At 35.7% G+C, this 72,089-nt stretch overlaps 2 protein-coding genes and 1 pseudogene across 4 annotated transcripts in view; all 3 read left to right on the forward strand.

The window, feature by feature from the left end:
* The first annotated feature begins 13,613 nt into the window (after nucleotides 1-13,613).
* Nucleotides 13,614-15,833, forward strand: LOC118028791 (uncharacterized; annotated as a pseudogene).
* A 6,229-nt stretch (nucleotides 15,834-22,062) lies between these two features.
* Nucleotides 22,063-24,226, forward strand: LOC118028790 (uncharacterized). Its single transcript, XM_035032489.2, has one exon. The coding sequence runs from the start codon at nucleotides 22,079-22,081 to the stop codon at nucleotides 23,960-23,962; it is 1,884 nt and encodes a 627-aa protein (XP_034888380.2). The 5' UTR covers nucleotides 22,063-22,078; the 3' UTR covers nucleotides 23,963-24,226.
* A 46,389-nt stretch (nucleotides 24,227-70,615) lies between these two features.
* LOC118028792 (basic leucine zipper 23-like) overlaps nucleotides 70,616-72,089 on the forward strand; it is a 4,086-nt gene continuing 2,612 nt past the window's right edge. Inside the window, exons 1-2 of one of the 3 annotated variants that reach the window (XR_012170410.1) lie at nucleotides 70,616-70,999; nucleotides 71,845-72,050. The gene's annotated coding sequence lies outside the window, so the exon portion shown is untranslated. Of the gene's footprint in view, nucleotides 71,000-71,776; nucleotides 72,051-72,089 lie in introns of those variants that run through there. The other 2 variants (XM_073410643.1, XR_012170409.1) reach the window with 2 other exon arrangements.

The following is a 72,089-nucleotide window of genomic DNA, read 5'->3' on the forward strand; positions in this document are numbered from 1 at the left end:
TCATACTAAACAGAGAGAGATGTGAAGGTGCATTTATCTTATCACTGTACACTTGACATTATTATGGCAATTTTCTGACACTACATCGATCTAATCTCTTTCTCCATGGTCATCCTTAGAAGTACAACCCAGATCGTTGTATTTGTCTAGCCATCAGTCTATGCCCCTGCATGAGTTGCCACAAATTCCTTCATGAATTTCTTGCAATACTACCTTAGCTGCGATTTCATCTAAACATCTTTAGTACGGTGCCATTGAATGATCTTTTACATAGATTTCTCCATCCAGGTAAAATTACATGGCTAGCCTTCTCAAGTTCTTCAGATCTGCTTTAGATGCCCCCAAGGGACATTCTCCCTATTCTTATCGCTTGTTCTATTCTCTCAGCGATAGTTACAGCATCATAGAAATGCTGAGCTGAAAAAACTACCCACAAGGTGTTCAAAGTATGGAGATTTAAAAGTGTTAGAAAATAGAGTGACCATTTTCTTTTTCTAACAAAGAGGGTTGCAACATGAGATGCTTTTTCACGCCATCTCAAATCGTATTCTCTTGACAGTTTCTTTTGTTGCCCTTCTCTCATGACTAACAAGCTTGACCTGTCCGGGGCTACCTCCATGTTGAATTATATACTGCTCCACAAAGGCTTTTGACAAATCTTTCCACTTTCTGATCTTAGTATTATTCAGCCTTGTTTTATACCAGCTTAATGTCGATCCAGAAAGAGCTGTCTTGAAAGAAATGGATGAGAAGTTTCTCATCATTCACTACTTTCTTGCCATCCTTATTGCATGTAAGATTTAAGATACCTCCTGAGTGACTGGGCAACTCAGTTCCAGTATACTTGATGAATTCTGGTACCCTAAATTCTTTGGGTACAACTACATTTGGAACTAAACACATTCTGCAGCATAAACAAGATCATAGTAAGTCTGCCCCTTCGACTGCCTTCAATCTTGCTTCCAGAGCGGTCAATTTATCATAATCGACATTTTCGGAGAATTTCATCCTTTGTGGGTCATCGGTTGCCCAGGTTTACAGTAACTGGCACTTGTGCTGGTGGAACATTGGCAGTGAACTGTTGTTCAAATGAAAGAGGGATTTGCCCCTAAATTTTTGAAGGCGGGAATACAAAGGGAGCTGCTGGCATAGATATAGATGGAGTTGCAACTGCCGGCTGAGTTGAGGTACCTTCACCAAGACTTGGATACTAGGGGCCTGCTCGAGTAGACTTGTAAGTCGTAAGCTATATCGTTTTTCATGCTCTCTAACTCTCTTTGATAATGAGCCTCTAGATGGGCCCTTTCTTCGTTCTCCATGATCTTCCTTCGTAGTGAGGTAATGAATTTTACAGCCTTTTTTGGGGACTATATTTCACCCTGAATGAATGCAAGTAAAACTAAATGAAATGCACAAATGATGCAAAAAGTCATATGGTGTATGCATGATTGTTATTGGTTTCAAAATTTTTTTTAAATTATGACGAGGAACAGACCAGATCAAATTTCTCTTAAAAAAAAAGTTCTCACTGAGGACTCCAAACCTACAGGGACTGACTTGAACGATTTAGGGGAGAAATTTTGATGTCATGTTCTGATGGCAAACAATCCCCTTCATCATGTTGGTTCAAATCTGATCTCGTCAAAAATTCCTCAATAGTAATGGTTTTTAATCTCCACACTTCCTATGAGGATCGGTGGAGATTTAATGAGAATATTAAATGTATATGAACATGTATGTTAATGCATTGATATTTGTTTGTGTCCTAAAGGTATATCCTAATTGATAGGATCTAGCTCATTAGGGTTTTGGCTCAGTTTGATTCTAATCTTAAAGATCATCTTTGGTTCTTAGATTGCCCGAATTACCCATTGGGTAATCGGCCTCTTAACCTTATACAACATGAGTAGGGAAGAAAAAATTCCACAATACCCGTTGCATAGGGTGAGTTACAATCCAAGCGAAAGTCCAAATGAGCATCACTGGACATAAGTCACACTTGCCACCTGAATCTTTTTTTCTAATCTTAAAAAGGACGAGCTCGGGTCCAGAGCTTTTATGGGTTCACTGTGAAGTGTGTGAATACACAAATAAATAAAACATGCATGCATGTGTAATTAAAAAAATGAAATGATTGACAATTGATAATTGCATAAATAAATAGTGCAAATAAAAATGAATACTCAAAAAAAATAAATAGCCCCCAATAAAAAAAATAAAAAGCACACACAAGCAGTTGGTTCAACCCTATTCCCCCCGCCGCGAGTCGCCATTCTGTCGAAATACACGACGTCGGGCGACGGCTCCGCTCATTTTTGTTATTTAAACAAAAAAAGATTTTTTAATTGGGGAAATGAAAATTATATTGGAGTCGCCATCTAGTAATTTGAGGAACTAGAAATCCCAAATTAGACCACTGGTTCCAAGAGATTCAGGTACTGAAGTTAGTTATGATTAAGAGGAAGGTAACACCAACCCTTAAAACATCCTTTCAAAAGAAAGGTTACCCTTACTTGTGTGTTTTTTTTTATTTATTTAAAGTGCTATTATATTTTGAGCTTATTTGCAATTTTGTTTTTAAAAAAATATTAACGTCAGTCCCCTAAAAGATTTGGAGACACGTTAAAAACATTGACATCAGTCCCTAAAAATAGAACTCGTCTAAAATATTGACGTTTAACCCTAAAAAGGAGAAAGTACTCTGAATTACCCAAAAAAAACTATGGAATAATCCATATTTGTATTTAAAACTTTTGACATCGGTCCTTTATGAAAAAAGACGTATGTCACTAAAATATTCGTTTATAATAATAAAACTATTTTGATATTGTGAAAGTATGGGTATAACTATATTGAAAATGGGGCTTTGGACCCGGAATGATACATAATAGATTGGTGTTGACCCGCGTGTTATTTTTTATATTATTTTTTGTTTTACCAACATGGCAGAAAATTATATACAAAAATAAAAAAAAATATTAGCAACTAAATAAAATTACATGATGACACAGTATAGTAAAAAAACTAAAATACACTCGGATCTTAAAAAATTACGAAAATGCCATCTGCCGGAGCGCGTGTCTCACCGCTTCACTGTGACAGGCGAAATTTGCCGGCGAGATTTTGGCCAACGATGGTCGGTTATCTGAGATCTGAGTCGAGGATTTCTTTTGGTGTCTCGACCGGTTGTTGATGCTGACCGAGCGTAGAATCGTCCGACTTGAAGCTTCGTCCGGCAGAATCGCGGCCCTTTTCCGGCCCAGATGAGCCGGCAAAACGGTTTAAAAACCGCCGGTTTTTGCTGTTAAAACCAGGGTAATACCTTTCTTGGTGGGTTCGGAACTTATTATGCCGGAAACTGGAGATCGAGAGGAGAGAGGAGAGAACTTCGCCGGCAGAGGAGAGAAATGCTCCGAGATTTGCTACCGGCAGGGACCGCGGATGGTGTTACCCGGTGCCGCTGAAAGGATGTTAAACCGTTGATCTTGGATTAAACGACGGATGGCTATGATTGCCTAGATCAGTAGTTTGATCGGACCTGGTCCAGAATTGTCGTATTTGAATTTGTTTGTGGCGCGTGCACCGAAACTCGGCACGATGACGGTTGCGCCAACGAGATTAAATCCTGATTTCTTCAATGGCTGAGATGAGTCGGGATATGTTTGGTTATTGTTAAATTGTTTTTTTTTTTAGACCAATTCCTACTCCCTGAAGAAAAACTAAAAAATTCGATTAGCAATCGATCCTTTCTTTTTTCTTTCTCTCCTCTTTTATTTTTTCTTTCTTGCCCCCTTTTTTCTTTTTTTCTGCCCCCCTTCCCGTGGCTATTAATAGCCACGGACAACAACATAAAAAATTATTTTATTATATATAATAAAGAAATAAACTCCACACCAACACCATAATTTGTTTATTATAATAATAAAATATTGCACACAACTACCATATTTGTTTATTATATATAATAAAAATTATTTACATGGGTATAAACTAAGAATTCAAATCAGTATTAAGACAAAAAGATCCCGTTTTACCGCCAAAAGGAATTACCAAAAAAAAAAAACATTTGATGGTATCGACCCGTAATGAACGAGTTTGGTCAAAATGACGGTTTTGACCCAAGACAGCCCAAACTCATTTTTACCCTTCGACATGGTATGACCCTGTATTGACCCCGGGAACTCGGGTTTTGGTCGAAAATTGATGTTTTTTGACCCGAAAACAGCTGAACTCATTTTTACCCTGGTCGACATGGTATGACCCGTATGACCCGGTGAACCGATTTTGGTCCAAAATATTTTGTGACCCGAAAACAGCCCGAAACTTCATTTTTACCCTAGCACATGTTTGAATGAGAGATGCCGGTGACTGAGAGAGGAAAAAAATAATTTTTGAATTTTCAAATTTTTCTAAATGTTTTTGGATTTTTTAAAAAATAATATAAAAAACATGGGCTCCAAAAATTGCTGGAGCAAAACACAACATTTTTAAAACTTTCCAATATTTTTTATTATATATAAAAAGAACATTCAAAAGTGCTAGTGTATTGCTGTAGCATGAAAACAAAAAACATTTTTTTTTATATATAAACTCTTTTTTTTTTTACGAAAACAGTGTTTTTTAATACTGAAATTATATCCTCATTTGTAAAAAAAAATGCAATCATATATACAAGAACAACAATATATTTTTTTTTACTTTCAGAAATTTTTTATATTTTTTATTTATATAATTTTAAAAAATATATATATACATCACAGGCATAATAAATAATATAAAACAAATAATATAATATTAATACAATTAAATGCTGGGCCCGCCCAACTAACTGGCCGGACCTCCAGCCCCAAAAATTGTTGCCGGATTCGGCCCCAAACAGCAAAAAACTACTTTGTCTGGCCGGACCCGGCCCAGACCCATATCATTGGGCCAGACACTGTCTGACCCAACAAAAAGGAAATGAGCGGGGGGAATTATTTTCCCCCCAGCCTCTGCATGCAGAAAAACATTCTGCATGCAGAGGCCACTACGACCGCCTAAGAAAAAAATGCAAGGTGGTCAGGTGATGCGTACCTACTTTGCGCGGCGAATATCAGACGAATGGACTGCTGACAAGCTGTTCTATTATATGATATGCTCCAGGTTGCCTGCGTGCTGCTTCACGGACGCGTCTAACCTTAGGCGGCGCGCGGCTGTTTTCCAAGACGGTTCCGTCGTCGTTCAACCGTTCGCTTCCTTCTGTTTCGAGCTTCTTGATCCCCCTCAGTGTCAAAACTATCCCAAGCTTCTCAACTTTTGGTTTTCGGTCATTCTTGAGTTCTGGTTTCTCTCTCTTCGGCTCTCTCTCTCGTCTCACTGTCATCTCGGTCTTCTCCTTTCTTTTTACCGTCCTTCCTTTTCCTCCCCCTTCTCACTCTGCTTCTCTCTATATAAGCAATCGGGCATTCAATGCAATCGGGAACTATAGACCAACCGTCTGCTGTCGTTATATGATCAGGTCGTGCAGGCGCCTGCCAAGGCTTCTTAACCGGGGTTCGGCGACGACGCGGTGTATAATCGCCACGCTTCGGTTCGTCCCAATGAACTTGCTGGCTTGGCCATGGCACTTCGGTGAGAGAGAGCGGGAACAAAAACCCCAGGTTCCTCCCCTCTAACTTTCTCGACTGCGAGGAATAGAAGTAGAAGGAAAGAAGAACAAGACAGCCCGAAACTCAATTTATTTACCCTCCACGGAAACATATGAGTGTGGTTTAATGCGGTATGACCCTTATAGTGACCCGGTGAACTCTTATTGGATCGAAAAATTCTGGATTTTTTTTGTTTACTTTTGACCTCGAAACCAGCTCTGATAACTTTCATTTTTTACCCTGGTCGTATATCTCTATTGGTATGACCCTATTTGACCCGTGAACCCGATTTTTGGTATTTCCAAAATATTGTTTTTGACCCACAGCCCCGAAACATTACAATTTTTTTTTACCTAGTAATCTACATGTTTGAATGAAAGATGCCGTTTGACTCGAGAGATAGGAAAAAGATATTTATTGATACTGCTTTTTTCTCAAATTTTAATGTTATTTTTTTTGTTTTTTTTTGATGATTTTTTTTAAAAAAATATATAAAAAAACATGGGTAAAAATGTCGTAGCCTTGTAAGCTAACAGTATCTCCCCTTCTTTATACAATGCTTACCGAAAGAAAAAATATCCTCGATGCTTGCATACCATATTAAGCTTTGTTTTTTAAAAAAAAAACTTGTCTTTCTGTCCTCTTTTTCGTTAACCTAAGACCCATCTGGCACTCTCCTTTACCAAAAATCCAAAAAATTGTGTTAGTCTCAGACTCAACTGATAATCCCATATGAGGATCCTTAAACCCAAAATAGCTACATGTATATGCCCATCAGGCAACCTCATTCAATCCCAAAAACAAAGAATGTGTAAAACGTTCTCATTGTAACGTACTCAACCCAGGATGGAAAGATCGATGAAAAAATATCTCATTATATGGGTGACTCCTACCCAAATAGATAAAATAGAAATATGCGGTCTCATTGAATGTGACCGACCCAAAAATGGAAAAAAAAATATGAGTGTGGTCTCATGTAATGGAGGGGTGAACAGACCAAGCCCAGATGAAAAAATATATGAAAAATGTAAAACATCTGTGTCTCTTCCAAACGGCACCGTTGGTCTTTTTTTTTTTTTTTTTTTTTTTAAACGCATGAAACGACGTCGTTTTGAAAAAACGCGCCGTGTTCATTTTAAATTGTGCCGCCCAGAAATGCACCAGCGTTCACATCAGTTCCCCCAATTATTTTTGTTTCCTTTTCAATTGCCGTCCCTGTCAATCAAATCGGTCTTGTCCGCCAAGTTGGCCGCCTTTTCCACTTTGGTTCTTTGCCTCTAAATTATGCAATTTAGCCCCAACTTTGATCAATAAACTATCCAATTTCTCTCAATTAGCCCCCTCAATCAACTCCAAACAGCCCCCCTATCTTTGCGCCTTTTTCCAAATGTCCCTGGTTTCGGATTTTCACCAAAATTAAACCCCCTTAATTGGCCATTAAAGTTCAATATTTATGCAATTAAGCCCCTGATTTGACTTAATAAAATTCCTTAAAAATCATAATTGCGCCGAAAAATCTTTTAATTTCTTCAATTTAAAGCCCCAAATTGACTTAAAAAAAATCAATTTTCTTGCAATCAAATCCCCCTATAAATCCAATAAAATATCAATTAAAACCCATAAACATCCAAATTTGGGGCTTCCTCTCTCAAAATTCAAAATTTCCCTTCTCAATAGGGTTCTCATCCTTCAAGAATATATTGTTCAAAAATCCAATCTTTGTATAATCTTTATACTCCTTGACCAATTTTCTGACCATTTTCCAAGCGCTTCTTGCCTCTTTGTTCATTTTCTAACCTTCTTCTGGCTATTTATTTATTTTTTGCGGGACCCAAAAATGGTTTACAACAATTTACAAAATCATCAAATCCGTGGTTTTAAGGTTTTTGACTTGAAAAAGCCATTTACAATATAGTTTTGATAAAAAACAACCTTAAAAATACTCTAAACACCTTTGATGAAAACTCATTGTGGATTTTAAACAACCCATTACTCTATTTAAAAACCCAAAAATCAACCTGTGGAACAAAACAAATTCTTGAGCTAGATCATACCTCTCTGGCAAAGTTAAGGGCAAATAACTCTCCTCATCAAATGGAAATCCATGACACTTATAATTGACCGTTTCATGGTCAAATTCGTAACCTTTTGACTTTCTTACCACTAGAATTTGATCATTTTATGTATTCTCTTCTTTTAAAACAATGATCAAAAACTAAGGAAAAATAAAGTTTGGAAAAAAATTAATTTTCAAAAAATCAAGGAACAAAAGTTTATAATCTAAACAGTATGAGGAAAACCAAAGCAAACCTTTTTCACAAATGTTTAAAATTCCACCTATTTCCTTTGTTTGTTTTTCACTCTAGCCCCCTTCTTTCAATCTTGCGCATTGTCAACAAATTTGAAGCAATCATGCTTAAATTTGGCTAAAAAAAGAATGGAATTGGAAAATAAAAGTTATGAGGACCAAAATAAAAACTTCCCACAGTAAGTATGATGAAATGTGAGATTTTGAAGCAACCATGCTTTAATTTGCGCTCAAAAAAGGATGAATTGTAGTTTAAAAAAAGTTTGAGGACCAAAAAATAAAACTTCTACAATAAGTCTAATGATGAATGTGAGAGATGTGAATAGATTGTTTTTAACTACAAATATTTCTCTGACAAGATTAAATTTTTTTACTATAATTAATAGATAATAACTAAAACATCTCTTGCTCAATATTTAGCCTACACCTCTTTTGGTACTTCATGTACAAAAGACATAAGCATGCTAATTTAACTATAATTTAGCTATTTATTAGTGTGGGTAGCTTGCGTTATGTCACTGGTTAAACCAAACTTTTCCAACATAAAAAAAAAAATATTTAAGTGATGGTAGCATTTTTAAAAAAGGCAAGAGAAATCCATGGAGTTGCGTCATTGGCTTTGATTAGATCCAATTAAGTTTGATTAAATTAATAATATGATTAAAAAAACCAAACAAGAGTAGATAAATCAAACAACAATAAAAAATTAGCCTGAGTCAACTTGAGTTAACCGTCAAATTGTGACCCGACACTATGAGAGCAAATAATCCTTTGAAGGAAAAAAGAAAATAATAAACAAAGCCAATCTCCAACAAACCTAATATTGAAAGATATGTAATTGAAAAAAAAAATCAATTGTAAAAAAAATAGGCCTATGAAAATACTTAAGTTAGCTTCAAGTTAATCTTTTAAAATATGTGGACCCTGTCCCTAAGATCAGAATAGCATAGAAAGGAAAACCTTGAAAAATCATGAAGCCAAATCTTTGACCAACAAAAATCCTCATCCATAAAATAAAAAGGACATTTTCAATAAATAGGCTCCAAAACAAAAATAAACAATAATCAAAAGAGTAAGGGTCAAAATTACATAAAAAAATAAAATCAAAATGAAGGGATGAAATTGAAAAATAAACTCAAATTAAGAAAATGATTAAAAACAAAAACAATAGTAATCAAAACACAAGACCAAATTTAATAGGTAAAAAAAATCAAATAAGATGAAATTAAAAAAAAAATATAAATTTTATTATTATAAACACATAAATATTCAATATTAAAAAAGAATACTAGGACCAAATCTAAAAGAAAACAAAAATTGAAGGTTGTTTTGAAAAATTAAAGGATCAGCGCAAAAATGAGGAAAGAGGGGAAAAAAAAGGCCAATTGACACCAAACTAGAGAATATATGTTGGCCAATGGAATGGAGGTCTTCCATGATGATTCCAACATTGTTAAACTTGTGAAAATCGGCGTATGCCGTCGAGCAACACTACACATGTCGTTGTCCCATTGGCTATCCCACACTCTTTGTGTGCAATGCGACACATTATACTCTTTCATTTTTAAAGATATTTACATTTATTAAAAAATGCCAAATGCTCCTCAACCAACTTAATTATAACAAAAAAATCATAATGAAAATACTAAAAAACCCCTAGGACGCCAATTAAAAAAAACACTTATTTAAAAGGTAATTTATTTATTTACTGAGTTTTTTATAAATAAAAAGCCTAAACAACCTCCAAAATTCACTTAATTTAATATTTCTATTTTAAAGTTAAGTAATCACACGGGTTACCTATAAAAAACATGAAAGTGGTCCTATTACCCCAATAGGAAGCCAATTATTTTTTGCTGAGAAAGGCAAAATTATAATTTTGCCTTTTCAAACCATAATATTAATGAGTATAATTTACAAATAAATATTGCTATAGTTAATTTCCAACCCTTTTAGTTCTTTAATAATTTATGTAAAAAATAGAACACTTCATATCAATGCACGCATATTACTTGAAGTTTCTAGCTTGAAACACTCAGCATGACACAAAATAACAAGGCTACAATCCAAATAAATCTATACTGAAATAGATCTTGACATGCATCATGTTAGACTTAATTAGCTGACAGAGCTCTTCACATAATTTGATATTCGTCATGATAGAAAGTGGAATTGATTTTTCTTGCCTCATTAATCTACTAATATATTTTTTAAGCTTTAATCTCCCAACTAATTCTTGTAATAAATATAATATTATATGCACACTTTTTTGTTTTTATTGCGCAAAAGAAAGTGGAGCAGATATGAAAAATATTAAATAGCTCTTTTTTTTCCACGTTGACTGATACCTTTTGTCTTTGGTTGATAGTTTTTTCCCATTTTTTACCACCACACACAAAAAAAAGAAAAGTACAAGAGTACATATATAAAGAAAACTTAGAATATTTACCCGGATAATGATGAGACAAGATTTGTTGTAACCTAATTTTTGACTTTTTTTGTTTTTTTTTTTTAATAATTTTCAACATATATAAAATAAAAAAAATAATTCTTAATGGTATTTGTATTATTTCAGTTTCTCAAAAGGGATTCGAATTTAAATAAATTTCTTTTCAACGCATCAACTTTCACATTGTCATTTTTAAATTAATCGTTTTATTTTTTCTCATTGAATCTGACATGATTTGTTTTAAACAAATCCAAAATACAAAAAAATATGGAAAAATAAAAAAAATATTTGGAAAAAAGATACCAAAAATGAAAAAGGACGACAACAAGGACTAAAATGAATTTGTATTTCTGTTGACCATGCAATTGAAAAAAGAAAAGGAAATTTTCCACCTATAAAAAGGTGTATTAGTCTCACACAATAAAGAAGGAGGGGGAGATGTCACTCTCTCCGCCACTCAAAAAACTCTAACCCATTTCTTTTTACCTAGCCACCAGCTCGCCACCTCATAATTTATAGGTATGGGATGTAAAATAAATTAAAAAAAAAGGAAAAAAATTGTATATGTAAAAGTGTATGGTGTGTTGGAAATTTTTATTTATTATGGATTTTTTTATATATAAAATCGCAAAGAAGAATAAAGAATTTAATATTTTTGATTTGAACTCACGATAAAGAACTATGAATTTACACGTAAGTCGTATTCTTGGAATATCTGTGATGAAAAGATAAAATTTTTAAAACTTCTTTAACATCATTAAAGTCACGGAGTAGCTACCTCAGATAGGGTGCGTTTAGGTGGTGTTAATACTTTCCCTATCCACAATATAATCCTTTACCCATGAATCTCTTGACAAGACCAGATACACCCGGGTTTCCTAGTAGCCCTCAATTAAATACTATTTGTGTGACTCCTAACGAACCAATCAAGCAAACATAACAAGAAAAAATACACCAACCGATGCCGCGTGATTGGATGCGATATAGTATATATATATATATATATATAATAATATATATGTGTTGTGTGTGTGTGTGTGTGGTGTGGTGCTGTGTGATAGCATTTTTTATATGTACAAAAAAAGAAAATTCAAAAAAGATATCTTTGCATGAGATTTTTTGGAGTTAATAACCCAATTTATTTGAATCCATGAGAACTTGACTAATATTTCAAAAACCTACTAAAAAAGAGAGTTTAACTGCAGGATAATAATTGGTTAACATTTCTAGTATAAATGTTGAATCTAACAAGTAAGTTGACATTTAAATATCAGAAGTTGATTTGAAAATGCCCAAAATTATTCGGTGGTATTCATTTCAAATTTTTTAATTGGAGTTTTTTACCATAACATACAAGTTGTGAAAAACTCTTTGCCTTCTAGGATAAGCAAACCCTGTCAATACCAGCATATATTGATTCTTTCCCACAAGAATTTATTTGGGCACATTGAGCCGTATAATGAATTTTCAGAAAGGGACCATATTTATTCATGAGAATAAATCTCTTATTTAAGTTATTATAGACAAACCATCTATTATAAAAACCCACCTCATCCCAATTACTTATTCGCAGTATCTAGTGGAGACTACACAATGATTGTTTACCTCTAGTAATATGTTTTAAATGGTGTTAATACATTTAACTTAGTCGTTCCATTAAAGGTGTGGTCCGAGTTTTTCCTCAATACATCACTAACCATATGTAACCTTATTTAGAATTCATATAATACTAGTAAATTCGAGTTTCTAGTAACCCTAAACCAGACAACATAAGTTGTCGGTTTTGTCTATAATGAAATCTGCATTCTTAACACCACAATATTGTGTGCACACTTTGTGAGAATGATAATATTTATTTTTGTCTTTTGCATAGCCAAAAGTTGATATATAAAAGAGAAAATCACTCTAATTTTTCTAGAAATTAATTTACTTCCCAATTAATTTTGTTTTCTAAAATTCTAAAATTACATTTTATTTATAAATATAAAAATCATGATGATTTTCCTCTCCATACTTTATTTCAATGCAATTCTTCTCAATCATTGTACAGTCGTCAAACCAAATTGCAATAAATTATATTAGGGGAACTACTACTGTTTATTATTGAAATTTCCATCTTGTTAAATTTCCTTCTCTAAAATAAATTTTCCATCTTATTAAATAATAATATAAAATTATTGTTAAGTTCATTCAATAACTTAAGTTTTTGATGGAATAATTTAAAACAATTAATTGAAATTTAATGTAAAATTATTACTGTGTTGTGTAATGCTAAACAATGATTTAAACATTTCATCCAGAAATCAAAATAGACAATTTTTTTGTTGTCTTGAGATGAACCTTTTCTAATTTCCATAACATGCACCGAATATACAACCTTCCAAAAAATAATAATATTTTGTTGCAGTGATAAATAATATCATATTCTTGTCGAAATGAATCTTCTCACTTTTCCATGATATATGCAGATTGCACTGAGATACAATACTCTCGATCTTTATCTGATATATATATAATATATATATATTATATATATATATATTATATATATATATATATATCCAATCAAACAAGAAAATAATAACTTATTTCCACTCCTACACCATTACTCTTGCTATGGTTTCTCTTATCTCCTTGCACCTGAATTAAACCTCAATTTTTCGCCTCACTAGGTGGGAATAATTATGGAATTAATTGTCAAGACTTACAATGACAAATTAACAAGAAATCAATTGATTGTTTTCATAAGATCATGGACTGACACAAACCTCATGAAACTCCATAACAGTTAGTTGGCATTTTTTAAGATAGAAGTCTTTGACTTGATTTTGCAAGGATTTAGCAGGTCCAAATGAGAAACTGCACCAAATTTATTGTAAGATAGAAGTCTTTGACTTAATTTTTCCTGGTAATCACCTTTGTTATCTTTTGTAATGGGCTAAAACAATACCAATTGGCTACGAACGCGTTTCACAGTTCAAACGAAAGAATTTTATGGCACCTCACCAACTCTCAAGCTGACAATTTCAAGGTTTACTACATGCGTGGGAAGCCACCAAGAAGTAGTCAAAAGACAACAATATAGAAGTTGTACCTCAGTCAGATTTGAAAACAAATTTTATGCTTTAATCCAGGCTGTATACATCATTAAAAAAAACACATCTTTTTCAGCAATGATTGAATAGATCACTATATAAAAGGCTGGCATCCATGCTAAACATGCAAACACAAAAAGCAAGAGTTCTAAAGATGGAAAGCAGGGGGAAGACGGGGCATTTGTCCCCAATGATACATGCCATAGCAATATGCCTTGTAGCCACCAGTGTGGTGGCATATGAGCCCTATTATTATAAATCTCCACCACCTCCATCTCAATCACCACCTCCACCATATCATTACTCATCACCTCCTCCACCAAAAAAGTCTCCCCCTCCACCTTATCACTACACATCCCCACCTCCTCCAAAGAAGTCTCCACCACCTCCATACCACTACTCATCTCCTCCTCCACCAAAGAAGTCTCCCCCTCCACCTTATCACTACACATCCCCACCTCCTCCAAAGAAGTCTCCCCCACCACCATACCACTACTCATCACCTCCTCCTCCAAAGAAGGAAAGAAAGAAGTCTCCTCCTCCACCATACCACTACACATCACCTCCTCCTCCAAAGAAGTCTCCCCCTCCACCATACCACTACTCATCCCCTCCTCCACCTAAGAAGTCTCCCCCTCCACCATACCACTACACATCCCCACCCCCTCCAAAGAAGTCTCCACCACCTCCATACCACTACTCATCACCACCCCCTCCAAAGAAGTCTCCCCCTCCACCATACCACTACACATCCCCTCCTCCTCCAAAGAAATCTCCACCACCTCCATACCACTACACATCCCCACCTCCTCCAAAGAAGTCTCCCCCTCCACCATACCACTACACATCCCCTCCTCCACCAAAGAAGTCTCCCCCACCTCCATACCACTACTCATCCCCTCCTCCACCTAAGAAGTCTCCCCCTCCACCATACCACTACTCATCCCCACCTCCTCCTAAGAAGTCTCCACCACCTCCATACCACTACACATCACCACCTCCACCAAAGAAGTCTCCCCCACCTCCATACCACTACACATCCCCACCTCCCCCAAAGAAGTCTCCACCACCTCCATATCACTACTCATCCCCTCCTCCTCCAAAGAAATCTCCCCCTCCACCATACCACTACACATCCCCTCCTCCACCAAAGAAGTCTCCCCCACCTCCATACCACTACTCATCCCCCTCCTCCACCTAAGAAGTCTCCCCCTCCACCATACCACTACTCATCCCCACCTCCTCCTAAGAAGTCTCCACCACCTCCATACCACTACACATCACCACCTCCACCAAAGAAGTCTCCCCCACCTCCATACCACTACACATCCCCACCTCCCCAAAGAAGTCTCCCACTCATCCCCTCCTCCTCCAAAGAAGTCTCCCCCTCCACCATACCACTACTCATCCCCTCCCCCTCCAAAGAAATCTCCACCACCTCCATACCACTACACATCCCCACCGCCTCCAAAGAAGTCTCCCCCTCCACCATACCACTACACATCCCCTCCTCCACCAAAGAAGTCTCCCCCACCTCCATACCACTACTCATCCCCTCCTCCACCTAAGAAGTCTCCCCCTCCTCCATACCACTACTCATCCCCACCTCCTCCTAAGAAGTCTCCACCACCTCCATACCACTACACATCACCACCTCCACCAAAGAAGTCTCCCCCACCTCCATACCACTACACATCCCCACCTCCCCCAAAGAAGTCTCCACCACCTCCATATCATTACTCATCCCCTCCTCCTCCAAAGAAGTCTCCCCCTCCACCATACCACTACACATCCCCATCTCCTCCAAAGAAATCCCCCCCTCCACCATACCACTACTCATCTCTTCCTCCACCAAAGAAGTCTCCCCCACCTCGATACCACTACACATCTCCACCCCCTCCATCTCCATCACCACCACCTCCATACTACTATAAGTCACCACCACCACCATCGCCATCACCTCCACCACCCTACTATTATAAGTCTCCACCACCCCCAACTCACTCTCCACCTCCTCCATACATTTATGCATCACCCCCACCACCAAAACACTACTAAGATGTTGTAGGGTCAATTTGAAGTGTAACAACATGCAATAAGTTGCTATTTATTTCCATTTCTTTTGTTGTTTACGAAAAAAAATTCCTAATTTGTTTAAATTATCAGTCTTGTGTAATAAGGATCGAGATTGTATATCCATGGTGAATTTTTTTGTACGGAGAAGTGATCATTGTAACATTTCTTTGTACCATTTTGCAATGTAATAGTTGTAATTGCATTTGAAAGGATAAATATAGCATTACATTTCTCTTTCTGTTGAAATTATATAATTTTGCTTCTTCCGAGTTTGAAAATCAATGTCTTGTTATTAAATGTCTATTGGCCCTAAGCGATTTCATGTTTGCCGTGTCTTTTTCCAGTACAAACTGCGAAGAAACCTTTTGTCTTAGCTAGGCTAGTCAAAACCCTAGGCTAAGACATGGTTATCTTGATATTGTAAAGAAATATAGGATAGGTCACGTACTTTGACAAATAAGTAAAGATATAATATAGGCCGAATGGTGGATTGAAACGTTCGAGAGAGTTCAATTTATGCTCTAATCACTTTCAATACAAACCGAATGTTAACAAGTAAACTTTATTTTATGTATAATTAAACAAGTAAATTATGTCCAACAAAATTGGGTATAAGAATTTCTACCCCTTGTTTTTTTATTTATAATAATCAAGGAATTTATTGATAGATGCTAGTGTTAAAAAGCCAATGGCAAATTACCATGAAAAAAGAAAATTACAATTCTTCATTTACAAAGGAAAAACAAAGAAAGAAGAAACAAGTATGAAATATTTTACAAAAATCATGTTTGTAATCATTAACTAATAAAAACTTTACTTATTCGACTAATTTATAATACATTCTGAATCTCTGAATAAGTTCAATCTCGTGTATATAAAGTTTCTATTAATTTTCTGCAACTATAAAACTAGACGGGGAAGAATTAGCTCAAACATTGTATCCCAATTCTTGGAAAACCAATTTGTTACTAGCCAACTAGATACGCACTGAAATCTTCCTTTTGGCATAGACCATTGCAAGTCCAACATACCACAAAACAGTTCCATAATTTCCACTATTTATTGGTTCAGATTGCTTACTTAATTAAAAATAACTTTTTAAAGCACGTAATGCAGGTTATGGTTCATGGATATGAAATAAAAGAATTTTACAAGCTCAAAAGGTGTTTGAGAGTTTCAAGAACCTAGGATCAACATCAATTATTTATCAATCTTTTTTTCTCTCGTTGTTTTTTTATATAACCTTGTTAATCTCAAAGATCAGAATTCTCTTAACATATGTCATAATACTAATCCAACTTTTTCTTTGATGAATAACCAATCTAATTTTTTTTTTTTTAAGATACTAGAGGCTTTATCATGTACACACTAAAAGACATGAAGCTTGATTTTTTTTTGTGTTGACTTTTAGCATTTGTTGTGTCTTTCTTCAATTGAAACCTCTTTTTCCCCTCTTAGAATTGACGAGCATTCTCCTTCCCTTTCTTTTCTTTTTCTTTTTTTTAGCTTTTATATAGCATTTCTCAAAGTTTTCTTGGATGCCCTTTAGTCTTTGGTTTCTTTTTTTTCTTTTCTTTTCTTTTTTCATTGTTGGGCTTCCAATCTTAACCTTCTTTTTATCAATTAATTCTATCACTGTCTTCAAAATGTCTCTCATTTGCCCCCAGTGTGGAGTGTGATTCTAGTCAGGGTTTCTTTGTTGAAATGAAATATTCTATCAGGCTCAAATGGGGATCACAAGGGATATAATCTTTAGAAAGTGAAGGGATAACAACAATGGTCTTTTCTCATTTCAAGTAAGGTCATTTATAATCGATAAATTTTGACTTCGTCCAGTGTAATGATTTGGACTTGTAAGAATCATGATTCACGAGTCCATAACTATTGAATCCACTATGTGTCATTATGCATACTGCTAAAACTTAGCTACATGATGTGTGGTTCAGTTTTATGTGTGAGTTCAAAATTTTCTTAGTCACCTCATGTCATTTCAACAAGCATCGAGTCATTTCTGTGATCAAAATACTTTTAATCTTCAGAATTGATCAATTTTAATTGCATGTTGGAGCTTGATCAAAATATTTTATGAAAACAACCTTTGAAAGAAACATCTCATGCTTTCATGCAAAACAACAAAAAAACAAAGAAAATATTTGTTTCGTTAAAGGATGAGATGTGATCCCAAAATAAAATACAAAATGACAAAAATTCATAACAAAGATGATTGACAGTTTAACCTCTTCTTGGATCAGCTTCTCTGACAATATCTATTTTTTGCCAAGTAATTTTGATCACTTGTCATTCCAAGTTAAGTTCCAACACCAAAAGTCATTACTCAAGTGAATTTCAACCCCTTGTGTGCTGCCAGGTATAGGACTTTTAAAATAATAATAAAGATGATAAAAAAAAGTGGGCTTTTATTTTTTAAATACACACACACTAGGTGCAACCTGCATCGGCTATCCATTCTTGTCCTACACAGGCGATCCTAACTGGGAATATATTGACTAATCCCAGAATTAGTTTAATGCAACCTAGATAATGTTATCAACTATTTCTGGTCTTACAAAAGGGGACGAACTGGGAAAAACGTTGACTAATAAGCAATGAATAATTCGCTTTTTTCACCAGTAGTCATCATTTGTCTTGTGAGGTCTCTTCTGTTGAAATATGAAGGAAATAAAAGCTCCATGTGAAAGTGAGATTAGAGAAAATGGAAGAGTTCCAAATCATTTAAGTTTGAAAGCCCATTATTGAGGTTAACAATAATTTATTTATGCTAAAAGTTACAACTAAACGAACAAGAACACGAACCAATTCTTCTTGCTGCTGTAGTTTAATTTCCAATAGCGAGATTTCTTGTTTATATTTGCTAGATGAATTATTGCATTTATGAAAATAATATATATATGAACTCTATTGATTAATTATCAGATCTTTTAAATTCATACGGACACACACACACACACACACACACATATACAGCTAACGTATTTATTTAAAAGCAACGAAGGAGAAGGAGTTTATAAATGGTGAGTAATAACGTTTGCCTAAATTTGTTACATGACTGACCTCTTAAAAACTACTGTCTCATGTTTGGATTCACAGTCTCACGCTGGATTTCGCCTTATGACAACGCCTTTTGAAGAGAGATTTGTGATACCTGGAATTTATAAACTACTTAGATCCTCAATTCCTAATCAATATGGAATATTGATATAATAAGTGAGAGATATGAAAAAGTTTCCGCTGCAAAAAATGGAGCAGCTAGAAAATGGTAGCAAGGTAGGAAGACGAAGATCGATGCCATGTGGATAAAGCCTTGGTTTTCTGCCAACTTACAGTTTTTTAAATTATATCGGACACTCATAATTTCGTGTTCCACCCTGTTATCTGATAATTATAGTTTCTTTTTAATTTAATAAATCAAGTGGATTCGAAAAAAAAAAAAACAGAGACCAAGATAGCTTACGGAGAACAGCAACAAGGTGTAAAAACAAGTAACAGCATTACAAAAGCTTATATAAAATACACCGACAATGAAATATAGGAATTGAAACTTCTTTTGGATTACAAGATTGCTACTATGTAATAGTATATTGCATACAATAGATTACTTTTAACTGGTAAAGTTCAATGTCAACCAAGAAGAGATAAAGTTCAGGACAGGGAGAACAAACAGACTTGATTGTGGATTATACTTTGTAGAAATCCAAACTTATGTAAAAAAGAGTTTATATAGAACAAAGAATGGATAAACATGAAGGCAAAAAGGAGTCTGTGTACGTAGAAAGATCCTTAAAACAATGACTGATATAAATTGAAATAACAGTTACCAAATTTAAAGAAGGATATTAGGGAGGAACAAATTATTAGTGTTCAAAGTCCTCTTAGCTGAGGTGGGCACAAAAAAAACTCTAAAATATTTGGTGATCATAGTGAGAATATCATATTTATTTCTTTGAAATTATGAAACCGAAAAGAAAAAAATTACCAAAAAAAACTTAGGAGAAAAAGAAGAATTGGTAGACGTCTCTATTGAAGAAGGAAGTGAAGAGGTAGCAGCCAAGACTATTTTAGATATATATTTAGTATGGGAGAATATTACATATAATATTATCTATGAGTACATCATGTACAGGAAACCAGAGCACTAGTCTAGAAGACAGCATGTTAATTTAGCTATTTATTTCAGTAAAAAAATGGAAAAACTTCATATCAATGCATGGCATTATGACTTGAAAGTTTCCAGCTAGAAACATTCAGCCTGGCACAACAATCAAAATTTTGACTGAAATGGGCCGTGGCATGACTTACTTGACAGAGGCACTTTATATTATTGATCCGGTCGTCAAGAGGTTGCAATAATATTTAAAATTAATCTATTCATTTTTCCAAAGACGAATTGATCGATTTCAAGTTTGTTTTATGTACGGAATTGAAAAATTAACCAAGAAGAACTAGTCATTAACAATTGTCTACCATTAATTTTCTTCGAGGAAGTAAAGTTTGGTTGTTTCCAAAAAATCAAAAAAATATCAAGTCAAATGTGAAATAAGATGTATAAAAAACTATTATTAGAACTCATTCAATAACTTAAGTTTTGGATTGCAATAATTATTTAACAAATTCAAATACTAAGACGATCAAGAATTAGAGATATCCATGTAGTGTTTGTTAAATAAAAAGAAAGATAATATTGTAAGTGAAGAAAGTTGTATACAGCTATATACGTGGGTAGTCAGAGCCAATCTCTTTTGACTTCCCTAGTTAACAAACACAAACATAAGAACTTGCATTGTCACGTCTTTCATTGCGTGTGAACTGACCAACTCCCTCAATATGTCAGACTTTTTTTTTGTGTGTGTCTTCAGATGAACCTTCAAATTTTCCGTAAGTACTTGCACCGAATACACAGCCTTCCAATAATAATAATATTTTGTTGCAGTGATAAATAATATCATATCTTGTCGAAATGAATCTTCTCACTTTCATATACAGATTGCAATGAGATAGAATACTCTCAATCTTTTGTCCTTAATAGGGTAATAAATATATGGGAATATATATATACATATTGACCAATCAAACAAGAAAATAATAACTTATTTCCACTCCTGCAACCATTACTCGCAATTAATGGTTTCTCGTTTTCAAACGTTAAGGAAGCTAGTGCAAACTCCTTGTCCATGGAGGTAGAGACTGGATGGGTTGCAACTGAATTAAACCTTAATTTTAAACATCACTAGCACTACCAAAAATTTACAAATACAAATGGACATGGATATAATTTTAAAATATTAATTTTTATTGTATATTTCTATACTATATATATATATATATATATATTGTTTGGATGCTTACTTGTTTTATAACTTTTTCTCATAGAAATTTGTTGTATAAATATATTATTTGTATATGTTAGGGTTTGTTTGAGATTTTGTAAAATTATATTTGTTTGTAAATTAATGAAATTTAATTTGAATGTGTAACTTAAGTGTTTTGTGATGAAACAAATAATAACTTATTTAATGAGTTCCTTTTATATTTTGTCAATTTTATTATTGAGTTGAAATTTTCAGTAAATGTATATAAATTTTCCAACAGATTATTTCCATTTGTGATCATGCCGGCAAGTTTCTTTCCCACGAATTGTGAGTATAAATATCAACAGAAAATTCAATAGCAAAAATATTGATAGAAAATTCCGTTAATAAATCTAAAAAATTTGTAAAATAGGTGGGCATAATCATGGAATTAATGTCAAAACTTACAATGACATTTTAGCAAGAAATCAATTGGTTAGACTTTCAAAACCAGCAATATTGATTTTTCATGTTGTCCAATTGCTTGACAAAGTCAAGAAAGATCATGGACTGACACAAACCTCATGAACTCCATGAGAGTTAGTTGGCATTTTTTAATAAGCTGTTGGACATTAGCTCTTAAAGGATATTTTAATGTATTGTGCCAATCTGTTTATCAATTTCACCGACGACGGTGAGATATTTTACTTGGATCAAACATAGATTTGTTATAGAGCTAGTGTTGAAGTAACTTGATACCTTCCGAAATAATCCTTTCAGTACAATGTTCAGCCATTTTGCAAGGATTTACCAGGTCCAAATGAGAAATGGCACCAAATTTTATTGTAAGATAGAAGTCTTTGACTTAATTTTTCTTGATAATCACCTTTGTTATCTTTTGTAATGGGCTACAACAATACCAATTTGGCTACGAACGCGTTTCACAGTTCAAACGAAGAATTTTATGGCACCTCACCAGCTCTCTAGCTGACAATTTCAAGGTTTACTACATGCGTGGGAAACCACCAAGAAGTAGTCAAAAGACAAGAATATAGAAGGTGTACCTCAGTCAGATTTGAAACTTAATTTTATGCTTTATTCCAGGCTGTATACATCATTAAAAAACACATCTTTTTCAGCAATGATTGAATAGATCACTATATAAAGGGCTGGCATCCATGCTAAACATGCAAACACAAAAAGCAAGAGTTCTAAAGATGGAAAGCAGGGGGAAGACGGGGCATTTGTCCCCAATGATACATGCCATAGCAATATGCCTTGTAGCCACCAGTGTGGTGGCATATGAGCCCTATTATTATAAATCTCCACCACCTCCATCTCAATCACCACCTCCACCATATCATTACTCATCACCTCCTCCACCAAAAAAGTCTCCCCCTCCACCTTATCACTACACATCCCCACCTCCTCCAAAGAAGTCTCCACCACCTCCATACCACTACTCATCTCCTCCTCCACCAAAGAAGTCTCCCCCTCCACCTTATCACTACACATCCCCACCTCCTCCAAAGAAGTCTCCCCCACCTCCATACCACTACTCATCACCTCCTCCTCCAAAGAAGGGGAGAAAGAAGTCTCCCCCTCCACCATACCACTACTCATCACTTCCTCCTCCAAAGAAGGGGAGAAAGAAGTCTCCCCCTCCACCATACCACTACACATCACCTCCTCCTCCAAAGAAGTCTCCCCCTCCACCATACCACTACACATCCCCACCACCTCCAAAAAAGTCTCCTCCACCTCCATACCACTACACATCCCCACCTCCTCCAAAGAAGTCTCCCCCTCCACCATACCACTACACATCCCCACCACCTCCAAAAAAGTCTCCGCCACCTCCATACCACTACTCATCACCACCTCCTCCAAAAAAGTCTCCCCCTCCACCATACCACTATACATCCCCACCTCCTCCAAAGAAGTCCCCGCCACCTCCATACCACTACACATCACCACCTCCCCCAAAGAAGTCTCCCCCTCCACCATACCACTACTCATCCCCTCCTCCTCCAAAGAAGTCTCCCCCACCTCCATACCACTACTCATCACCACCTCCTCCAAAGAAGTCTCCCCCTCCACCATACCACTACTCATCCCCTCCTCCACCTAAGAAGTCTCCCCCACCTCCATACCACTACACATCCCCACCTCCTCCAAAGAAGTCTCCCCCTCCACCATACCACTACACATCCACACCACCTCCAAAGAAGTCTCCGCCACCTCCATACCACTACTCATCACCACCTCCTCCAAAGAAGTCTCCCCCTCCACCATACCACTACACATCCCCACCTCCTCCAAACAAGTCCCCACCACCTCCATACCACTATACATCACCACCTCCCCCAAAGAAGTCTCCCCCTCCACCATACCACTACTCATCCCCTCCTCCTCCAAAGAAGTCCCCACCACCTCCATACCACTACTCATCCCCACCTCCACCTAAGAAGTCGCCCCCTCCACCATACCACTACGCATCCCCTCCTCCACCTAAGAAGTCTCCCCCTCCAACATACCACTACACATCCCCTCCTCCTCCAAAGAAGTCTCCCCCACCTCTATACCACTACACATCACCACCTCCTCCAAAGAAGTCTCCCCCACCTCCATACCACTACTCATCTCCACCTCCTCCAAAGAAGTCGCCACCTCCACCATACCACTACTCATCTCCTCCTCCTCCAAAGAAGTCGCCACCTCCTCCATACCACTACTCATCTCCACCTCCTCCAAAGAAATCCCCCCCTCCACCATACCACTACTCATCTCCTCCTCCTCCAAAGAAGTCGCCACCTCCTCCATACCACTACTCATCTCCTCCTCCACCAAAGAAGTCCCCCCCTCCACCATACCACTACTCATCTCCTCCTCCACCAAAGAAGTCTCCCCCACCTCCATACCACTACACATCTCCACCCCCTCCATCTCCATCACCACCACCTCCATACTACTATAAGTCACCACCACCACCATCGCCATCACCTCCACCACCCTACTATTATAAGTCTCCACCACCCCCAACTCACTCTCCACCTCCTCCATACATTTATGCATCACCCCCACCACCAAAACACTACTAAGATGTTGTAGAGTCAATTTGAAGTGTAACAACATGCAATAAGTTGCTATTTATTTCCATTTCTTTTGTTGTTTACGGAAAAAAATTCCTAATTTGTTTAAATTATCAGTCTTGTGTAATAAGGATAGAGATTGTATATCCATGGTGAATTTTTTTGTACGGAGAAGTGATCATTGTAACATTTCTTTGTACCATTTTGCAATGTAATAGTTGTAATTGCATTTGAAAGGATAAATACCACATTACATTTCTCTTTCTGCCAAAATTACATAATTTTGCTTCTTCCAAGTTTGAAAATCAATGTCTTTTTATTAAATGTCTATTGGCCCTACATTGACTTCATTGTTTGCTGTGTCTTTTTCTATTAAAAACTCCGAAGACATATATTTGTTAATTCAAGGGAAGCACATAAAAGAGTAATTCGTAAGTCCCAAGTATGTGTTTGTTTTTAAAAACAACGATGTGGGTTTCCAAATTATTATTTTTTTACTTTAACCTAAGCCATGTATGCCAGTACCTCTAATCTATGATAGTCTATTGAATGACTTTCTAAACAGTAAAACAATGTATGAATTAATATAAATTAGGAGACAATGTGATAGTTTTATACACTTATTTTGGTCTAGGATTGATTAATTACGTATCTATTGTATACATTATTTTGGAAAACACATTGTATTAATTATAATATGTTGGATCAAGTGAGAAATAACAGAAAAGCATGTGTTTAGGTAGGCACCAACAAATGAGAAATACTCTAAAGAAATATAGGAGAGGTCATGTACTTAATTTGACTTATAAGTAAAGATATGATATAGGCCGAATAGTGGATTGAAACGTTCGAGAGAGTTCAATCTATGCTCTAATCACTTTCAAAACAAATCGAATGTTAACAAGTGAACTTTATTTTATATGTAAATAAACAAGTCAATTATGTCCAACAAAATTGTGTATATGAATTTCTACCCCTTGTGTATGGCAAGGTATAGGACTTTTAGGTCGTATGGTTCTTGACTTCATCATGGCCAACACAATTAACTCTCTTGTCTTAAGTAGTTCTGATTGAGATGCCACTAACTAATGGTTGACACATAAATGCACCAAACAACACGGAAGATCACTATATAAAAGGGTTACAGAAGCTTATGCAAGTCACAGAATTACAGTTCTAAGAATTCAATTTCAGGTTATATATCAACCTTCAATTCCTAGAAATGGGTACTTGGGGAAGGCCGGGGAATTGGCCTTTACAGCCTGTTTATGCAGTGGCATTTTGCCTTATAGCCACTAGTACTGTGGTTGCCTACCAGCCTTACATTTATTCTTCACCGCCACCGCCACCTCACCACCCCAAACTCATCTACAAACACTCATAATATTATAAGTTACCTTCAATACCAAAACATGTTGCTCATCTTCCACACCATTACAAACCTCATCTTTTGAAGCATGAAAAATCTTCATCATACCAGTACAAGTCACCTCCACCACCACCAAAACTTGTGATGCATTTGTCTTGTTATTACAAATCACCGCCTCCACCTAAATATGTGACACACTCACCTTATATTTACAAGTCACTACCACCAACAAAGCAATCGAAATATACTCCTAAATACTATTACAAATCACAACCACCAAAATGTAAGGTGCGTTCACCACATTATTACAAATCCCTACCTCCACCAAAATATATAAAACATCCATCTTATTATTACAAGTCACCACCACCACCACCAAAGCATCATCAAGCACCATATTATTATTACAAGTCATCACTTCCGCCATTGAAATCTCCACCTCCACCGTATTATTATAAATCTCCACCACCTCCATCTCCATCACCTCCTCCTCCATATTATTATAAATCACCACCCCCTCCATCCCCATTGTCGCACCCTCGAGGCGGAGCGCGGCATCGCGGTGACCCTTCCCGAATCGGAAGAATTGATTGATTTTGGTTTTTTTTTTTATTTTGTGAATAAGAGAGTCACCACCTAGTATTATGGTTACTAGAAACCCTAACTGGTCTTTCAAAAATTCTAAGGCAAGGGACTGGTTGCGTAAAGGGAAAGTATTAGCACCCCTAGTACGCCCTACCTAAGATAACTGCTTGGTGTTTGGTTTGCCTTATAATTGTTATGGTATTGGTGTTTTCTCAATTAGTTTTTCTAGGATAGATTTTCTATAATGAACAAACTTGGACTCAAAGTCTAAAAAGAAAGAACCATTGGTCAATGTGGATCGCACCCTTAGATATGTCTACAAAGTACCAAAGAGAACTAATGCAAATCTCTTGAAATCTATGTTTGATTAAAACTAAATTTATTAAGATAGAAATCCAAGGAGATTCCATGTGCTTTAAAAGCTCATTTTCCCTTAGTATTTCAAGAGTTTGCGACTCGTAAATCGCAAGGAGGAGGGACAAAAATTTATAAATCTAAGGAAATTCAGGGCGCTTTAAAAACCTATTTTTGCCTTAGTGTTTTATACTCTCATGGCTCGTAAATTGTGGATTCAAAAATTAAAATGTCTTTGATTATATAATCAAGGCTTCTTTCAACGTTGTGTGATGACTTATTATTCCTAGAAAATTATTTTGGATATTTACCACTTAATTAGTGTTTCTTTATCCAAATATTAACAACAAATAATAACAAGTTATTCCCAATAATATTTTGGATATTCATCCCTTTAGGATTTCTTTATCCAAACATTAACAGTGAATAATAGATGAATCCCCCCCCAAAATAAGATTTTTGTATTTTTTGGAATATTGGCCAATACTCTTTGGAGTCTTACAAACATGTTGTAAAATCCATAATGTAAGAAAATAATTTTTTGTTGTGTTTAAGAAATCCATGTGAAAACACATTTTCGAAACTTTGAATATTTTTTTTAAGAGGAAATTCAAAATATGTTAGGGTATATATATATGTCAAATTGCATCGAAAACCTGGTATTCTAAATGCGAGATTGATTTTTTTTAATATAAAAAACACAAAAAAGAAAAAAAAATACACGTTCAAATGATTTTGCATTCCCTGGTTATTATTCAAGTGCATTAAATTTCACTTGAGCAGTAATAAATGCAACTAAGAATGCATGCAAGAGCTGGGAATAAAAAAAATAATAATACAAGTTTAAGTGAATTTGTCTTCCCTGGTTACTGTTCAAGTGAATTAAATTTCACTTTAACAATAACAAATGCAAACTAAAAATGCACGATGTCTTAACATGAAAAATGCATAAACTGGGAGAGTAGAGACACAACTTACCTGGTCCACTGGCAACCCAGGCTCTTTCAGTCCTCTACTGACTGCAAATCCCTGTTTGTTCTGAATGCCAAATATGACTTACGAGCTGATGGATAGAGCTTCTGCTTTCTCGCCTCTAGTATCCTAAGACAGACTCCTTTCTCTGTTTCAATCTCCTCTCTCTCTTCTGGTTTTCTACAACTTCTTCTCCCCTATTCTGCAAATTTTATTTGCAAAAAATAAAGCAAAGATCGAAAGGCAGTCCCTGCTTCTTTCTTGTTTCTCTTCTCTTTTTTTCATCTTTTTTCTCTTCCTTCTTTTCTATTGTCTGCCTCTCTTGTGATTTTTCTTGTCTTTCTTTTCTCTCCTTTTTTTCTCTACCAACCGCTAGGTCATTAGAGGGGGCTTATATATAGTCTAATAGATCTCTATTTAGGAAATATTCAATGCATTAATTCTAGGATGTAAATCCCTGTTGATTTGCAGTAAAAAAATGCAAAAAGGAAGCTAAAATATTCTAATTCCTATTCTGATTTCAGCAATTAGTTTCAGTGATCAAGAGGGTTGTACAACTCCTTTCTTTCCTTCCATAGTTGGGACCATGAGGCACCAGTTGCTCCCTTCAAAATGAGGCAATAAAAACATGGTCTACAGCTCTCCAATCAAGCAAGAGAAACATGGAAACCAAACAGGAAATTACAGATAAAAGGAAAGAAAAACTAGGATAGCTGTGCAGATAAAAACGTGGTTCTTCAATTTCTTCCTTCGGCAAAATTTCTTCTAATTTTATCTTCATTCAACTTTCTTTATTTTAGCACCTTTTCCATTTGGTCCTTGGTCCAAAAAAGGGGCTTCAAATTGGCCTACAATTGGTCTTCAAACTTTAAGCATCTTGCAATTGTGTCCCTACAAACTCGGGCAAAAATCCTTCTCACGGCAGGAATCCCTACTTTCACACTAGATATTCAAATGGGAATATCTTGAGCTTCTAGTATTGAAATCAAGCGATTTAAAAGCCTAAATTTATCTACACGTCCAGGACTACAACTTTGATGAAGGATTCGAAGTAAGATAAAATCGTTTTAGAGAACAAAATATGGCAGTAATCTGGTTGGTCAAAAGAGTCTCCTGATTTAATTTAGAAATTCACATTGTCGAGCATCCTAATATGACTGAAATTATGACCTAAGAACAAATAAAAAAAAATTGTGACAGAAATAAAGTATTTAGTGCAAAACTAGGGTCAGGATCCTTTTCACGGCAGAATTCTCTACTTTCACGTTAGATATTCAAACATGAATATTACAAGCTTTTGATATCGAAATCAAACGATTCAAAAGTCCCAAATTCATCTACACTTGTAAAGCTACAACTTTCATGAAGGATAAAAAATGAGATAAATTCATTTTGAATAACAGAATTGCAACCAAACTCGGTTGGAAAACTTCTTGCGGCAAGATTCTATGTTTTCACGCTAGATTTCAAACAAGAATATCCTGAGCTTCTGATATCAAAATCAAGTAATTGAAAAGCCCAAATTAATCTACGTGTCCTGGACTACAACTTTGATGAAGGAGTCGAAGTGAGATAAAATCATTTTAAAGAACAAAATCTAGTAGTAATCTGGTTGGGTTTTCTTGATCTGATAATGCCGAGCATCCAAATTTGATTGAGAGTCTGCTCTAAGAACAATGATCCCTAGGACCCAATAAAGGTGTAGGTCAATTTTTCAACATGTCTTGAGTAACAAAATATAGTTAGGATGGTCAGATATAGTACAAAACCAAGTCAGAATCAGAGCCTAAGTTGGAATAAAAAATTATGACGGCAGCAGAATTAGTTTTTTTTTTTAATGCAAATTCTGAGGGATTTATATGAAGACTCCTTATCAGCCTAAGAAACCTAACTCTTTTGGAAGCAAAGGGGGATGATAAAAAGAGTAGAAAACAGCTCAAACAGGGTTTGAAAAAATATTTCTTTCTCCCGTGCTTTTGTTAATTTTCCAGCAAATATGAGCTACACTCCTACATTTGGTTCAAAAGGGGTACACACCATCTTCAACACGTGGGGTCCAAAAATGAGTAACAACCCCCATCATCACCACCTCCCTACTACTACAAGTCACCACCACCTCCATCTCTATCTCCATCTCCATCACCTTCTCCTCCATATTATTATAAATCACCACCCCCTCCATCCTCATTGCCACCACCTCCCTACTATTACAACTCACCACCACCTCCATTCCAACCTCCTCCTCCACCATACTACTATAAGTCACCACCACCTCCCTCTCCATCTCCTCCCCCTCCATACTATTATAAATCACCTCCTCCACCATCCTTATCACCACCCCTATTCTATTATTAGTCATCACCGCTACAATTATCATCTCCTCCCCCTCCTCATTACTAAACATCCCTTCCACCCACCCTATTTTAATTGTATACTACCACAACCATATGATCATGTTCCATGAATCACTTCCTCCACTATTTGAAGGATACTAAGCTTATGTGTGCTTTCTTATTGATTAATTCACTTTTTCAAATTGTAAGTCATTATTTGATTTGATTTATTTTGTGTGAGAGTTTTTTGACGTTTCCTTGTGAAAGGAAAGTGTTTTTGTTATAAAATAAGGTTTGAAGAGAATATATTTGTGATGAATTTTGTTATATAAGTTGTTTTTTGTTCCAATTCTTATACTTAATGAAATATTAACACAATTGTTTCATGTCTCCTACGCGACATCGATTGGCGATCTTTTTATTTTTTGTTTGATTGGATTGGTTGGATTGGTTCGTTGGAGTTGCCACCTAGTATTTTGTTAAGGGCTACTAGGAAACCCGGATGTACTAGTCTTGTCAGAGATTTGCGAGTAAGGGACTGGTTGTGGTTAGGGAAGATATTAGCACCCTAACGCACCCTACCTGAAGTAAGCTGCTTCGTGGCTTTGACGTGTTAAAGAAGTTTTAAAAATTTTATCTTTTTATCGGATATTAGAAATACAACTTACGTATAAGTTAATAAATCTTGACTGTGAGCAAATCAAAATATTAAATTCTTCTTTATTCTTTGCAATTTTATCATAAATTAAAAAAAAAATTCATAAAACAAATACAAACACACACATACACTTTCACTATTTTCTTTTCTTTTCTTTTACATCCACATTACAAATTATAAAAATTCAAAATATACACAAAAATTACATTAAACAATTTAAAAATTACAAAAAAAAAGAGCCACTAAAATAGAAGTAGGAATAGTGCGGCCACAAGAACAGCGCTGGAAGGCTTCTAGGGTTGCTGGAATAATGGCGACGCGTCTTTCCCACGCGCCACAGCCACTGGCAGCGCATAGGTTCATGCGCTGCCGCGAGAAAGAACTTGAAAATAGTAGATCAAAAACAACTTCTTCTTCTCTATCTTCCTAAACCGTCGGTGACCTGCAAAACAAGAAAAGAACACACACAACAGTCAATTTTAGTTTTTATTTCTTTCTTGTTTATGGATCGGTTTTTTTTTTTCTTCTCTGTTTTGGATCTGTTTTTCTCTCTACAAATCCACTTTTCTTTTGGTTTCTCCTTCTCTGTTTCAAACGGTCGGCCGATGAATGGGTTGCTATCAACTGCTGTGCAGCAGCTGGTGGTCGGTTCGGTCTGTGATGGCTGTGGTGGAGCTGTGGTGGAGAGTGACACGACCAAAAGCTTGATTTCTTCTCCTAAGTGCAGGAGTGTCGAAGTAATAAATAACCCGACAAGACTGGGTCGAATCACAGAAAGGTTAATTGTATAAATTATAAATAACAACACAACAACAATAACAACAACAATAATAATAACAATAATAGTAATAGTAATAATAATAATAATACTCAGTACGTGGCGTTGTTATACCTGAGAATGATCTAAAAGATCGGGTCACAGGTTTCCAGCCTATATACTGAGTTTATGAAAAGATCAAAGAGATATATTATATAATATAAACAGAATGCAAATAATAATAATAATAATAATAATAATAATAATAATAATAATAATAATAATAACAAAAGAAGAAGAAGAAGAAGATGAAGAAATTAATGAGAACTTTGAGATGAAAGATTAATGTAAGGATTAAACAACGATAAAAACAAATGTCAAGGTTAGAGGATCCACTAATGGTACTTCAAACAAGTATAGTATAAACTCTTATTACTCAATTGGAAACCACACATAAAGGAGGATCCAATCAGATTATAAATTGTTAACATGATTACATTAGTTATCTTATTCAAATAAAGCTAATACTTGTAAATATTGGCAGACATTCATGATTATAACTTATGTTAACAACAAATCAAGTTCCTTTCATAGCTCAGGTGTCGGTTATACCATACAGTATAGGCTATGAAAGTGACAAGTATTTGTTGTACCAAGTGTTATACAACATAAATCTAGATTAACCATTTAACAAGCAAAGTATTAAAAGTGAACAAGATAACAAATATAAAACATGTTAGTATCCAACGTTAAGGTCCATGTTAAGTTTATATTATACTTATTCTTACACCATTAGTGTACCCTTTTCACCTTGACATAATTAACTTAGCTAAACATAATGAAAGAAAGAAACATAAATGAACAAGATAAGAACATAAATGAGAAGTTAACTAAGTAAAGGAAAGGAAATGAAGTGCATAAACTTGATATTAATGAAAGCAAAACATAAGCAATACAAAGAGAGAAAGCAAGAGCATGATCTTGATCTGGAAACCAAGATGCCTCAATACATGGTAAGTGCCTCCTTTTATAGGCCAAAATTTGGAACTATTGATTTGTTAATTAATTGATGAGTGGGTGGCCACATCTTGACTTGGTGACAATCCTTATCTTCTTGTCTGAACAAGATGTCATTGCTAACATCATAATTTTCCCAGAATCCTCAGGAATGTTCTAAGAAATTGTCTCAGCTTTCCAACAAAAAAAAGATGAGGTCATTTGGACTTCTAGAACTCAAGATATGGGTTGAACACTAAATAGTGTCTGGGCTGCAGGACAGCTTCGGACTTCTTCGTTGTTCCTTCAGTTTGGACTTCAAAACGGCCGTTTTAAATCTTGGGCTCCTCATGAAAGTTGTAGGCCTTTGTCTTACCTTTCCATCCATATTAAATGGACGTAAATCCGAGATCTAGAGCTCCAGATATGATCCAATTACCGAGCAATGTTCCGGTTTGGACTGCACCGGCATCTCTATTTGAAGTTTGGCCATCTCTTTGTCCTTTCACTTTCAATACTTAAACTCATCAATCAATCCTTTTATTTATGTGATAGGCCTGCATTTAAGATGAGCATTTACCATAAATTAAGGTATCTTATAGTATCAAACTTGTTATTATAAAACATGCTTTAGTTAAGGAGTTATTGATACTTCAAGTGCAAAATGATGATATAAAACATTGATAAACATGCACTTTTAAGTACTAATCAGAGAGGAAGCTAGCAGCTATCTTGATGCAGGGGAGGTTTTAGTTTGTTGTGGTTTTGTGAGGGGGAATTTGGTGATGGTTGTAGGGTGTTGATGACCAAAAGAGGGATGGGGGGAATATGAAGGTGCAAGTTTAAGGGGTTATATGGGTATGGACTGTTGGCTGAGGGAAAAATGGTTGATGGAGGGGTAATGGGGACGGTCTCGGTGTAGGGAAAGAGAGAGGGTTGGTGGCGGCTGCTTTGGCTGGTTCTCTATGGTGGCTAAGAGAGGTGAAGGATGATGGGCGTTGGTCAGCGGCTAGGAAGGGAAGATGAGAAGGAAAAATGGCCAGAGGGGGGGAAGATGGTCGGGGAAGAGGAGAAAAAAAAATTAGTGGGGTGTGGCTACTATTTTGTTTAGGTCAGCGGCAAGAGAGATAAAGCAGGGAGAGACAACAAAAAAAAAACAAATGCCAGGGGGGGCGCCACCGGCTGGTTTGAAGGAGATGGGTTTTTAGGGTTAGGGTTTTCTTTTTTTGTATTTTTCTAATATTTCAAAATTGCCCCCCTTGTGCACGTGTTGAAAACTTCTATTTATAGATCCCCCACCCTCAGCTTGAATCAAAAAGTAGTAAAGGATGCAACAGGAAGCGGTTTAGTGAAGACATCGGCAAGTTGATCTCGAGAGAGAATAAAACGAATCTGAATTTCTTTCTTGGCAACACGATCACGGACAAAGTGATAATCCACTTTAACATGCTTAGTACGAGCATGGAAGATAGGATTTGCTGAGAGATAGGTAGCACCAAGATTATCACACCAAATGGTAGGGGCAGAGACTGAGGGAACTTGCAAATCTGTTAACAAGTATTGAAGCCAAATGACTTCAGCGGTACCATCAGCAAGGGCTTTATACTCAGCCTCAGTAGAGGAGCGAGCAACAGTGTGTTGCTTGCCAAATTTCCAAGAAATCGGTGTTTGACCAAAAAAGACAAGATAACCGCCCGTAGACTTGCGATCATCAATACTACCAGCCCAATCTGCATATGTAAGGCCATGTAGAGCAAAAGAGGAGCCTCGAGTGATATGCAAACCATAAGATACCGTACCTTTAAGATAGCGTAAAATACGTTTGACAACGGCCCAATGAGAATCTGTAGGAGCATGCATAAACTGACAGACTATGTTAACAGCAAAGCATATATCTGGACGGGTGAAGGTAAGATATTGAAGAGCACCCACGATGTGATGAAATCAAGTAGGATTAGAGAATGAATGATCTAGTAATAAAATGACTTTCGAAGGGGAGACTGGAGTATCAACTGGTTTGCAGGAAGTCATACCAGCTCGGGTGAGGATGTCAAGAATATATTTATGTTGACGCAGCATTAAACCCATACTGGTAGACTGAACTTCAATACCCAGAAAGTAGTGAACATCACCTAAGTCACGAAGCTTGAACTCAGAGCTGAGTAACTGTATAAGGTGATGGAGCATAGCAGAGTTGCTACCCGTGAGCAAAATATCATCAACATACACCAGGAGATAAAAGATATTAGTACCATCAGATAAGATAAACAGGGAGGTGTCAACCTTGGACGCTCGAAAACCGATGGAGAGCAAAAAATCACTTAGACGAGTGTACCATGCTCTCGGTGCCTGTTTCAAACCATACAATGATTTGTGCAATTTGCACACATGAGATGGAAGAGAAGAGTCAATGAAACCTGGAGGCTATTTCATGTAGACCTCTTTAGTAAGAACACCATTGAGGAAGGCATTATGAATATCAAGCTGATGAATCTTCTAATTTCACGAAACTGCAATAGAGAAAACCAATCGGACAGTGGCCTATTTAATAACTGGACTGAAGGTTTCAGAATAATCAATACCTTCCTACTGGGTAAAACCTCTAGCAACAAGGCGCGCTTTATAGCGCTCAATACTACCATCAACACGACGTTTGATCTGATATACCCATCTATTGCCAACAACGTTCATCGAAGGATGAAACAGAACCAAAGACCAAGTGCGATTTTTGCGTAAAGCGGCGATCTCATCACACATAGCATTATGCCAAACTGCATACCGGTCAGCATCAGAGAATGCAAAAGGCTCAGAAAAGGGAGAATACAGTACCCGTGTGGAGGTAGAAGTAGCGGCAGCGGAAGCAACCAGATTAGCTATCTTTGGCTGCCGCGGTCTAAGAGTCATAGGATGTCTGCTGTATGCTGGTGGAGACGCAGGGGAAGACGGTTGTAGCGAGGAGACCTGTGGCAGCTGATAAGAAGACAAATCAACCATAAGTTGCAGACCAGTGGGAAAGGATGATAAAGAAGCAGCCTCAAGCACAGGACTGTTAGCAGAGGAGGGGCTGGAGGTAGAGACTGAAGCTGTAGGAGTGCTGGCCAGGGAGGGCGAAGCAGAGGAGGGACTAGAAAGTGCCCCAAGACTATGAGGAGAGGAGACCAATTGACGATCTGAACCTGCATCATAAGGGTTATATAAACAAGCATGGGATGATGGCCAAGGGATGGGTGGAGGCTGTGGTTAGGTGGTTGTTTGGAGTGGCAAAACGCAGTGTTGTGGGTTGTTTGGGCGGCTAGTGAAAGCGGGTAGCGGTAGGTGGTTTAGCAAATTTGGGAGGGTGACAGTAGCGGGTGGGGTAGGGATTGTGGTGGAGACCTTTGCAATCTGTTCAGAATTATCAAATGGAAACACATGTTCATGGAAGCGGACATGACAGGTAATATATATATACGGTGAGATGCAATGTCAAGACATCGATAACCAAGATGCGAGGAACTATATCCAAAAAACACACATGGAGAGGAACGAAAATCCAATTTATGATTATTATATGGACGCAGAAAAGGAAAACAAAGACACCCAAAGGTACGCAAAAAATGATAATCAGGAGACCGTTGAAATAAACAATCAAACGGAGAGCGATGGGCAAGAATAGGAGTAGGCATACGATTTTTAAGATAAACAGAGGTTTCAAAAGCATAATTCCAGAATCGAAAAGGTGCTTTACATTGCCCTAAAAGAGTAAGACCTGTTTCCACAATATGCCTATGACGACGCTCTACTGTTCCATTTTGTTCATGAGTGTGGGGACAAATCAGATGATGATGAATACCAATGGTCTGAAAAAATATGGATAGTTTTCGGTATTCACCGCCCCAATCAGTTTGAAAAGGTTTTATTTTTAAGGAAAATTGACGTTCAACAAGAGTCTGAAATTGATGAAAAACAGAGTAAACATCAAACTTGGCAACTAGAGGATAATACCATACATATTTAGTATAAGCATCAACGAAGATAACAAAATAACGATAGCCATCTGAAGAAAAAAGAGGAGCAGGGCCCCATACATCACTAAAAATTAATTCAAGTGAAGCAGAAGTTTTGTGACCAGTAGGTCTTAAAGACAAACGCGATGATTTTCCTAAAGGACAACTTTGACATTGAAAATTAAGACATTTGTTGTTACAAATAATCTTATTTTTTGAGATTAACAATTGAAAGATACGTGAAGTAGGATGACCTAGTCGACGATGCCATAAATCGGCAGAGGTAGAAGTGTAGGGAGACCAATAGGCTTGAGGAACTGACGTGACAGAAGACTTGGTCAGGGCATAGAGACCATCTTTACTCTGACCTGAGAGAAGGACTCCATGGGTGTTGAAATCCTTGACATAAAACACACGAGGGTGAAATTTAAAATAAACATTATTATCAAGACAAAATTTCTGAACAGAGAGCAGAGGTTTTGTGATTGCAGGAACATGAAGAACATTAGATAAGGTGAAAGAACGATGTGGTGTATATATTTTTGTATGACCAAGATGAGATATAGGAAGGCCCTTACCATCACCAACATGCAAATTATCATTACCAAGGTACGGTTCTGAAGCGGTCAAGGTGGCAAGATCAGGTGTGACGTGTTGATTGGCACCGGTATCTGGAAACCAATCAACAAAACCGGTTGAGGAGAGATTGCACTGCTGGAATTGAGGGCAATGGGGAGCTGTATGGCCGAAATTCTGACATAGTTGGCAGCATGGATTCTGCCCCCTATTACGCTGCCAAGAGCCCTGCCTATTGTCACCGAAGAAGGAGTTTTGGAAGCTGCGGTGATCAGGTCTGGAGCCAGCAAATCGGTTGCCTCTACTGTTGGACTAGTTGGGACGCCAGCCACCGTTGAAGCGGCCCCTACTACGGCCAGAATTGCCAAAAGTCTGGCGCTGTGCAACAAGAGCAGAAGATGGAATGCTGGGTGTGGGCAGCAGAGGAGTATGTATGGCAGCAGAAGATTTGTGAAGAAATTCATGTGTGAGGAGATGGCTGTGAAGATCTGCATATGATAAAGGTTCAGCCTTGGTAATAAGACTGGTAACTAAGTCTTTAAACTCTCCCTGAAGACCACAAAACACATATAAATTGAAATCTTCAAGTGAAACTAGCCGACCAGCAGCAGCCAATTCATCAAATAAGGCCTTTGCTTTTTGCATAAATTGAGTTACTAATTCATCACCCTGTCGAAGATCCTGAAGAGAGCCGTGAAGTTGCATAATACGAGAGTTGGAGGTGGAAGCGAGAGCTCGCTCAAGAGTGCCCCAAGCTGAACAAGAACTTTGACAGCCAACAACAAGATGCAAAACTTTCATAGATAGGGAGGAAAGAAGAGCACTTAGAATGAATTGGTCCTGTTGTTTCCAGGTTTGAAAAAACAGATTTACCTGAAGAGAGATACCATCATGGGTAAGAATATGTGTTGATGGACATGTGTTGGAGCCATCAACAAAACCAAAAATTCCTTGGCCTAGGAGATAAGGCAGCATTTGCATACGCCAATATAAATAATTGGTGTTTGTTAATTTTAGGGAGATGACTTGATGAGTGTGAGAAAGGGAGATAATGTTTGCGGTAGTAGAGGCAGCAAACGTGGGCTGCAAGAGGAGGCGTTCACCAGCCATGGCAGAGGAGAATCCAGGTGGTGACGTAGTAGAGGAAAGCAGAGGAGGTGTTGCAAGAGAAGAGGGTTGCACTGTCGGAGAAGAAGAAAGTTGGACTGCTGGTGCTGTAGAATTTGAAGATGTATGTGGTGGTTGTTCCATTGAAGAAGGGAGGTTGGGAGGCTATGAGAAAATTAGGTTTAATTTATTTTAGGGTTTTGTGGCTCTGATACCAAGTTGAGAATAATGGAATGTGTTGGGTTGTGCCTTAGCCAACCTTCCTATTTATATAGAGGCAGTAGAACACTGTAGTAACTGTAATGATTACAACATCCTATATTAGAATCCTATTCTGATAGATACATAAGTAACTGTAATGATTACAACATCCTATATTAGAATCCTATTCTATAATATAGGCAAATATATTACTAGGTCTCCAAACTTGATCCCTCAACTTCTTTCTCTTTTTGTAAATTTGACTTTTCATTTTTTTTTTCTTATCAACATCAACTCGAATAAGAAAAATCGGTGGTTTTAAAAATAAGGCGTTAAAAGTCAATCGCGTTCTAAAAACCTTTGAAAATTTAAATTCTTTTGAGACGATGATAAAAATTCTAGAAAAATTCTGTTTTGGATTTTCGATGTTTTTCTTTATTTTTGGATTTTTTCTGAAAATATATTTGTGATGAATTTTGTTATATGAGCTGTTTTTTGTTCCAATTCTTATACTTAATGAAATATTAACACAATCATGAAGAGAATTGTTTTGCATCACCATATTTGGTGCTACATACATCATACATGCACACACATTATTAACACATATGAAATCTATTAATTTAAAACTTCTAAAGAGATGAATAAAATTGTAACTTGATTTGAAATAAAAAAACAGATTATCAAACTTTTTAAATTTTTTTCAATCATTACAAAGAAGAAACTCTTTAGGCATGGATTATAAAGACAAAAAAATATAAATTGGTCCATGATAATTTCCACTGGTTAAGCTCATGCATGCATGTTTTTCTTATATTTAAATCAACGTGATGAATATTCTTGTCTTTTTTTAGGCAAGTTGAGTTGCTTAGAATAGGAATCAAATAGCATAGAAAGATAAAATTTATGAAAAAAATATCAAAATAAAACCCTAGTTATATTTTATTTCATACACCTTTTACAATCTCTAGAATAAGAAAATACATACATACATACATACATACATACATATATATATATATATATATAGAATTTTTGGGCTTAAAAACTCATATAGATAAAATTTATAGAGAAGATGCTCTTTCACCCATATTTGGCCTTAATCTCATATCATAATTTATTTTCCAAGTGGATATAAAGCACACATTAGTTATCTTCAACATATCACCAATCATCCCTATTATAACTCAATTTTTGACCATTTTATTTTAATTATTATTATTATTTTATTTACTGAAAAGGATAAAAAAAAAATGAATGATGATGAAAAAATAATAATAATAATGATGGAAAAACAAGTTAAATGAAATAAATGAAGAATGAATTGAAATTTGGGTTAAGGGCAACATGATTGGAAGTTTTGGGGTTTAATTAAACTTTGGAATTAAACTAATTAAGCTTGGAATTAATTAAATTATGATCCCCGGCAACGGCACCAAAATTTGTTGTGATGTCGCAGTCGCATAAATTAATTACCCTAACTTCAAACACAACACAAAAGATAGTATAGAGCAAGCAAGGGGTCGATCCCACGAGGAAGATTCAAGTCAGATTTTTATGCTAGATGATATGCAAATTGGGGGGGTTTGGATGTTATCTAGGCTAAAAGAAAAGAAAACAAAAAACTATCAAACAAAATTTAATAAAATTAGAAAATTATCAAGAGAACAAACCTTGGTCGCAAGCACACATCCACCTATAGAAATCAGAATTGATCCTTGAAACAAAATTCCAGTTTATATTCTGAATTTTTATCTTTTCTTAATGTTGGTTAATTAACGGATCCGCCATATAACTAACCCTAACCAACAAATAATCACAGTGTCCGCACTAATAATTTAATCCAATGGCAACCTTAAGATCTAGATAAATTCATTAATCTTAACAAATAAGTTGTCTGCTTATGTTGCTTTGATCGAATGTTCTCCCTAAGATTAATAACGTAGATCTGCTACAATTATTAAACTCGGTTGCTTCATAAGTTCATATATCACAACTCCAGTTTTGATATAAAACTTAGCAATAAATTGTCTACAATAATAACTTAGAGTCCACTCTAGCAATTAAAATAAACAATCATAGGAAAAATAAGCATAGGAGAACAAACATATTCATCATATCAACTGAAAAGAAAAGGTAAAATAGATCTCACAGTTCTTGAAATCTGAAGGTTTCCATGTCCTTGCAACCAAGAAAATGAGTTTAGCCTTGCATGTTTGTTGAATAACTAATCAAAAAGATGGAAGAATGCATGATTTTGGGTTTCTTAGAGGAGGGGGGGTGTTTTTCTCCTCTTGGGTGACTGCCCCCCTTCTCTTCTCTCATTCTTTTTATATGCTAGGAAACCCTAATCTCTATTTTACAAAATAGTCCTCCCTTAAGTAGACAATTTACATTTAAGTAGTTCAATAACTATTTTCCTAAAAAAGGAGAAATAGCTTTGCATGAAATCTTCAAGCTTTGACTTAGAGGAGCTACATTGCTCAAATAAAAACTTGGATGTCGGTTTAGATGCTTCAGAACATAATTTGGACTCATTTCTTCATGAAACCTGTTTGCTGGCATAATTCAGTTGTCATCTTTGAAACTGACAACTCTCGCATGATTTGTTTGCTCGACAGTGGTTGATATGCCAAACTAATTTTAATCAGGGCCTCTATCTTCACGTTGCTTGTAAACCTCATATCAACCTTTTGAGAACGATCACTAAGCACGCGAAAAACCTTTAAGGCTAGATAGCAAAACTACCCAGATGCATTTAATGACTAGAACCTATTCTTTAGGTTGGTCCCTGTATTAATTTCACTGAGATAAGCATAACATTTAAGCATTTTCATTACAGGACTTTCGGGTGACATAATGACCGTTATTTGTGAGCTAACCACTGTTAAGTATGGACTCGAATCTGAATCCTTGCAAATGACCGAGGGAGACTGCCCTAGACCAAATGCTAGTGGGACACCGCTACTCAAAGATGTCAGGTGCATAATAAATGACACTAGCAGATTGTTTTCACTCACTAAATATCAGATAGATGAAGCAAAATTTGCTATGAAGTATGGGAGGATTTTGCACCTTTTGAAAGTGCCAGTTTTGCCATCAGCTATAAAAGCCATGATACATTTTTAGGATCCTGATTATCGTCGTTTCACTTTTCAAAATATCGACATGACACCTACCATTGAAGAGTATAGTGTGTTGACTGAATTCCCCGAAGATGCTTACAAAGTGTACTTCCGCCAGAGAATTGACGACACCATGGATGAGCTTGCCAAACTACTAGGGATCCCTCAGCTAATACCATATAGAGAGAAAGATAACTCTGGGGGTCTTAGATGGAAACGACTAGAGGAGTTGCTGATTGCTAAAAAGGCTAACCCGGATGCTAAATTAGAGAAACACAGAATATTGGCTTTAGGAATATTTGGTTTAGTTATATGTCCCTCTACTATGGGAATTATCAGTTTGGTAGCTGCCAATTTGTTTATGGAATATGAAAAGACAAAGATCAACCAGTGTGCCATGATTTTGGTTGAAACCTTCCTATCTCTTAGTCATTGTAAGAAAATGGGTAAAGGTTCCATGAGGTGTTGTGTCTCTTTACTATTCATCTGGTTGTTAAGCCATATAGAGACAGAGACGCCAATATTCAATAATTTCTGGTGGTTTGACCAAAAGCCACTCGAGTTGTTCATATCAAAAGAGTGGGAGAGCTATTTGGAAGATGATTAGAGGGTCAAATTGCAAAGGCTTTCATTAAGCATTTTTAATTGGAAAGCTCCTTGGATGAGGAATATGACAAGCTTGATGAGTTGTGGAGAAAAGCCTTGGGTACCATTAATTGGAGTAACAGGATACGTCAGTTACGCACCTGCTTTAGTTGCAAGGCAGCTTGGGGGCATACAAAGTGTTCCTAGGACAATTGACATAGCTCAATTTACTGGGGTCTATAAAGGGGCCGCCATGGAAATGTTAGAAAGCATTAAGCAGGATTGGAACTCTTTGTTGCTAATAAAGAAGGAGAATGGATCAAGGAATCCCACAGTTAGTGAAAAATATCCTGAATGGCGTGACAGAAGAGTTTCTGATATGGTAGAATTTTCAGAATCTGTGGGCAACCGAAGAAAGAGGGTGAGTTGTGAAGAAGAACTAAGAGAGCAAGTAAAACGATTGCAAGCCAAGCTTAAAACAAAAGAGGATCTGAGACTATCATTAGAGCATCAATTAGCCGAAGAAAAAGCTATGAGGAAATTGGCTGAGGAAGAAAGAGACTCGGTGGGCCAAGACCGGGTGAAAGCAATGAACGACTTAGAATCCCTAAAAGTCATCAATGAGGAGAAGACACTTCAGGTGGAGAAGGCCTAGTATTGGGAGGAATTGGCAGTCAAAACTCAAGCTGTGTCAAGCAAGCGTTTAACACATCTAAAAGAGCTCAAGAGCCACTTAAAAGATGTTGAATTGGAGTTGGTTAAAACCAAGAAGATAGTCAAAGCCACCCAAAATTTGAGAACTGAACTCAATAGTAGTAAAATTAAAGCAAAAGCATTGAGGACTAAGTTGGCAGAGAGAGAAGCAAAGACCGAACAATTGCTAGAAAGTCAGAAAATGATGGAGAGTCACATTCAAATATTAGATACTGCTAATAATTCTCTATCCAGAAACAACTTGATCTATACTAAAAGAATAAGGGAATTTCAAGAGTAAATTGATCCAGCTGCAACCGAGGCTCATTGGCTAAGAGTGGAGGCTCGTCAAGTTGGAGGGGACATCGCGAAGTATCGAGGGAGCATGAATAACACCAATATGTTTCTAAAAGCTATAGCTAATAGAGGCAGTGCCTTTCCCCCTGTAATATATTAAGATGAATCATTTGTTGTAATGAAAGTTTTTATGGGTTAAATAAAAAAAAAAAGGGCGAAGACCTTTATTTATTTATTTATTTTCAAATATGTATACAAGGTGGAAAGCTCATATGGTAAAAGGTTAAATAGATCTCCTCTCGGCATTGTAATAAGTATCGGATGTAGATCTGACCACGCATCCAAAGAATAACGGTTGTTATGTCACCCTCCCATGAAATAATCCATGCCCAATATGTTGCATTCACATTCATGCATTTTTGAACATACACTTATGAACTGTCATAATGCTGCACATCATGTGAAATATAGGTCCCCCATTAAAAAACACTCATAACACACGGTTGCAAAAAAAAATGGAAAATGAAGAAAGAACTCAATTGGATGCTTAACATCAAAAGGAGTTGAACAGTTTGAAGGAAGATGTCGCCAGGCTTACTAGCCTACTCGAACAAGCTCTGAGATCTAAGTTGGGAGAAAGGACATCCTCTCAATCAGCATTTACCGCTCAGATACCATCGACGCCTCCGACGTTCTTCAACCTACCAAACATGGGGGCAAGTGGATCTTCGTATGAGCCCCAATATGCTACGCATTTCCCAACTCAACCTATATACCCTATGAGGATTCCTCATGCTGATGAGTTAACCTTGGAGGGGTCTCATAAAGACAAAATGATAGGAGTTGAAGGTTTGGAGAAGTGGGCTGCCCTAGAGGAGAGGGTAAGGGCAATTGAGGGAAATCATTTGTATGACCCGGTGAAAGCCGCTGAGATGTGTTTGGTACCTAATATAGTCATTCCTAAGAAGTTTAGGGTGCCAGAATTCATCAAATACATTGGAACTCAATGTCCAATAACCCACCTTAAGTCATATTGCAATAAGATGGCCGAGGTAATGCAAGATGAGAAGTTGTTGATCCATTTCTTCCAGAATAGTTTGAATGATGTCGCTCTCACTTGGTACATGCGTTTGGACAACACCAAGATAAGGGGAAGGAAAGATCTAGTCGATGCCTTTATTAAGCAGTATAAGTTCAACATAGACATAGCCCCTAACAGATCAAGATTGCATACATTGGAGAAAGGTCACAAGGAATCTGTAAGGGAATATGCATAAAGGTGGTGCGAAACGGCAGCACAGGTTAATCCGCCACTATTGGAGAAGGAAATGATCGGTTTATTTTCCAACACCTTCAAAGCTCCATACTTTGAATACTTGGTTGGAAGTTCTGCACAAAGCTTCTCTGATTTGGTTGTTATAGCTGAACGAATCAAACAAGCCATTCGAATGGGTATTTTTCTATTTTTCTATTTTTTTTATTTTCTATTTTTTTCCTATTTTTTATTTAAGTTTTTGGGGTTGGGCCCAGCTCAGCCCACATGGGCTAGGCTAGACCCAGCACGGTCACAGGCCCAAACCAGTGACCCGGCTGGGCCACAAAACATATGACCCAGCGTCATGCGTGAATGGCACTTTGCGAAGGTAATTAATTACCTTCGCACAGTGCTAAATGCACTGAACTTTCAAAAGTTAAAGAATAAAGAAAACAGAGGAAGCTTACCTTGTTGCAAGTTGCTTCGCCGGAGTGTCAGTGTGTCAGGCGACGATCAGCGGTGGCATCCGTTAATAGTAAGCTAGAATTCCTCCTTCGACCTCTACCTTACTGCCCTCTGTTTCCTCTACCCTCATTTGAAAATTTAACCCGTGCTCTGTTTTTGAAATTCTCTCTACTCCCTCTTAGTTCATTTCTGTGTTCGTTGTTTTAGGCTGGTATTGGTGAGGGAAAGGTTTACTTCTGATGTGGGGTTCTAAAAAAAAAATTAAAAATTCGGCTGGTATCTTTGTGTTTCTCTCTTATGGTTTCGTTCATCCCCCTCTCCCTCCAACCCCTGCTCTTCGGTACTGCTCGGTTTATATAGAACTCAGCAGGTTGGTAACGGGCGGTAGGCTGAGGATCGGCCACCATTAAGGCGCTCATAATTGAAGCAACGAACGACGACTACTGCTGCAATGTTTCTTCCTCCATTACTGCAGCAACGGTCACTGGCTTAAAGGAGAAGATGAACAGCGTCTTCAAAACGACACCGTTTGGAGATAAAAGACGGCCATTTTACATTTTGACCCATGTAGTTTTAAAAGTCTTGTAATTAAGCCCCTGGTTGGAACTGTAATTGGCCCCCTGCATTTGCACGCCATTTTCAATGTAATCCTTGGTTTTTAATTTTGCAATTTGGACCCCAAACGTTAATATTTCTTCAATTAAGTCCCTGATTTCATTGATTTGATTAAATCCAAAGTCCAATTAAGTCTAAAACTTATCAATTCTCCAATTAAGCCCCTGATTGGATTAATTAAATTAATTCCAAGCTTAATTAAGTCTCAAAACTTTATCAATTCTCCAATTAAACCCTTGATTGGATGAATTAAATTAATTTCAAGCTTAATTAAGTCTCAAAACTTATCAATTCTCCAATTAAACCCTTAATAGGATTAATTAAATTAATTCCAAGCCCAATCAAGTCTAAAAATTTATCAATTCTTCAATTAAACTCTTAATTGAATTAATTAAATTAATTCCAAGCTTAATTAAACCCCAAAACTTCCAATCATGTTGCCCTTAACCCAAATTTTAATTCATTCTTCATTTATTTCATTTTACTTGTTTTTCCATCATCATTATTATTATTTTTTCATCATCATTTATTTTTTTATCCTTTTCAGTAAATAAAATATAATAATAATTAAAATAGAATGGTCAAAAATTGGGTTATGACAGTTGCCCCCTCTTTATAATATTTACTATGCAAAGATATTGGAAAATTTCATTTTCTTTTAGCTTTGTGTAGTAAATTTATAAAGAAAAGTAGATACAGAAAGAACCTTTTTTTTCAAGTCTTGAAAACTTTGAAAGCAGTACATTGACACACAACCTTTACAGAGAGATGTAGAAATCAAGAAACAAGTCATTTGGAAGACGACCCATTTTTTTTGTTTTTGTTTTTGTTTTTTTTTTCTTTTTTGTATTTTTTTTTTTTTTAGGAGTGGTCTATTTGTGATGGGTGACCTACCCAAGTAAAAAAAAAAAGGAAAATGAGGGCTCAAAGGCGCGCTCGAAAGGAATCGAGGGCTCAAAGGTGCGCTCGAAGAGGAGAGCGAAGGCTCAAAGGTGCGCTCGAAGAGGAGAGCGAAGGCTCAAAGGCGCTACAAGAAGAAAGCAAGTGCTCAAAGGCGCTCGAAGAGGAATGCGAGGGCTCAAAGGCACTTGAAGGAAAGCGAGGCCTCAAAGGCGCTCGAAAAGGAAAGGAGGGCTCAAAGGCGCTCGAAGAGGAAGCGAGGATCCCAATGTAAGAAAACATGTTTTTAGCCATGATCTTCTCTCCACAGATCAAGCAAAAAGGGGTTGGTTATCCAAAAAACTAATCCCTTTATTGTGCCACAAGACACATATTACTATTCATTATAATAGTGTAATTATTATTTTACCCTTTGGTCATTTTATCTTTAGCCTTTGCTTTGGAGGTAAGGTGGTCTTTTCACCATTACACATCCTCATCTCCTCTAAAGAAGTCTCCACCACCTCTATACCACCAGCCATCTCCTCCTCCACCTTATCACTTCACATCCCCACCTCCTCCAAAAAAGTCTCCACCACCTCACGCCACTAAAAAAGTGTCTCCTATCTCCATACCACTACACTTCCTCACCTCCACTAAAGAAGTCTCCACCACCTCCATACCACTACTCATCCCCACTATCGCACGTCCAAATCCGTGCGGCGTCCGATGGCGATTTTTCTCGTTATGTGTTTTTGCTTGATTCGGTTTTTTGGAGTCGCCACCTAGTATTTTGGTCACTAGGAACCCTAACTGGTCTTTCAGAGATTCTAAGGCAAGGGACTGGTTGCGTAAAGGGAAGGTATTAGCACCCCTAATACGCCCTACCTAAGGTAAGCTACATGGTGTTTGGTTTATCTTATAATTGTTATGGTGTTGGTGTTTTCTAATCCCATCAGTTTTCCTATGATAGGTTTGCTATGATGAACAAACTTAGACTCAAAGTCTAAAAAAAAAAAAAGAACCCTTGGTCAATGTGGACCACACCCTTAGATATGTCTACAAAGTACCAAGGAGAACCAATGCAGATCTCTTGAAATCTGTGTTTGATTCAAACTAAATTTATTAATATAGAAATCCAAGGAGATTCCATGTGCTGTAAAAGCTCATATTTCCCTTAGTATTTCAAAAGTTTGCGACTCGTAAATCGCAAGAAGGAAGGACAAAGATTTAGAAATCTAAGAAAATTCAGAGCGCTTTAAAAGCCTTCTTTTGCCTTAGTATTTCATACTTTCACGGCTTGTAAACCGTGGAGTCAAAATTTGAAATTTTGAAATGTCCTCGATTATAATCGAGGCTTCTTTCAAGGATGTGTGCGGATTTATTACTCCCAATAATATTTTGGATATTTACCACTCCGGGTCTCTTTATCCAAATATTAACAGTGAATAATAACAAGTTATTCCCAATAATATTTTGGATATTCGTCCTTTAAGGATTTTTTTTATCCAAACATTAAAGGTGAATAATAACAAGTTATTCCCAATAATATTTTGGATATTAATCCGTTTAGGATTTCTTTATCCAAACATTAACGGTGAATAATAGATGAATTCCCCCAAAATAAGATTTTTGTATTTTCTGAAATATTGGCCAATACCTTTTGGAGTTTTACAAACATGTTTTAAAATCCAGAAATGCAAGAAAATAATTTTGTTGTGTTTATGAAATCCATGCGAAAACACATTTTCAAAACTTCAAGTATTTGTTTTTTTAGAGGAAATTCAAATAAATGTTAAGGTATTGGCCGTATGCAATACACAAAAATATTTTTATATATTTTTATATCGGGAAAAAAAAAAAAAAAAACAAGCATCACAGGTAATCGCAATTAAAAACAACAAAACCCAACCCGGTTACTGGCCTAAACCAGTAACCGGTTCTGCCACAGTTACATGCATATGCATGCTACAGTGGCAGTAATTAATTTGGTAAAGACAGGGAAAGAAAGACTTACCTGGTGCAGGGACGAAGCTGGTGCTCGGGGATTTATTTCCAAGCTCAACCCGGTTACTGGCTCAAACCAGTAACCGGTTCTGGTGCAGGGATGAAGCTGGTGCTCGGGGATGAAGCTGGTGGGTGGCGTCAACCGGGATGAAACAACTGGTCTCATTGCTGGGCTGCTGCTTCGGCTAATACTGTTCCTAGAGCCGCTGCTTGAAGACGAAGAAGATGATGAGGGAGGGCTGGTTAACCAATGTCTCTGTTTCTATTTCTTCTTATCTTCACTTGTTCTGGTCGCCAGTTTTCTCTTTGTCTCTCTGTTCTTCTTCTTTTCCTCCTCTCTGTTTTTTTTTTTTCTCTATTCTCTCCCCTTTTCCTTTCTGGTTTCTGCTGCTCCTCGCCGTTATGGAAGGGGAATGGAGCTGTTGGTCACGGTTTGAGAATCCAACTTTCTGGTCACAGTGGAGACAGGGTTGCTCGCGTGGGGAAGAACTTCCAGACGTTGCTTCAATGGAGGCTGAGAGAGTGTTCGGCTGCCGTGCTGCCACTGCTATTGCTGCTCTAGGAGGAAGGAGCTATGGTGAAAGAGGCTTTGATGGTCTAGACTAGATGGAAGGGAGTTACAGTGGAAGAGGCTACAGCTGGGCTGGTGGCTTGGCTCGTTGCTGGTTGTTTACTGGTGCAGGCCACGGTGCAGCAGAGATGGCGTTGCTACTGCTGTTCACGACTAAGGAGACAATGGACGCGGTCAGGAGGAGCACGATGAAACTTGCTGGCAGGACCTACTGTCACCAGGGAGAAGAGAGATGGGGCAGCTGAGTCTATTGAGAGAGATGAGGGAAGAGACGGGACGGCTGGTGGGAGAGACTAAGAGTTTGTGTTGATGGCCGGCTATGGGACAAGAAACTGGAAATGGCCGGTTTGGGTTTGTTTTGGGGCTGAGGGGAAAGGAAAGCTTTTGGCTGGCGAGAGGGGAAAATGAAACCGAAGGGAAAAGGCTGGAATCGGGGACAAAGGGAGTGTTCGTGCTGTGGTCGGGTGTCTGTGGGGTAAGTGGCTGAGATGGAGAAATGGAGGGGCTCGCTGGTGGCTGACTTGGGAGAAGAAGATGGGCGAATGGTTTGTTTGGCTGGCGGCAGAGAAAGGAGAGTGCAGGGGCAGTGAGCGGGGCTGTTGGATGGAGAAGAGGAAGGCTTCTGCTGATCCACGGGAGCGAAAATCAAAAGCAGGGAGGGCGGCCTTGTTTTTTTTTTCTTTTCTTTTCAAAGGGAGGGAGCGACCAGAAGAAGAAGATGAAACGGGTTTAGGGTTTTTTTTTGTTTTTGCTCTTCTTTTCTGAAAAATTACCCCCTTTTGAATATTTGTTCTCCTGAATTTTTCTTTTCTCCTCCTGACTTATTATGGTTGTAGGTTCACTTATATAGAAAATCCATATACATGCTATTCACGGAAATATTACAATAATTATTGCAGAGATTCTCTTCTATAACTAGCACCAACAAATCATATATGGTATTTTATATTGCAGAGATTGTATTCCATAACCAACATGAATCAAATCATATATTTATAATATGTTATATTGCAGTAATTATATATGATTCAGTCATTATCTCCTTGGCGTATTGCCTTCTTAATATTATCCCTGATGCTCTATGTTATCGCCACATGTAAATCCTTATTTTTTATTTTCTTTATTTTTTAAAAATTTATCAAAACATGGGTCAAAAATTGGATAGCAACACCCACCTCCACCAAAGAAGTCTCCCCCTCCACCATAGCACTACACATCTCAACCCCCTCCAAAGAAATCTATCCCTCCACCTTGCCATTATACATCTTCTCCCCCTAAAACAATATTTCCATGTTCAAGAACCATATCAACTCATTAGTTTAAGCTGTTAGATGAGGTGATCATTGTAACATTTCTTTGTACCATTTTGCAATGTAATAGTTGTAATTGCATTTGAAAGGACAAATATTACATTACATTTCTCTTCCTGTCAAAATTATATAATTTTGCTTCTTCCAAGTTTGAAAATCAATGTCTTGTTATTAAGTTTAAAAATTAATTTGGATCAAATTAAAAGATTTAATTAAATGCAAGGATTTAATCAGACTTTTAATGGGTCAAATTAATTTTTTAGGGACTTAATTGATGAAAATTTAAGTTGAGAAGCTTAATTGAGAAAATTAGAATTCTAGACAACGAGATTTAATTTTTTAAGCCTAATTGGATGAAAATGTGGATAAAATTGCAAGAAATCAAAGTTGTGGGTTAATTAAGAGCCAATTGAAGAAATTCAAGGCCAATGACCTTTTCACAGAAGGTGCACGAACTCAAGGGGTGAATTCAGTTGAAAAGAGGAATGAAATTGAAGAAATTAGAAGTTTGAAAGTCAATTGAGGACAAAATTAAAAATATTCAAGACCAGGGACCAAGATGAAAAACATGCTAGAATCAAGTGGTGCTTTTAAAACTTGGCAGGGATGAAATTGAATTGATTCTTGAACCCAAATTCAATTGAGAACTTACTTAAATAATTGAAAGTTTGAGGGTTGGAATTAAAGAGAGTTTAAAACCTAATTTCACCCTAAACACCAAAATCATATCATTTCATTTAAATGAAATGGTGCATTTTAGCTATGTTTTGACCAAAACAACGATTTCATTTTGGTCAACGCGAAGTCAAAAAAATGTCTAACGACACATCATCTCGCTATTGTTCATTATCTTCCCCAACAAACCTGAAAATGGCACTTATAATACCACCTTTCCAGCCTTCTCTCTCTCTCTCTCTCTCTCTCTCTCTCTCTCTCTCTCTCACACACACACACACACACATATCTTCACCATATAAAAAAAGAAACATGTCACTCTCGTGACCTAACAATGTATTACACCCTCATCTTAAAAACCGCTTATTTGTCACCTAAAAAGTCAATGAAAAATGGCTTGAATCTCCTAACCCAATCAGCCTTACAACCTGGTTTTGCAAGACCAGGTTATTGGTTTATGGCCAATAGATGGGATCCTTCCCAGGAAAATCAACAACCACAAACCAAGCTCATGAGACCTTCATGCTCTTCTCTCACCCCTTATAAATAAAGGTAGATTTCATAACTGAAAGTTTAAGGCTAAAACTAAAAGAGAAAGTTTAAAACCTAATTTCACCCTAAATACCAAAATGATGTCATTTCATTTAAATGAAACGCCGTGTTTTGGCTATGTTTTGATTGAAAACAATGTTTCATTTTGGTCAACGCCAAGTCAAAAAAAGTCAAACAACGTATCATGTTGCTATTGTTCATCATATTCCACAATGAACCTGAAAATGGCAACTCTGATGCCACCTTTTCAGCCTCTCTCTCTCTCTCTCTCTCTCTCTCTCTCTCATATCTTCACCATATAAGAAAAGAAACATGTCACTCTCGTGATCTAACAATATATTACTCCTTCAGCTTAAAAATCGTCAATTTTGCTCAAAAACCGCACCGCCAATTTAGCTCAAAAACCACCAATTTATCATCCAAAAAGTTGATGAAAAAATAGCTTGAATCCTTTGACCTGATCAGCTTTACAACCTGATTTTATAGGACCAGGTTATTGGTTTGTGGCCAACAAATAGGATCCTTCCCAGGCAAATCAACGAACATAAACCATGCTCATAAGACCTTCATGCTCTTTTCTCACACCCCGTATAAATAGAGATGGATTTCATACAAGAAAATAGGAGAAAAAGGCTAGCAAAAGAGGACCCCTGCACCAGCCTAAAGAAGCCAGAAACCACCATTTTCCAGCAAGCCACTCTTTCATGTCAAACCAACAAAAAACAAAACAAAACCAAATCACCCCTACTATACCCTATAATAACGCACACTTCACCAAAGCCTAAAAGAACCCAAAAAACACCACAAACCACCACCAGTTTTATTTCTCTTCTTTTGGCTCCACCACCATCAACCACCGCCTCACCACCATGAGCTACCACCACCACCAACCAACACCTTAGGCCAGATAATCTTTCTTCTTCCTCCTTCTTTATGAGCTTTTTTTTCTTTTGTATGCAAAATGTGAATACTTCATGTTATGCAGGAAATTAAAGGTAAACATGGTCACTGGGTTGGGCTAGTGACCATGTGACATGGTCTGGGCCAAGCCCAACCCGTATGGCTGGGTTAGGTTCAACCCACTTCTAAAAAAAAGAAAGATGAGTTGGGTCTTTTGCCGACCCAACAAGATGAGTTTAGGTTGGGCCTAAGTTCAATCACATATGTGGGCTTGGGCCTCAAGACTAATAGGCCCAACCCATGTGGTGGGCCATGTCCAAACTCAGAGATAAGGGCTTGTTTGGCACATCCTATTTTTCCTTAAGAAATAAGGTCATGTTTGGCTCCTAAGGGCACGTTTGCCAAACATGCCCTTAAGGCATTTTTAATGCCTCTGATTTTAGGCTAGGAGTGTGTTTGGCAAACACACCCTAAGCCTTTTCCTTTGTTTTTAATTTGTCTATTTTTGTGTGCCTAGCCAAATAGACCCTTAAAATTTTCAAAAAAGAATCTGAAAAAGTTTAGGGATCATTTTGAAATTATTTGTAGGTCCCTCATGTGTTTTCCTAATATTTTTGTCTAATATCGGTTTATAGACATACACTGTAAGATACGAACTTGATATTAAAAATACCTGATTTTTCTCCAAAACTTTTTAAAAAAATAAAAAATTCAAAACAAATTCCCTTTGTTTCTAAAAAACACTAAAACATGTTTTTCTTCAAGAATTTCATTTAATATTGGGTTATACATTTATATTGTAAGATATGGCCCCGATATTAAAAATACTTGGTTTTCTCTGAAATTTAAAAACAAATATCTAAAAAATTCCTCATTTAAAAAACACAAAAAATATGTTTTGTTTTCATGCATACAACAAAATTCTAAAGGTTTTTCATGCATAATTTTTACAAAGCAAAATCATATTTTATCATGCAAAATGGATGTTAATTGTAACAAATTTATACTTATCCATTAGAATTTGGTCAAAATATCAAAAATACCATAACAATTAATTATTTTAATTAACATTCAAAGTGTTAGGATTTAGTTGTAGACTTTTCAGATAAAATATATAAGGGTATTTTTTTGTTCTAACGATCATAGTAGGATAATACATATATATGTCGTTGATTTGGGGGCTCGTTAGTGTTCGGCTTGGAGTTTCTGAAGAGTTATTCTCTTCCTTGAATATTGTTAGATCTTATTTAAATTGATTTTTTCCGGAAAAGAAACTCAGAGTGACTAAAATTATCTTATCTTGTGTGGGTAATGGTGCCATAAATAGTCCCAAGTCATGGATTTAGATGTAAGCATAAATTTTCTTTTTCCTCGAGGAGACTTTACACAATCCAAAAGACATCCATTTTCCAACAAAGCAAACCCTCAACATTATTTCATGTGATCTTTGTAAAGAAAAACTACTTATCCGAGAAATTTTATGGAGAAACTCTGAATTCAAATTTCACTATGTCCATATACAGATTGTTTCATTTGGTTTAATTGCTTGTTTATTCTTCTTCTGTTTCGCATAATAGCCTATATAAAAAAAAAAAAAAAAAATTGTATGCATAATAGCCGAGCAATGTACTAAAAAACTATAACGAAGACCTCAAATTCTTCTCATTTGATTATTCTGTGGGCAACCTTTCGGAAATGGATGAAGTAATTACAAATAGATTTAGAGCAACTTGCTTTTTGAACAATAATATAGCAATTCTTTCCTTCTATCCACAGGGAAAAAAAAATTCAGCCACGATTGAATGCACGAGTACTTGGAGATTGTACGGTTCTTGACTTCATCATGGCCAACACAATTAACTCTCTTGTCTTAAGGAGTCCTGATTGGGAGGCCACTAACTAATTGTTGACGCATAAATTAATGCACCAAACAACACGGAAGATCACTACATAAAGGGTTCCAGAAGCTTATGCAAGTCACATAATTACAGTTCTAAGAACTCAATTTCAGGTTATACGTCAACCTTCAATTGCTAGAAATGGGAACTTGGGGAAGGCCAGGGAAATGGCCTATGCAGCTTGTTTATGCGGTGGCATTTTGCCTTGTAGCCATTAGTGTGGTTGCCTACCAGCCTTACATTTATGCTTCGCCGCCGCCACCTCACCACCCTATCATCTACAAACACCCATCTTACAAGTTACCGTCAATACCAAAACATGTTGTGACACGACCAAAAGCTTGATGTCTTCTCCCAAGTGCAGGAGTGTCGAAGTAATAAATAACCCGGCAAGACCGGGGTCGAACCACATAGAGGTTAATTGTATAAATTATAAATAACAACGCAACAATAACAACAACAACAATAAAAATAACAATAATAACGATAATAATAACAATAGTAGTACTAGTAATAGTAATAATAATAATAATACTCAGTACGTGGCGTTGTTATACCTGAGAATGATCTAAAAGATCGGGTCACAGGTTTCCAGCCTATATACTGAGTTTCTGAACAGATAATAATAATAATAATAATAATAATAACAACAACAACAACAACAATAATAAAGAAGAGAAGGAAGAAATTAATGAGAACTTTGAGTTGAAAGATTAATGTAAGGATTAAACAACGATAAAAATAAATGTCAAGGTTAGAGGATCCACTAATGGTACTTCAAACAAATATAGTATAAACTCTTATTACTCAATTGGAAACCACACATAAAGGAGGTTCCAATCAGATTATAAATTCTTAACATGATTACATTAGTTATCTTATTCGAATAAAGCTAATACTTGTAAATGTTGGCAGGCATTCATGATTATAACTTATGTTAACAACAAATCAAGTTCCTTTCATAGCTCAGGTGTCGGTTATACCATACAGTATGGGCTATGAAAGTACCAAGTATTTGTTATACCAAGTGTTATACAACATAAATCTAGATTAACCATTTAACAAGCAAAGTATTAAAAGTGAACAAGTTAACAAATATAAAACATGTTAGTATCCAACGTTAAGGTCCATGTTAAGTTTATATTATACTTATTCTTACACCATTAGTGTACCCTTTTCACCTTGACATAATTAACTTAGCTAAACATAATGAAAGAAAGAAACATAAATGAACAAGATAAGAACATAAATGAGAAAGAAGTTAACTAAGTAAAGGAAAGGAAATTAAGTGCATAAACTTGATATTAATGAAAGCAAAACATAAGCAATACAAAGAGAGAAAGCAAGAGCATGATCTTGATCTGGAAACCAAGATGCCTCAATACATGGTAAGTTCCTCCTTTTATAGGCCAAAATTTGGAACTATTGATTTGTTAATTAATTGATGAGTGGGTGGCCACATCTTGACTTGGTGACAATCCTTATCTTCTTGTCTGAACAAGACGTCATTGCTAACATCATAATTTGCCCAGAATTCTTAGGAATGTTCTAGGAAATTTTCTCAGCTTTCCAACAAAAAAAAGATGAGGTCATTTGGACTTCTAGAACTCAAGATATGGGCTGAACACTAAATAGTGTCTGGGCTGCAGGACAGCTTCGGACTTCTTCGTTGTTCCTTCAGTTTGGACTTCAAAACGGAATTTTTAAATCTTGGGCTCCATGAAAGTTGTAGGAATTTGTTTTACCTTTCCATCCATATAAAATGGACCTAAATCCGAGATCTAGAGCTCCAGATATAATCCAATTACCGAGCAATGTTCCAGTTTGGACTGCACCGACATCTCTCTTCTAAGTTTGGCCATCTCTTTGTCCTTTCACTTTCAATACTTAAACTCATCAATAAATCCTTTTATCTATGTGATAGGCCTGCATTTAAGATGAGCATTTACCATAAATTAAGGTATCTTATAATATCAAACCTGTTATTATAAAACATGATTTAGTTAAGGAGTTATTGATACTTCAAGTGCAAAATGATGATATAAAACCTTTGTTGTAACCCATTTTTGGGTCCCCATAAAAAAATAATAAATACAAAAAAAAAAAATCAAAGAAAGCTCAAAACAGTGCCGTTTTGAACGGCACTGTATTAATCGCCGGTCCCTCACCCACCTCCCTCTAACCAGCTTATTACTAGTCCCTAGTAATCTAAAGCATTAAAATAGAGAGAACAGATTTGGCAAGTTTCACAAAGCAAGGCATTCATTCATTCAACTTCCATTAATCTATCTAGATAAACAAACTCTCATTAAATTTATTTCATTACTGCTTCATACTTCTTTTCAAAACAAGATATTAATAAAAATTCATACTTGTTTTAGCTGCATTTTTTATGTTGCTCAATATATGAAAACTTTATAGATATCCGATGGGGCTTTTGTTTCCAGGAAGAAAACAATATTATGTTCAAATGTTTAAGGTGAACTTCCTTGGTCTCCGTTGGTTAAGATTATTATTATTATTACTTTTTTTTCTTTTTTTTTTAATTTATATACACATACAACTTAAAACACAATGTATTCTTTAACCCATGTAAACGAGTTTTAGGCCAATGACTTCCCAGACCAGTTTGGTCTTAGGGCATTAGGTGTTGAGACACCCCTACGAGCTTAACAACTCGGGTTGCAGATACTAATACGTAGATAGTGCAATGTTTGATTCCCTTAAGCTTTTCTCCTTAACCCATGTAACAAGCTTTGGGCCAATAGCTCCCAAGTCAGTTGACTTTAGGGTATTAGGTGTTAAAACACCCCTTCGGGCTTAATTGCTTAGGTTAGGGAGGCTACGAAACCAAACTTATCTACGTTTTTATTATCATCAATATTATCAATATTTTTTTTATTTTTTTTTTGCAAATTATATACTATCCCTTTCCCTTAGTTGTTACCTTCAACAAAAGAACATAAATAATGTAATAATCCAATGTGCAACCCACAATCATATGTTAAAGTGTGTGTGTGAAAATAAAGGTTTAATAATACTTGTTTAATGAGTATATGAGCATAATCAAGTGATAACAATGCGAGAGTTTGTAAACCTAAATATTTCAAGAAATATTCTAATAGGCCTTGTTATGAATATTGCAAATAACCATTAGAAAATTTTTACTAAGATGCGTCTCAAGAATAATTCCTCTTTACTTTGCCATCCTAGTAATAACAGTTTTGCCAAATGGTTTTTTAAAAACAACAACAGTTAGTTGGTTAGTTTTTTTAAAAAAAAAACTACTACCCTCTCCCCCCAACCAAAACGAGACATTGTCCTCAATGTCCTAAGGTAGAAAGATAGAGTATAGAAGACATCACCTGAAACAGCGAACAATGACAAACCTGAAACACACTTAAACAAATATAAGAAGTAACAAAACAAAATAATATGCTATTAATAAAACCAAAAGACACAAGGTTTCACAGATGAAGGCTCAAATCTAATCTAAGCTTTTTACGGCTTTCCTTAGCTGACCAATCTAGGCGACTCATGCAAGGATCAATGACAGGGATGAAAGATTGTAGTTGGTCAATCAATTGTTCAGCAATAGCAGCAGAGATTATGATTTGTCGTGCTGAAGATGTTAGAAATTCTTGTTCCACAGCTTGATCAAGGAAAGACAGCAACTTATCATAAAAACCATTAACATTTAACAAACCTATAGGTTTATGGTGAATGTGCAGTTGGGCCTAAGATGAAATATGAAAGATCTCTTCCAAAGTGCCCAAACCACCTAGTAAGGCAATGAAGGCATCAGCATGGCTAAACATGGCATTCAGTCGATCAGACATTGTTGGGACCTGTAATTCCTATCCAATTGTTTTTCCAATGATGTCCCCATTTGTTAAAGCTTTGGGGACAACCCCCAAAACTTGATTGCCTCCTAAAAATGCAGCCATTGAAACACCTCCCATTAACCCAAGGCTACCTCCCCCATACACTAAATGAATCTTTCTCTCAGCTAGTACTTGACCAAGATGATTTGTTGATTCTAAAAACTCTTTTTCTTTCCCAGGGCTGGATCCACCGAAAACACAAATATTTCTTATGTGATGACTTGAGGAACCTGCCATTTCTACACACTTCTATATTTGATGAATGTATGGGATGAGTAGAAATGAAGGGAAGGAAGAGAAGAATTTATAGATGAAAAAGTGAAAATGCAATCATACCACCTATATGTAGGCCAACTGTAGTCTCACACTCTCTCTCTCTTTATTTATTTATTTTGACAAAGCATGTATGTACAGGTAGTTGTGATTGTGGCTCACATCTTCCCTTGGTTTTACGTCCAAGAACGGCTTAAACGCCCTCTATGGGTCGGGGATAGGCTTCCCATCCAGTTTTCTTAAAAACTGGCAAACAGGGTCTTTTTTAGTCGGATTCCCAAGACTAAGTCGATCATGTTCTTTATGGAATTGTGGCCATGAATCATGAATTACACGATGCACATCTCCACTAGGATGCGTCTCAAGGGTCAACAAAAGATTATCTAAAGACCCCTTACTCAGGCCATCCTTAATGAATTGTATTTTATCTTCACGGTTTACAGATACCATTCCTAAAGAACGACATGTCGCATTACAAGTCCATCTGGAACATCTGTGACAGACTTTCAGTCGTTTTGCACGACGTTTCTTTGCAAAAGTGCTTTTACCTGTTCCAGGCATGTGTGAAATGAAAGAATTGGAGGACTCACCTGATAATCAGACCTTTGCTTCAATCAGCCAACGAATATCTTCAGGAATTCCATGGTTCATTAACAACCTCAATCTTTCACACCTAGCACGGTAAATTTTTGTAATCGCATTCTGAGGCAGAGCGGGAAAATACTTTTTCAATTTTTCAAGAGTGGTGTCCATTTTCAAATGAGAATTGGATGGGAGATTCAAAGAAAGAAGAAAGAGCAGAGAATTGCACAATTATATACACAGATATCAGTTATCATGGGAAACTGAAAGAACCGACTTAAGAGTCATAGAGTACCGTTATCCGCCATTTGACTGGGGTGAGAGAAACTAGCAAAACAAAAGATACACCAAAACAAACACAAAACAATGTGAGACAAAGAATCAATCTTTATATACAGGATCACTCAATTCAGTAGAGTCATTTTCAACTGAAAAATTGTCAAAATAAACTTTCAACCGATGCGCATTTACCTTGAAAACATTGCCATTCTTTGGATTCTCAATATCACAGGCCCCATATGGATACACATGTTTCACAATAAAAGGACCGCTCCATCTTGATCTTAGTTTTCCAGGAAATAAATAGAGTCGAGAATTATAAAGCAAGACTTTTTGACCAACATTGAATGTTTTTCTTAGTATTTTCTTATCATGAAACTCTTTGATTCTTGCTTTATGAATTCTTGAATTGTCATATGCATCATTTCTAATTTCCTCAAGCTCATTTATTTGCAATTTTCACATCTAACTAGCATCATCAATGTTTGAATTGAAAGCTTTAATAGCCCAATAAGCTTTATGTTCAATTTCCACAGGCAAGTGACAAGGTTTTCCATAGACTAGTCTATAAGGTGACATACCTAATGATGTTTTATATGCAGTTCAATAAGCCCAAAGTGCATCATTAAGTCTTAAAGACTAGTCTTTCCGATTAGGGTTCACCGTTTTCTCCAAGATCTGTTTGATCTCCCTATTAGCAAGCTCTACTTGTCCACTTGTCTAAGGGTGATAAGGGGTGGCAACTTTGTGTGTGATTCCATATTTTTTCATTAAAGATTCAAATGGCTTGTTGCAGAAATGTGTTCCACCATCACTTATTATGACTCGAGGGATTCCAAATCGACTCAAAATATTGTCTTTCAAAAACTTTATCACTGTTTTGTGATCATTGTTTCGACTTGGAATTGCCTCTATCCATTTTGAAACATAATCTACTGCGACTAATATGTACACGAAACCAAATGATGGAGGAAATGGACCCATGAAATCTATACCCCAACAGTCAAAGATCTCAATGACAAGAATAGGATTTAAAGGCATCATGTGACGTTTTGAAATAGATCCCAACTTTTGACAATTTTCACAAGTCTTGCAGAATGCATGTGAGTCTTTGAACATGGTGGGCCAATAAAATCCACTTTGTAAGATTTTTGCAGTTGTCTTTCTTGATGAGAAATGACCCCCACATGCCTCAGAATGACAAAATTTAATGACACTACTTACCTCATTGTCAGGAATGCATCTTCGAAATATTTGATCAGGACAATATTTGAATAAATAAGGATCATCCCAATAAAAGTTCTTCACTTCTTTCAAGAACTTTCTTTTGTCTTGGGTACTCCAATGAGCTGGCAATTGTCCTGAAACAAGAAAATTAACAATATTAGCAAACCAAGGCATCATAGAGACAGAAAATAAAGATTCATCAGGAAAGTAGTCATCGATTGGTGTGATGTCAGATCTCGAATCGGTTGTCAATCTTGACAAATGATCTGCGATAACATTTTCGGTGCCTTTCTTGTCTTTGATTGTGATATCAAATTCTTGAAGTAACAAAATCCACCGCACCAATCTAGCCTTAGGATCTTTCTTAGAAATAAGATATTTCAATGCTGCATGATCACTAAAAACAACAACAGGTGAGCCAACTAGATAAGACCAGAATTTATCACAAGCAAATACTGCTGCAAGTAATTCTTTTTCAGTGGTGGTGTAATTCATTTGAGCATTATTTAAAGTTTTACTTGCATAGTAAATCACATAAGGTTTCTTATCTTTTTTTTGTCCCAAGACAGCACCCACGTCATAATCACTAGCGTCACACATTATTTCAAAAGGTAATGACCAATCAGGAGGTTGAATGACAGGAGCAGAAGTAAGCAAGTTTTTAAGTTTAACGAAGGCTTCTTCACAATGTTCAGTCCATTCAAAAATATTATCCTTTGTTAGAAGGTTACTCAAGGGCTTAGATATTACACTAAAATCTTTGATGAACCTTCTGTAAAAACCAGCATGTCCTAAGAATGATCTAACATCTTTAACAGATTTTGGTGTTGGTAAGTTGGCAATTAACTCGATTTTAGATTTGTCAACCTCAATTCCTTTCGATGAAACAATGTGACCAAGTATAATGTCATTTGTTACCATAAAGTGACATTTTTCCCAATTCAGTACAAGATTATTTTCTTCACACCTGCTCAAAACCTTTTCTAAGTTAGTCAAACAATCATCAAATGAATCACCAAAAACAGAAAAATCATCCATAAAAATCTCAAGAAAACGTTCAACCATATCACTGAATATGCTAAGCATGCATTTTTGAAACGTGGCTGGTGCATTACATAATTCAAAAGGCATCCTTCGATATGCAAAAGTACCAAATGGACATGTGAAAGTAGTCTTCTCTTGATCTTCCAATGCAATTTCAATTTGATTGTAACCTGAATAGCCATCTAGGAAACAATAAAATTCATGACCTGCAACTCTTTCTAGGATTTGATCCATGAAAGGTAAAGGGAAATGATCTTTTCTAGTCATAGAATTAAGTTTCCTATAGTCAATGCACATGCGCTAACCAGTAACAGTCCTAGTTCGAATTAACTCATTTTTCTCATTCGTTATCACAGTGACTCCAGACTTTTTGGGTACAGCTTGGGTAGGACTTACCCATTTGCTGTCAGAAATAAGATAAATGATTCCATTATCTAGAATCTTAATGACTTCATTTTTCACTACTTCTTTCATATTAGGATTAAGCCTTCGTTGTATTTCTCTAGAGGGTTTAGCATTTTCCTCCAAATAAATCCTGTGTGTGCAAATCAAAGGGCTAATTCCTTTTATGTCAGCTATGGTCCATCCTAATGCATTTTTGTGCATTTTCAGAGTCTGTAATAACTTACCTTCTTGATGTGCATTAAGTTTGGAAGAGATTATTACCGGAAAAGTTTCATTTTCTCCCAAAAATGAGTATTTGAGATTAAATGGTAACGGCTTCAATTCAGGTTTTGGTGGTTGAACACTTGAAGGTATGGGCTCAATTGATCGTGGTGGCAATTCTTCAATTTGTGGTCTCCAATTGCATGCCTTTGATTCCTGAAAGTAGACCATTTGCAAATCATCAGATTCATCAATATCAGTTTCACTGGAAGTGGTTTGAAATTGATCATGAACTAATTTTTCAATAAAGTCCACTTCCTGTAAATCATTATCATCTCCAGGTTGCTTGTAAATGTTGAAAATATTCATCTCCAATGCCATGTTTCCAAATGATAGCTTCATCAGTCCATTCCTACAATTAATCAATGCATTAGAAGTGGCAAGAAATGGACGTCCTAAAATGACAGGAATTGAATTACATGCTTCAACAGGTTATGTATCCAAGACAACAAAATCTACAGGGTAAATGAATTTATCAACTTGTACTAACACATCCTCAACTATTCCTCTAGGCACTTTTACAGATCTATCGGCAAGTAAAAGAGTTATAAAGGTTGGTTTTAACTCACCTAGATTGAGACTTTGAAAGACTGAATATGGAAGTAAATTCACACTAGCTCCAAGATCAAGTAAGGCTCTTTCAATTTTATGTTCTCCAATAAAGCAAGAAATTTTAGGACAACCAGGGTCTTTATATTTCAAAGCATTATTGTTTTGAAGAATGGCACTTACTTTTTCACATTCAGTTTTCTCTTCACAATGCACAAATCTTTCAAAAATTTAGCATAGGAAGGAACCTGTTTAATAGCATCCAACAAAGGTATATTGATCCTTACCTGTTTGAAAGTTTCAAAGATTTCAGAGTTGTGATTGACTTTCCTTTGTTTGGTCATGGCATGAGGAAATGGAGGTGTTGGCGAAGAATCAGCCTTCTCTTTGCAATGTTCAGGTTCAACCCATTCCTTACCCTCAGAGATAGACTCATCATCTTTCTCACAAGGTTCAAGAATGGGTTTTTCAATAACCTTACCACTACGAAGAGTGATGACTGATTTGACTTGATCCATGTGTTGGCTTCCAGAACTACTCGCATTTGCATTGTATTGCCCTTTTGGATTTTGCTGTGGTTGAGATGGAAACTTACCTTTCTCTTGGAAATTGAGAGCAGATGTTAATTTTGCAAGAGCATCTTTAAAATCTGTCATGCTTTGAGCAAGTTGAGTGTTGATTGTCTCCTGCTTTTCAATGAATGCATGCAATGTTTCCTCAAGATTTCTTCTAGGAGGTGGAGCATAAGGAGGTGCATATCCATGAGAATTTTGAAAATTATGGTGTGCTTGAAACGGTGGTTGTGAAGTTTGTGCATTATTGCTATCACTCTTCCAACTAAAATTTGGGTGATTTCTCCAACCAGGGTTATACGTTTGTGAGTATGGGTTATGGTTGGGTCTTTGGAAACTGTTTAAAGCATGAGCTTGTTCATGGAGGCATTCCCTAAAAGAAGGCAAAGTTGGACAATCATTTGTTGAGTGTTCCTTGGTTTCACATATTTGACACACAATGTCTTGAACAAATTTTAATTGACCACTCTTTTTTAATTCAAGTGCTTCAACTTTTCTAGCTAAAGATGCAAACTTGGCTTGGAGGTCATGATCTTCCCTAAGGTTATGCATACCTCCACTACATTTATGAGGTTGAGTTTTACTTGGTGTCTCATAAGTACCTGTGGTGTCTCAATTTTGAGCATTTTCGGCTAGCAAGTCTAGGTACTCCATTGCTTCATTAGGGTCTTTATCTTCGAAAGTTTCATTGCACATCAATTCAACCATTTGCCTATCTCTAGGTGTTAAACCTTCATAAAAATGTGAAACCAATCTCCATGTTTCAAAACCATGATGAGGGCAAGTATTAAGCAAATCTCGATACCTATCCCAACATTGGTAAAATGTTTCTCCTGGTTTTTTAGTGAAAGTGATGATTTGTCTTTTGAAAAAGTTTGTTCTGTGAGATGGAAAAAACTTCTTTAAAAATTGTTGTTGCATTTCATCCCAAGCACGAATGGATCCTGGTCTCAAATTTTGTAGCCATGTTTTAGCTTTATCTTTTAATGAAAAAGGAAAAAGCTTTAATCTAATGGTGTTCATGTTACAATTTGAGTCATTATAGGTATTACAGACCTCCTCAAATTCCCTTAAATGCAAGTATGGATTTTCTAAGTCTAAGCCATGAAAAGATGGTAAAAGTTGAATAATGTCTGGCTTAAAATTAAAATGAGATGTATCAGGAGGGAAAATTATGCATGAGGGTGCACTTGTTCTTGTGGGATTCATGTGGTCTCTAAGTGTTCTCATACGGTTATTCCCATTACTCTCATTATGAAGCGATTGATTATCTTCTTCGACCATATTTTCTGAAAATGATGAGGATACCCTACAAAGTCGACCACTTAATGTACGTGACCAAACTCTCATGCACGTGTAAGAAGACAATAAAAGGAAGAAAAGAGAATAGAAGAAAAAGAAACAAAACAAAACAAAACAAAGAAAACAAAAGTTAGATAAAATGAAAAGTGAAAAGAGAAAATAAATTAAATATTATAATTTATACAAGAATTTACCTCCCCGGCAACAGTTCCAAAAACTTGACACGACCAAAAGCTTGATGTCTTCTCCCAAGTGCAGGAGTGTTGAAGTAATAAATAACCCGGCAAGACCGGGGTCGAACCACAGAGAGGTTAATTGTATAAATTATAAATAACAACGCAACAATAACAACAACAACAACAACAATAACAATAACAATAATAACGATAATAATAACAATAGTAGTACTAGTAATAGTAATAATAATAATAATACTCAGTACGTGGCGTTGTTATACCTGAGAATGATCTAAAAGATCGGGTCACAGGTTTCCAGCCTATATACTGAGTTTCTGAACAGATAATAATAATAATAATAATAATAACAACAACAATAATAAAGAAGAGAATGAAGAAATTAATGAGAACTTTGAGTTGAAAGATTAATGTAAGGATTAAACAATGATAAAAATAAATGTCAAGGTTAGAGGATCCACTAATGGTACTTCAAACAAGTATAGTATAAACTCTTATTACTCAATTGGAAACCACACATAAAGGAGGTTCCAATCAGATTATAAATTGTTAACATGATTACATTAGTTATCTTATTCGAATAAAGCTAATACTTGTAAATGTTGGCAGGCATTCATGATTATAACTTATGTTAACAACAAATCAAGTTCCTTTCATAGCTCAGGTGTCGGTTATACCATACAGTATGGGCTATGAAAGTACCAAGTATTTGTTGTACCAAGTGTTATACAACATAAATCTAGATTAACCATTTAACAAGCAAAGTATTAAAAGTGAACAAGTTAACAAATATAAAACATGTTAGTATCCAACGTTAAGGTCCATGTTAAGTTTATATTATACTTATTCTTACACCATTAGTGTACCCTTTTCACCTTGACATAATTAACTTAGCTAAACATAATGAAAGAAAGAAACATAAATGAATAAGATAAGAACATAAATGAGAAAGAAGTTAACTAAGTAAAGGAAAGGAAATTAAGTGCATAAACTTGATATTAATGAAAGCAAAACATAAGCAATACAAAGAGAGAAAGCAAGAGCATGATCTTGATCTGGAAACCAAGATGCCTTAATACATGGTAAGTTCCTCCTTTTATAGGCCAAAATTTGGAACTATTGATTTGTTAATTAATTGATGAGTGGGTGGCCACATCTTGACTTTGTGACAATCCTTATCTTCTTGTCTGAACAAGACGTCATTGCTAACATCATAATTTGCCCAGAATCCTTAGGAATGTTCTAGGAAATTTTCTCAGCTTTCCAACAAAAAAAAGATGAGGTCATTTGGATTTCTAGAACTCAAGATATGGGTTGAACACTAAATAGTATCTGGGCTGCAGGACAGCTTCGGACTTCTTCGTTGTTCCTTCAGTTTGGACTTCAAAACGGCCTTTTTAAATCTTGGGCTCCCATGAAAGTTGTAGGCATTTGTTTTACCTTTCCATCCATATAAAATGGACCTAAATCCGAGATTTAAAGCTCCAGATATAATCCAATTACCGAGCAATGTTCCGGTTTGGACTGCACCGGCATCTCTCTTCTAAGTTTGGCCATTTTTTTGTCCTTTCACTTTCAATACTTAAACTCATCAATCAATCCTTTTATTTATGTGATAGGCCTGCATTTAAGATGAGCATTTACCATAAATTAAGGTATCTTATAGTATCAAACTTGTTATTATAAAACATACTTTAGTTAAGGAGTTATTGATACTTCAAGTGCAAAATGATGATATAAAACCTTGATAAACATGCATTTTTAAGTACTAATCATGCTGCTCATCTTCCACGCTATTACAAGCCTCATCTTCCAAAGCATGAAAAATCTCCATCATACCAATACAAGTCACCTCCACCACCACCAAAACATGTGGTACCTTTGTCATATTATTATAAATCACCGCCTCCACCTAAATATGTGACACCTTCACCTTATATTTACAAGTCACCACCACCAACAAAGCAATCAAAACATACTCCTAAATATTATTACAAATCGCCACCGCCACCACCTAAACATGTGGTGCCTTCACCATATCATTACAAGTTCCCACCTCCACCAAAATATATAAAACATTCACCTTATTATTACAAGTCACCACCACCACCACCACTAAAGCATCATCAAGCACCACATTATCATTACAAGTCATCACGCTCACCATTGAAATCTCCACCTCCAACGTATTATTATAAATCCCCACCACCTCCATTTCCATCACCTCTTCCTCTATATTATTATAAATCACCACCTCCCCTATCTCCATCACCACCACCTCCCTACTACTACAAGTCACCACCACCTCCATCCCAATCTCCTCCTCCCCCATACTATTATAAATCACCACCTCCTCCATCTCCATCGCCACCACCTCCTCCATCTCCATCGCCACCACCTCCATACTACTATAAGTAGCCACCACTACCATTATCATCTCCTCCCCCTCCTCATTACTAAACATCCCTTCCACCCACCCTATTTTAATTGTATACTACCACAACCATCTAATCATGTTCCATGAATCACTTCCTCCACTATCTTAAGGCTACAAAGCTTATGTGTGCTTTCTTATTGATTAATTCACTCTTTCAAATTCTAAGTCATTATTTCATTTGATTTGTTTTGTGTGAGAGTTTTTGACGTTTCCTTATGAAAGGCAAGCATTTTTGTTCTAAAATAAGATTTGAAGAGAAGATACTCGTGATGAATTCTATTGTATGAGCTGCTTTGGTTCCAATTCTTGTGCATAATGAAATATTAACACAATCATGACGAGAATTGTTTTGCATCACCATATTTAGTGTTATATACATGTTTCAAATAATCATCTCAACCTAATTTAAGTGAGGTCTCAAGATATGATTTATATTATTCTTTAACACACTCGTGAAAGCCCTTTGGACTTGAAATTTGCACATGTCCACATTACCTTGTGCTTAATTTTTATCTAATAAATAGGAATGGTGAGATTCAAACTTGTGACCGTTTAGTAATCGAGACTCTGAAACCATATCAAAGAACCATCTCAACCTAATAGCTTAAGCTTTTTTAAGTGAGGTCTCAATATATGATTTATATTATTTTCTAACAACGTGCATATATTAACACACATGAAATCTAGTAATTTAAAAATTATAAAGAGATGAATAAAATTGTAACTTGATTTGAAATAAACAAACAGATTATCAAACTCTCACTCTCTTTTAATTTCTTTTCATCATTACAAAGAAGAAAATCTTATGCCTGGATTATAGAGATGAAATAATATAAATTGGTCCATGATAATTTCCACTAGTTAAGCTCATACATGCATGTTTTTCTTATATTTAAATCAACATGATGGATCTTGTCTTTTTTAGGCAGATTGAATTACCTAGAATAGGGATCAAATAATGTAGAAAGATAAAATTTATGAAAAAAAAATATCAAAATAAAACCCTAGTTGTATTTTATTTCATAAACTTTTTTCAATCTATAGGATAAGAAAAAAATATATATAGAAATTTTGGGCTTAAAAACTCATATAGAAAACATGCCCTTTTACCCATATTTTTGTCCTTAATCTCATATCATAATATTTTTCCCAAATAGATATAAAGCACACATTGATAATCTTTAGCATATCACCAATCATCCCAAGGCAAGAAAACATGTTCTTAGCCATGATCTTCTCTCCACATATCATGCAAAAAGGGTTGGTGGCTAGCATTTAATCAATCTTCAACCCAGGCTCATTATCCAAAAACCTTATCCCTTTATTATATCACAAGACATAGATAACTATTCATTACAATAGTGTAATTATTATTTTTTCCCCTTGATCATTTTATCTTTAGCCTTTGTTTTAGAGGTAAAGTGTTCTTTTCACCGAGGCATAAATTTCTTTTGAGGATTGTGCAGTGTTATTTTGATCATTGTGTTTTACTATACTCATTAAATTTACTAATTTAACCCTTAAATAAAATAATATAATTCCTTATTCACAAGGACATTTTTGTATTTTCATATTTTGTAGAACTATTGAATTACTACATTATCCTTACAATTCAATTTTCTTAGTTTTAGCTTCAGAGGCTTGGTTGTAATTTCATCGTGGTTTATTTGTCAATATTGTTTAGTCCTAAGGGTATTTTTAGTTTTTGCACAAAAACAAATAAAAAAGCTCGCGCACACCATCTGCTTCGTCGTATTCTAACAGTGCGTGGAAATTGCTTCTATGATTGGAATCAAAATTCTCTGGTATCATTTTGATTTGTCTCAATGTCCTCTTCCTCTCTAGGTAGCGCGTGTATAGTGGTTCAGCGTGGTTTGACTTGAAATTACTTTTCTTTTCCTTCTCCTTATTTCTCAGATTGCATGTTGTTTATGCAGAAATTCATATCAGCCTTTCAATTTATTTTTTCTTTTGATTTAGTCCCTCTTCTCTTATTTGCAATTATTTTATTTACATTGATTATTTCTCATTCAATTTTATTTCAGATTTCATTCCTGATCATTTAATTTTTCTAATTTATTTTCAAATTTCATTCTCATTCTTTTAATTTCTATTTATTTTTTTAATCATTTTATTTTTTATTCAATTCCACCTATAAGAATTTATTTTCATTTAATTTTTATGTCAAATTTGGTCCTAATTCTTTTAATTGCTTTTTTTAATTACTTTCTTAATGGATTTGTTTTTTACAATTCCATCCCTAAACATTAAATTTCATTTGATTTTTCCCAAAACATTAATTTTTATGTCGAATTTAGTTCTAATTTTTTTAATTGCTATTTTTTTGTTTTTCATTGCTTTTTTATTTATTTATTTTTCTCAATTTTATCCCTTAATGTTTGTTTGATTCAGAATCTTACTTCTTTATTTTTTTTCAAGTTTGTTTTTAATGGGGTCACCCTAGTTTCATGACCTAGGTAATAGATCTAAAAGATTAGCTCATATCAACTTCTCTTTTTTTAAAGCATTTGTTTTTGGTGTTTTTTTCACTTTTCTATTTATAAGGTCATTCCAATTTCATGTCCTAGGTCATGTGTTTGATTTATTCACCCGAATTAGTTGTTGCATTCACTCGAGGCTTTTTTTGTTATCTTTTTACTTTTTTTTATTTAACAAGTTTTTTAAATTGATTTATAATAAACTTCTTGATGGGACCTGGATCTAGGATTTCATAGGTTACGAGCTTTTGAAGATTTGATTATGCTTAGAATGTTTGTTCGGGTTTGCTTGGTTCTTACAAATGTTTTTAAAATTTTACCACCAATCATTTTTTTTAGTTTTTAAAATTTGATTCTTATTTGTTTAATTTATATTTATTTTATTTGGGTTATGTTTTTATTTTTTTTTCATTGAATTGTATCCTCTTTGGGTTTTTCTATCAAATTTTATCCTCAACTTTTTTGTTGCTTTTTCATGTGTTTTTATTAATACTTTTCTACCAATCTCATCCTTTGAAATTAAATTGGTTAAAAATTATGCTTCTTAATTGAATCTGGGTAAAACAATTCATGGGATGTAGCTTTTAGAGATTAGACATGTTTGAGAGGTTTGCCCTGTTTTTTTCTCTTTTTCTAAATTGATGTTGTTTTATTTTTTATCCTTTTTTTTAACCTTTTTTTTGTTATTTTTTTATTTAATTCTATTAGGTTAGCCCTTAACAATTTTTTTCTATTTCACCCCTACTATTTTTTTAATCTATAAATAATCTATCATAATCTTTCAAGTTTGGTCCTATTCTTTTAATTGTAATTTTTTTTGTTTGCAATAATTTTTTTTTAGATTTCATCCTCAGTGAGTTTTTTCCTAATAGATTTTGGCCCCATTTGTTTTCTTTTTTTTGTTGTCCTTTTTCTTTTTCAAGTTTTTACAATAATTTTATCTTTTAAAATTAAATTGAATGATATTTAAACTTTTTTATTAAACTAGGGTCTATAATTTAACAAGTTGCAAGCTTTTTAGATCAAATTAAGTTTAGAAGATTCCTTTAAGTATGCTTGGTCCCCTCATGTTTTCTTCTCTCTCTTTTTTAGTTTAACTTCTTCTTCTTTTTTCCTTCAGTTAGGTTATTATTTGATTGTTTTATTAAAAAAAATTTAAATTATTAATTTAACCATTGACTTGAAATTTAAATTATTTTACCTTATAACTTTTTTTACATTAAAAATAAAATTTGTTCGCCCGTGGAACACGTCTAGTCAGCTCTAAAAAAAGATGGAAATCATCAAAGATTGGCAGCTATTATGGAGGAAGATTTCTGACATCCTCTCCTTCAAAGGCTGAATTCTTGAAGGTTGATAACCATTATAGATGAAGATTTAATATGAAATTATCTCCTAAAAATAGTAGCTAAAACTAAAAGAAGGGGAGGAGGCAGTGAGACACGAAAAGAAAAAAAAAAAAAAAGCAAGAAACAAAACGAGGGAACACACACAGAGAGACCATTGATCTACCCATCTCTCCTTCATCACCGCTGTCAACAACACTCACAAACTCATCTTCCTCTCCCATTTTTTAACCGAAATTAACACCAAGTTTAAACAAAGCTCTTCCCTTTCTTCCTCTCGGTAGCACAGCCGAAGAGCCCCCCACCTCTCCATTTTTCTTCACACCACAAGCAAAGAAAATCCCAAATCAATTTGTTTCTTCACGATCGTTTTTGGCTTGCTGGTTATTAATTAGGTGCGTGACAAGCATGTGATTCAAGTTCAGTGGAAATTAATTGGCCAGACCGTGAGTTGCACGGGCGTGTCTCACTGGTATTTTCAATATTTTATGGTGTTTTTCAACCTTGAAAGTCAATTTTAAACCCCAAATAAATATATTTTTTCTGTTATTTATGTGATTAAGTTTCATCTATATTGATATTTTTGTTTTATTATTATTGTGAAAGTACTTTTTTTTAGTGATATTCACATAAAAAAGGAATAAAACAAAAGGATTGTAAAAAAAATATTGATTTATTTATCATTCCACAATATTTTCCGAGTATAAATAATAATTTGAACCGAGTTAACATGATTTCATTAAAACTCATAAAATAATAATGCCGGCTTTAAGATCCATTTTGAAACAAATCAAAATAATGGGCAAGCCCTGTATAAATTTGTATTAACTTTATAGATTCAATATTCATTTTAAAAATAGTTTAGTTGACATGTTTCTTTTTTAAGAAACCGATGTTCAAATTCTAAAATAAAATACAGGTTATGCATACTTTTAGCAATTTCATTAAAAACAAATTAGGACTTAACATTGACATTTTTTAAGAGTTTTTTATTTTTAAAAACCGATGTTATTTTTTAACGTATTTAAAAATTGACATCAAATTTTTTAAAAATTAATTTAAAATAATTAGGATTATTATGGACAATCATAAATATAAATATTAAAAAAATATTTAATAAAAATATTTTTTTATAAGAAAAGATATTGTAAGGATAATGTTAGTTTTCCTTGAGAATAACGACTCTTAATATATATATTTTGATCTCGGCGTGATGTCCACCAAAATGAGAAAATATTATTAATTAAACTATCCATCAATCTCAGCATTCTTTGAAATTCAATTTTCATTTCATAATGTTTCCTTTGGTTTGTGTAGACTTTGTGTTCATAAGATAACAAGAGCAGTTGCGAATATACCAGTGAGGAGACACAAGGTGGAAAAACCTATTAGCGGTTAGAGAAATTCTACAATAGTTGACAAACCAAAAGGAAGCATAACAAGTTGACAAACAAAAAGGAAGCATAAAAAAGCACTTGAGAGATGCTCCTTGTTGGTCTCAGAATCTTAACATAGATCATCAGGTAATAGCTCTCTATCTCTCTTTCTGACTATAAGAAAAT

Source organism: Populus alba, chromosome 1 (assembly GCF_005239225.2).
Source record: "Populus alba chromosome 1, ASM523922v2, whole genome shotgun sequence".
Taxonomy (NCBI): Eukaryota; Viridiplantae; Streptophyta; class Magnoliopsida; order Malpighiales; family Salicaceae; genus Populus; species Populus alba.

Bases quoted from the DNA above. Each gene is read 5' to 3' on its own strand.
- LOC118028790 (XM_035032489.2), top strand. From the start codon at position 22,079: ATGGAAAGCAGGGGGAAGACGGGGCATTTGTCCCCAATGATACATGCC.